This window comes from Dryas octopetala, chromosome 4 (genome assembly GCF_963921425.1).
Source record: "Dryas octopetala chromosome 4, drDryOcto1.1, whole genome shotgun sequence".
Taxonomy (NCBI): domain Eukaryota; kingdom Viridiplantae; phylum Streptophyta; class Magnoliopsida; order Rosales; family Rosaceae; genus Dryas; species Dryas octopetala.
In genome coordinates this window covers 10,560,549-10,632,637 of record NC_141369.1, presented here as the reverse complement: position 1 = coordinate 10,632,637, position 72,089 = coordinate 10,560,549, and the positions used below count along the sequence as shown (strand labels likewise).

General features: G+C 33.8%; 3 protein-coding genes and 2 pseudogenes across 3 annotated transcripts; 1 reads left to right on the top strand and 4 right to left on the bottom strand.

Moving 5' to 3' along the window:
* The first annotated feature begins 12,226 nt into the window (after nucleotides 1–12,226).
* LOC147286716 (uncharacterized) lies at nucleotides 12,227–13,834 on the top strand. Its single transcript, XM_086240827.1, has 4 exons — nucleotides 12,227–12,291; nucleotides 12,887–12,954; nucleotides 13,092–13,165; nucleotides 13,542–13,834. Exons 1-4 carry the CDS (start codon nucleotides 12,227–12,229, stop codon nucleotides 13,695–13,697), a joined length of 363 nt encoding a protein of 120 aa, XP_086096953.1. The 3' UTR covers nucleotides 13,698–13,834.
* A 1,825-nt stretch (nucleotides 13,835–15,659) lies between these two features.
* On the bottom strand, nucleotides 15,660–15,911 carry CLE5 (CLAVATA3/ESR-RELATED 5). The gene has a single exon (XM_086238933.1). The coding sequence runs from the start codon at nucleotides 15,909–15,911 to the stop codon at nucleotides 15,660–15,662; it is 252 nt and encodes an 83-aa protein (XP_086095059.1).
* Nucleotides 15,912–20,231: 4,320 nt separating this feature from the next.
* Nucleotides 20,232–23,481, bottom strand: LOC147286714 (Pentatricopeptide repeat (PPR) superfamily protein). Its single transcript, XM_086242325.1, has 2 exons — nucleotides 20,729–23,481; nucleotides 20,232–20,651 (listed from the first exon to the last, which is right to left on the bottom strand). Exon 1 carries the CDS (start codon nucleotides 23,451–23,453, stop codon nucleotides 21,237–21,239), a length of 2,217 nt encoding a protein of 738 aa, XP_086098451.1. The 5' UTR covers nucleotides 23,454–23,481; the 3' UTR covers nucleotides 20,232–20,651; nucleotides 20,729–21,236.
* A 26,592-nt stretch (nucleotides 23,482–50,073) lies between these two features.
* LOC147286713 (uncharacterized) lies at nucleotides 50,074–51,025 on the bottom strand (annotated as a pseudogene).
* A 399-nt stretch (nucleotides 51,026–51,424) lies between these two features.
* LOC147286712 (uncharacterized) lies at nucleotides 51,425–52,478 on the bottom strand (annotated as a pseudogene).
* Nucleotides 52,479–72,089: the final 19,611 nt, after the last annotated feature.

The window sequence follows — 72,089 nt, the reverse complement described above, 5'->3', positions numbered from 1 at the left end:
AGCACGTTCCAGCGATGAAATTAGTTATTCCTCTCCCAAATCTTGTTTAGGCGACGGATAATTTCGTCGCCCAAACATGCTTTGGGCGAGGAATAAGTGTGTTCGTCGCCCATACCCTCTTTGGGCGACGAAATTTGTCCGTCGCCTAAACATGCTTTGGGCGACGAATTTTATGTGTTAGGAGACGAAAAAAATCCATTGCCCCAGGTGTCTTTGGGCGACGAAATTTAGAAGTTCGTCGCCCAAACTCTTGGGCGTCACATTTTGGGCGTCCAAACGCTCGACGAACGCATTTCGTCGCCCAAACGTTTGGGCGACGAATTTCTACTTTGGGCGACGAATTTCGTTCCTTTCCCAAACCCTTTTTTCTTGTAGTGTATATAGACTATTAGATAAAGGTTTGTTTGTCAGTGCTTTTAGAAGGCTTAAAAGTGCTTTTAGAAGGCTTAAAAACGCTTTTGTTTGTTTGGCAAAAAAAATAAGAAACGCTTTTGGGTTCTAAAAGCACTTGGAAGCGCTTTTACTCAGTAGTACTTTCACTAGAAGCAGTTTTGTTAGAAAGACATAATTTTTTTTTTGAAAAAAATTCAAGTGCTTCTTGTGAATGTACTTGGAAGCGCTTCGACCTAAGGAAGCACCTACCAGGTGCTTCCTCAGGAAGCGCTTCCAAGTGTTTTTATAACCCAAAAGCGCTTTTATTTACTTTTTTTTCAAACACAATCAAAAGTGCTTTCAAACAGTTAAAAACACTTTTAAGACTTCTAAAAACACTGCTAAATAAGCTCTAAATCAATTTGGTTTCTTGTTCTTTATTTAAAACACACACCCACACACACTCTCTCTCTATTACTTTAAAGGGTAGAATTTTTATTTTAAAATTTATGATTTAGATTTTAGATTATAAATTTTGAGTTTTTCTGAAAGTAAACGCTAAACCTGAAATTCTAAAAACAAAAAAAGTAAAAATGCAACCCTTAGAGGTACAACTGTGTCACATTTTACATATAGAACTATGACAATACGTTATAGTTGAACTGCTTGATTAAAGTCAAGGAGAGAAAAAAAATAAGCGGGGAAAAACGTAGGGACAAAAAGAAAAAACACAAATAAAAAGGCTAGCTAGGACTGGAAAAAAAAATTAAAAAAATAAAAGTGCTGGCTATTTGCACACTTTTTTTCCCCTTTTGCACACCCTTCTTAAAAAATAAAACCAAAGGGAAAAGACCAACACACCCTTCCTTCCTTCCCTCACCCAACTCAGACCAACACACCCTTCCTTTTCCCTCAGCCCGACCACCTCCTCCCCTTCACCCGACCCACCCAACCCCTCCCCCCCTCACCCGACCACCTTCCTCCCTCCCCCTCTCTCGCCTGACCACCTCTTTCCCTCCTTCCCCCTTCACCCGACCCACCCAACCTACCTCTCACTCTCACTCTCTCATTCACAAAATCATTAACTTTCAAAATACTAAATAAAAACAAGTAATCTTATATGGGTTTTGAAGCCTATGAGAAGAGGAAGAGAATCGTACCAAACTCGTGGCCATTGGTGGCCGAAAACAGTTAGAATCGGCGAAGAAAGCCGGCGACAGCTGAACCTTCTCAGCTTCGATCTGAATTGTAAGGTGGCGGGATGAAGGATTGGACCCCACAGGGAGGTCGGCGCTGCCAAAACGAAGAGATCCTGACCGGTCTTGTGTTGGGAGGTGGCTAGATCGGGTCGCGGGTCCGACTAGATTGTGCAGGTCTAGGTTTTTTTTTTTTTGGGTCTGAGTTGGTGGGGTGTGTTGGTTGAGGAAAGGAGAAAGGGGTGTGTTGATCTTTTCCCTTTAGGTTTTATTTTTTTTAAGAGGGGTGTGCAAAAAGAAAAAAAATGATGTGCAAATAGCAGCACTCAAAAATAAAGGTTGTGGGTAATTAGAGAACTCCAAATTAAGTAGTTAATGGCTAGGAATTTACAGTGTAGTTGAGGTTTCTATTGAGAAGGGTTGAAAATAGCGAGAGATTACTAAAAAACCAATGAAAGAGCCTATTTGTTTTTCAATTTGTAATTTTATTCTTTTAATAAAAATTAGTTAACTACCATTACTGCCCATAGCTAAATTTGGGGTGACCTGTAAATTGTGTCTTGTGTTTTTCTTCTACATCTAGTTTCTCGCTTTAGTATGTACGATCTTGGTTTAGAAATTAACAAAAATTTTAGTAAAAGAACTCATACTATATATATCTATTGTCGCAGTTGAGGATGCGACATTCACTTGGTTTCAATTAAAGATCCCAAACTTTCTTTTTGGTTCAATTAAGAGTTTTTGGTAAAAAAAGAATACCAATTTCAAGGGGCAAAAACGTCTCTTACCTAAAATATTATAAAAAATAAAACTGAACAATTAAAATAAAAATAAAAATACTGTAAAAGGAAAAATAATTAAACAAAACAAAACTGGGTGGGGGGTTGCGACAAGGATGAGGGAGGGTGGGGCGAGGAGGGGGAAAAGGTTTGGTTGGGTTGGGGCCTAGGTGGGTGGTGGAGAGGTGGGTCAGGGCTGGGGGAAGGGGAGGGGGAGGGGGAGGGGGAGGGGGTGGGGGTGGGGGGATCTGGATGGGCGGGTAGAAAGAAAGATAGGAGAGGCAGAGAGATGAGAGAGATGAGAGAGAAAGTGAGGCAGAGAAAGAATAGAGGGGCGGGCGGGGTGGGTGGGGGAAGGTGCAATGAGGATGGGGGAGGGATGTGGGAAGCTGGCTGGGGGGTAGAGAGAAAAAGAGGAGAGGTAGAGAGAGATGAGAGAGAAAGTAAGGCAGAAAAAGGAGAAGGGTGGGGCTGGGTGGGGGAAGGGGCAGGGCTGGGTAGTGGGCGGGGCTTGGTGGGGGAAGAAGGAGGGCCTTTTTTTTAACTTTGTAAAATTTAATTATTTTTATTTTGGGGATTTTTTTTAGTTTTTTTTAGTTTTATTTTGCAAACTTTTTTTATGATTATTTTTATTTTTTAATAATTTTTACAATTAGTTTTTAAGTAAAAAGACATTTTTGCCCCTCAAAATTGGTATTTATAACTAAAAACCCTTAATTGAGCTAAATATAAAATTTGGGATTTTTAATTAGAACAAACTAAATGTGGCATCTTCAACTGCAACAAAGGGTATAGTTAGAGTACTTTTTCTAAAATAATAAACTGCTTGGTATGTATTAATTTGTTTTGTAGGATCTTCAATATTTTGATTGGTGATAAATTATTGTGTGTGACTGGAATATTACTTGGCATGTTAATGTGGTGTACGTTAGTAATTCACTCATAATTATTAAACCTTAAAGCCTAGAACCCTAAATAATACACTTAAAAATTGTGCATGTATTATAAATATTTAAGTGAATTAGTAATACAATTTCAGCATGTCATGTAGTATTATAATCACATACAATAATTTTTCGTGATTATTGGTCACCTTGAGCAAGAAAAATAATCAGGCTTAATTTTTCCACACGAGTTGACCGAGGATTGAGTGCTCAACCATTGTTGGACATCAACAATTAAACTATAATAGCCTAATGTAGTCCTGCATGCCCAAACAAGGCCAAACTCATTCCAACCATACTTTGTAAGTGAGGTACTTAACCTATTACCAGCCGTTGACTATATATATAAAATTGGAGAACAAGGAATGGGAGTGGGATTTTGACCCCTCTGCGAACTTGAAATGGTTTACTTAAGTGGTAGCTAGTGGCTCTCAATTTGAACGTGCAGGTGACACATGAAGTACCCTCTTTTGTTTTACTTACACAAATATGCTTTTTTTTTTTTTTGGAAAATAACAAATTAATTATACTTAATTAAACAATTACTGTATATTAAACCAAATAATGGAAATCCCATGCCATGACCTACTAACCCTTAGTCAGCTTCTTCCCAGTTATCCAATTATCGAGCCTCTGCAAATCTACAAATTACAATATAATATATTATCTTTTTTACTCTAAAGTCGTACTCTTTTTTGACTCTAAAGCAAAATAAATTCCTATTATTTTTTGGTATTATCGTACAAGTCAGAGTTGAATATCACATCCATGCCTTTATTTTTTGTTTTTTTTTTTGAGAAAGAAATAATATTGCATTAAAATAGCCAAAAAAGCATAAAAAAAATATACAAAGTTATGACAAGAAACCTTACAATAATAGAGCAAACAAACTAAACGCTTAGTCGCTTACAACGAAATAAGAGTCCGATCTCGTAACGTTGGCATTGAGCATACACTACAGTTACCAAACGGAGCCAGCGAGGTACCATGGAAATTAGCGAACTAGTCGCATTTGGTTCCACAATCCAACCAATATCTCTAAATCGAATCTGATAGTAGATCAAAGTGGTTGATCGGGCAGTAATAACCGGCAGGATCGGTACCAGCGAGTAAAGTAACATCCCAACTCCTTGTGATGAGAAGTAGAGACAAACTGAAAGAAAGATCTCCCGAGAGCAACTAAGCGTCGCTACAGTAGGATCCGACGTCACAAAACGCACAGATCGCGCACAACGCCACAGGTAGACCAAACCAGAGCGATCAGAGAAACTCTCCTTTATTAAAATGAAAAACTCTCACATGGAGAGATGAAAAAGCTCACACAAAGAGAGATGAAAAAGCTCTCATAAACAGAGATGAAAAAGCTCTCACAAAGAAGGAAGAGATCGAGTATCCCATAGTACCAGCCAAAACAGCAAAAGAAAAAGAGAAGGATAAGGGAGAGGCGGGGGTAGGAGCAGCGGGCCTGTGAGGAACACAGGAGCCACCGCCCCCACCCCTGGAAATATTGGGCTGAGAGAGATAGGGTTAAGGGGAGAGAAGAGAGCGTTTGGGGTGGCGGCTAGGGTTATCTCCTCTATGCGCGCACTTTTGTTTTTTAGGTTCGTGATCTCATGCACATCCATGCCTTTTAATTCCCACCTTTTTATTCAACTTAATTTAAATTTATGATAAGTTGATAACCAATGTATACATACAATGAAATATATTTGAGGAAAGCTTGAAGTTATCCTTAAGAAAGCTTAATGGGGCACCTAAATGCCCTAAAGTCCAAAATTGTTAAGCATATAATATATATGGACAAAGAAATTTAATTATCATGCAGTGGCGGCTGCAAATTTTATATAGAGATCCATGGACACGTACAGTAGTTAATTTGTTGTATGTGTTAGCCTATAAAATTGTAGAAAGCTGCGTGGCTCCACGTAATTACCGAGGCCTTATTCTCTCTTGCTCAGATTTGGTCGATCTAGTGAGGTTCATGTGGATTGTAGTTAAAATTATCAAAAAAGGTAGATCGGATTGTCAATTTTGAATATATGGATGTAACTTTGAGCGCTGTCTGTTTTGGACTATAATATATATATATATATATATATATATCAAATCGAATGAATTAAAGAAATGACAAGATCTACAAGACTCATGACTATGGTTTTTAGCCAAATAAGGCCATTTAGTTGGCCCAAATCTTTTTTAGAATTTTTAGTAGCTTAGAAAATTTCATAATTTTATGTTTTTCTTCAATTAGGGTTTGTTTTTACATCTAACTATTTTTTAGTCTTTCTCAAAAAAACAAAAAAAAGCTATTTTTTAGTCATTGAGTTTTATGACTTTTATAATGAGTTTTGAGTTTTGTCAAAATAGATTGTACTTACTCAATCCAAGTGAATGATCAAGAGACTGTTGCTAGTACTGAAAATAATATTTAATTTCTTAATACTTTAATTTGTTTATAAACCAATCCCATGAAAATGTTTGCGAAACCCATTGGAGACTTGTGAAGGAAAGAGTATTCTATTCAAAACTAATATTATCCAATGTGGGATCACTCGCCAAAACCAATTAAATGTTAATGTGTGGAGTTGCCCAACTTTTTATAAAAAGGCACTAAATGACATGTGTATAATATCAATTAGTATCTAACTTGATCAATACCAATTAATAATGAGTGAAAATGCCTAACTTCTTATAAACCAACAAGCATGACTATAAATTTACAATGTGAGATCTTTCTCTCAATAACTTGAGTATGTACCAAATTTCTATTCACACTTGTACCAACCATGGAGGACCATTGTGCCACATTTCTCTAAGAAATTTTTTTATGAGAAGATGAAGATCAATTAATATATCAATGACATATACATTTGAATGGCTTGAGCAAACAATCCGACATTATTTTCATTATTTTGTATTCAAGGATTGAGGAAGGTGAGAGTTGAATATGGAGAGAGTACTGCACTATTGGGCAAGTACATATATTTGTCAATTAAGTTTCTAATGACTTCCTTTCCGATCTTAAAATTAGCTGTGGCAAAAGAGGATTCGATTTAGAATCAATAAGCTACTTTAAGTATACGAATAATCAATAATTTTAATTCGCACAAATGCAGCCTGGACACCTGCTAGCTGAAATGCACAGTAGAATATTAGTTTAAACATGAATCGACAAATATGACAAATACCACTATCATAATTCACAACGCATATCAAAAGGCACACTACTTAATGTTCTTAATCATCATTCTACATCTTCTATATATATATATATATATATAATTTGAAAACTACTGAGTACAATAGTCATCATCACGTACACACTAATTTGATGGTCGTAATTTCCCTTGAAAGTCTAATTTCATGAAACAATGTGGTTAATCCCATCCCACAAAGATCGAGCTCGGTACATCAGATATATGCTCAGGATCATATATGGGTTGACTTAAAGTAATATATGATGCTTAGAATAAAACTTCTAAAATAAGATGAAAATTGCCTTTAAGGGTTTCCTGCCCTTCTCAATAAGAATGCTATAGTATTAGGGTTTCACATTTAGGTTTTTTTCGCCTTGTTTTTTTGAATATTATTTTTGTCCAATCTCAAACTATCAAGCATTAGAAATGGTAGAAATATTCAACATGTATTAAATGTCATAAATTTGTTAATCTTGAAAATTAGGGGCAATATTTTTACCAATAAAAAAATCTGTTAAAATTCGAACGTGATCAAAATCTTTTAGTTTTGGTCAAGTTGAAAAATCGTTGAGTGTTTCTACTTTGTTGATTAATCATGTCTGATAGTGGCAATTGCCGGGCACTTATTGAATAGTATTGAGCGCTCGATCGGTACTGTTCACCGAGCGCTTAGTGGATTCCGTATTGCGAACATTTCATTAAAGTGGACCGGACTGTGATTTACTATATCGTGTGGGCTGGATTATCAGCCTTATTTTTCAAGTGGACTGTAAAAAAAAAAAAAACCCTAAATCTTTTTACTTATTTATTGAGTAGAGTTTAGGATTTAGCTCATCACCTAAAACCTGAAACCCTAAACCTAAGAGTAAGGTTCAAATCGGAAGATCCAACTCGACTATTCTACACACTAAAATAATCAACCCTAAATTAATTGCCCTAAAACATATTAAACCTCAATAAACCCAAAAATTGTCACTCGAAACTCATTATTCATAAAAGAAATCAAGGATAATTATGTCAATAAAATGGGCAGACTTCGCACAGCACTAGCACGTTCACTTGAATTTTGACATCGGAAACAAACTTGTTCCCATTTTCACCCTCCCCCATCCCCAAAAGAAAAAAATATCAACCACTATTGACCATGCCCTAAAATAAAGTTGTACTTGTTGTTTTTCCTAATTTTAGAAGATTTGTTAGATCTAAATCAAATTTCCTAAAGAAAAAAGTATAATGTATCAAACCAAAAAGAAATCAAAATTCGTCGTCTTTAAAAATGATTATTATTTTTTTTTTCTCTTTCAATTCTTTTACATTAAAGACTAAACTCTTGAGATTATAGAATGAGAAAATTACAGATTTAGTTCACTTATTTTATACCTAGTTCAATTTTGGTCCACGATCTTTTTTAAGTTCTGTTTTGGTCCACTAATTATTTCACTTATTCAATAATGGTCCAGATTTGTTTTCTCAAATTTGGTCTGCCTTTTACCCTATCAAATCTCACCCAAATTCAGCAAACATATACTTCTTTTAAAGCTATGCATCTCTATTTTACAACTATAAAGATCATTCAAATTAGAGTTCTAAAACTCAAGATCATTGACTCCAAAGTAGGGTACCTGAAACTGCCAATTTATCAAACTTCACCTAATCTCAATCATCTTAGATTATAATACTCTAAATTGGTTTCTATGACTAAGAAATGATGAAATATAACTTATACTTCAATTATAATTAAAGAAAACACAACCCAAAGGATTTAAAGTTAGAAATCTGGACCTTTATTGAACAAATGAAACAATTAGTATACCAAAACAGAACTTAAAAAAGATCATAGACCAAAATTGAACTATGTATAAAATAAGTGGACTAAATCTATAATTTCCTCTTATAGAATTGATCATGTAAAACTCACTTCAATGTAAGAAAATTGAGTAAAATAAATAGAAAAATTATTGAACTTTATCATATATCTGCATGTGTATTTTTAATATAATATTGGACCAAAGTAATATACTCTTTTTCTTTATGAATGTCATCACTATGCGGAGAGCATCCAAATGATATATATTCCAACACGATTAGTAGGCCTTTGTGTTTGAACAGTCTAGTCATCATGCATTTGTCTTTATGCGCAAATTTGGACGGTGGTTGACAATAAAATATTAAAGAGACACGCTTTTGTCTAATTGTCTCTCACACTCACAATGCATGCTTTTTTTTTTTTTTTAATTACACAAAAACATTGGCACATGTTAATGAATTTCTTTCTATTTGTTTTCATATATGATATATCCAATTAAACTCCTTTTCCCAACGAGTCGCCACGCACAACTTTGAACCTGAAACATGACTTATTCGGTTATTCCATGAGTCACTTTCCATATATGTAGTCCTTGGAGTTGGAGAAATCATTGAAATTAATTAATTTATCAAAAGCAAGCCCACTTTTTGTAACTGTTGTTTTGGTTCATGTTAAATTTCTATTTATTAGCCTTGGTCTCTGCTTTTCACAATGGAGGTCGGTGGAGAATCAAAATGAAATTTATTTAGCAGTGGAACATATGCACATGGAAGCAAAAATTTGGACCAACAAATTAACTATTAACCATGATCATACACATAATTTTAAGTTTAATGTTTACGATATATATAAGGATTGAGGAAAAACATAAGATTTTTGGCTATAAGGATAAACGCTCTCGCAATAACTAGAATTACTAATTAATTAGCCCCCACATATAGAATTGTCTATTGGTTTTTGTTTTAATTAGTTAACTGTCGTCTAAGAGAATTAAACTCAAGACCTCCTCCTGAAAAAAGGGAGCTCGATTGGGTGCATCCACTAATAGTTGTTGTTAAAAAAATAAAGATAACTTATCTTCATATTGATGTTTTTATACTGCATATTGTGCTTGTATACAAAATGTGATGTGATTTTGGAGTTTAAGGTAAAGTATTTTGGGTTTATATTGACTTAGGAGTATGAAACGATGTAATTTTAGACAAACACTATATCAGGACATAAAGCATATATAAGTAAAAGATTTAGATTCAAATGATCGACACAGACCATAAAGGTAAGAATCGAAGTAACAAGCAAAGATCTCATCATCTCATGATCAATAAAATAAGAAAGTCATGACTCATGCAAGATTTTTGTTTTTTTTTCCCCCAAGGATTTTGAATAGGTGGGAAGGAATCATCATATATCACTACAAGAAAAAGGTATTTGGGCGACGAAACTTTGGGAGACGAACTCAAATTTGTCACCCAAAGAGGGTTTGGGCGACGAATTCAAATATTTGTCGCCTAAACCAATAAAGGTTTGTGCGAGGAATAATTTCATCGCCCAAACTGACTTTGGGCGACGAATATGATGTTCATCGCCTAAAGAACTTTTGGGCGACGAATACGGTGTTCGTCGCCTAAAATTACGCGCCAAAATACTCTTTGCCCACACTTTGGGCGACGAACAACATATTCGTCGCCCAAAGTCCGTTTTGGCGACGAAATTATTTCTCGCCTAAAGAGACTTTGGGCGACGAATATATAGATTCCTCGCCTAAAGTCACTTTGGGCGACGAATTTATGGATTCCTCGCCCAAAGTCACTTTGGGAGACGAATCTATAGATTCCTCGCCCAAAGTCCAGTTCATTTTTTATGTGCATTTATATTTAGGTATAAGTATACGATACGATCGTGTTTTCAACGATCTGAACCGTTCATATTTTAGTTTCCTACTCAAAGATCATCCCTACAAAAATTTAACTCAATCGAAGATGTAGAAGTTAGGTAACGGTGGTCGAATTGATGAAGGATAGTGGGTTTTTTAATGATAATTCAATGGCTAGCTGAATTCCGATTTAGCTGATTTTTTGCAGAGATGATCTTTGAGTATGAACATAGAAAATGAACAACTCTGATTGTTGAAATCACGTTGTGGTCTTCACAATTATTGAAACGACAAGGTTTCAACGAAAGAGTTAATAAAATTATATTATTTAAGTGTTGAAACCGTTCATTTATATGTAGATGGGCATATCTTGATTGTGTTTTCAACGATCCGAACCGTTCATTTTTTAGTTCCCTACTCAAAGATTATCCGTGCAAAAATTTAGCTTAATCGGAGATGTAAAAGTTAGGTAACGGTGAAATTATTTTATATTTGTATATATTTAAAATTATAAATATAATTTAGTAATTAAGTTAAAATTTAGAATCGTATTATATATTGTTAAGTATACAATCTTATTATAATAATTTATTATATATATATTTAAATACTAAAATATAAATTATCAATTAGCAAAAAAAGGGTATTAATTAGGGCCATACTTTGGGCGACGAAGCTATATATTCATCGCCCAAAGTGATTTTGGGAGACGAATCTATACATTCCTCGCCCAAAGTGACTTTGGGAGACGAATTTATATTCCTCGCCCAAAGTCACTTTGGGAGACAAATTTATATTCCTCGCCCAAAGTCACTTTGGGAGACGAATGCATATATTCCTCGCCCAAAGTCCAGTTCCTTTTATATGTGCATTTATATTTAGGTATAAGAATGCGATGTAATCGTATTTTCAATGATCTGAACCGTTCATTTTTTAGTTCCCTACTCAATGATCATCCTTATAAAAATTTAGCTCAATTGAAGATGTAGAAGTTAGGTAACGGTGCTCAAATTAATGAACGATCGTCGGTTTAATAATGATAATTCAACAACTAGCTGAATTCCGATTTGGCTAATTTTTTGCAGGGATGATCTTTGAGTATGAACATAGAAAATGAACGACTCTGATCATTGAAATCACATTGTGGTCTTCACAATTATTGAAACAACAAGGTTTCAACGAAAGAATTAATAGAATTATACTAATCAAGTGTTGAAACCGTTCATTTATATGTAGATGGGCATATCTTGATCGTGTTTGCAACGATCAGAACCGTTCATTTTTTAGTTCCCTACTCAAAGATTATCCCTGCAAAAATTTAGCTCAATTGAAGATGTAGAAATGAGGTAACAGTGGTCAAATTAAAGAACGATCGTGGGTTTTATAATGATAATTCAACGACTAGCTGAATTCCGATTTGGCTGATTTTTTGCAGGGATGATCTTTGAGTATGAACATAGAAAATGAACAGCTCTGATCGTTATTCACAATTATTGAAATGACAAGGTTTCAATAAAAGAATTGATAAAACTATACTCTTCAATTGTCGAAACCGTTCATTTATATGTAGATTATCACATCTCGATGTGTGTTCAAAGACCTGAAACGTTCATTTTTAGTTCCACACTCAAAAATCATACATGTAAAAAATTAGCTTAATCAGAGATATAGAAGTTAGATAACGATGAAAATTTTTTATATTTGTAATATTTAAAATTATAAATATAATTTAGTGATTAAGTTAAAATTTAGAATCCTATTGTATATAATTAAGTATACAATCTTATTATAATGATTTATTATATATATATTTTAAATACTAAATATAAATTATAAATTTCAAAAAATGGTATTAGGGCCATACTTTGGGCGACGAATCTGTAGATTCCTCGCCTAAAGTCATTTTGGGCGACGAATATATAAATTCCTCGCCCAAAGTCAAGTTCATTTTTTCTAAATTTTGCTTAAAAAAATTGGCGGGGTCAACTCGCGCAAAAAATTTCACAAACTGATGCGAGGAAGCTAATTTTGTCGCCCAAAGAGAGTATGGGCGACAAAATGGGTTGGGCGACAAAATTAGCTTCCTCGCCTAAAGTCTTTTCGATTAACACTCCCCAGATCTGGTATTTCTTCTTCTTAATTTATTTATTTTTTTCCTTTTCTCCCCTGTATGTCTTCTTCCTCTCCCCTGCTTCAACCCAAACCCAGTCACCCATCTCCCTCCCCGACCACCCATCTCCCTCCGTGACCGCCGCCCTCCCCACCGAAACCCATACCCACCCCCTCCTCTTTCTCTCTCCCCAAAACCCATCCCCTGCTATGTCTTCTTCCTCTCCCCTGCTTCGATCAACCCAGACCCAATCACCCATCTCCCTCCCCGACCACCCATCTCCCTCCGTGACCGCTGCCCTCCTCACCGAAACCCAACCCAGCTCCTCCTATTTCTCTCTCCCAGAAATCCATCCCCACCCCCTCCTCTTTCTCTCTCCACGAAACCAATCCCCACCCCTATCGAAACCTTCCTCGGCCTCCTCTTTCTCTCTCCCCTTTCCCTTCCGCCTCCTTTGATTCCCCACCAGCAACCTATCCCCATCAGCAACCCCCACCCCGACCAGCAACCCAACTGTGGGTTTTCTGTTTTTTTTTTATAAATTGTGGGTTTTCTGTTTTTTATTTTTATTTTTTGTTATTTATGGTTTTATTTATAAGATTGTGAAGGATATTGGGTCTGGGAATTTTGGGGTTGCAAGGCTGGTCGGAGACAAGTGGACCAGAGAGGCCAGAAGGTCTGTTTCATCTCCTTCACCTCTTATCTTCCTTTTCTTTTTTGTGTCAATTCTCTCACTTTTTTTTTCTTTCTTTTTGATGTTTGAATTTTTCTGGGAATTGAGTTTTTTTGTTTTTCATTTCTTTGGTGTTGCAGATAGTCGAACATGTGCAAAGGGAGATCATGAACCAAGGTCATTGAAGCATCCAAATATTATTCAATTCAAAGAGGTTAGTAATGAATTATGTGTATATCCATAAATGCTACTCTTCTATGTAGATTACTAATGTAGAATTAACCAACCTTTTCTTTTGCTGTTAATTGGTTGTAGAACCACTATAAATTGGAACTCTTCTGTTAATTTGTTGTTATACTGCTATTTTTCCTCATGATCTTTTGTAGTGTTGATTGTAGTAAGGAATTAATTCATTTCTGGCAGCAAATCTGCCATAGAGACCTTAAGCTTGAAAATGTACTCTTAGATGGCAGCACAGCACCTTGTGTAAAATATGCGATGTAGAGTAATTATAAAATTTAGTTAACTTCTTAAATTGTTGAATTTAGTTTAATTGTTAAATTGTTGTGTTTAATTTTTTTGATTATAAGGTGGAAGGCGAATGCATGCATCTAGGACCACCGAGTTGGCATGCACTCCAGGTCTCGATACCTCACCCGCTCTTGATGTCGCAGTCCAGGCCACTCCCTCACCCGTTCCTGATGCAGCAGTCTAGGCCACTCCCTTTTCGGCTCCCGATGCTATAGTCCAATCCTCTTCGGCTCACCACTATAGTCAAGTTATAGGCACCTCGGCTCCCGCGTCATCCGGTGCGGCTTCCGTATCTACGCAATTCGGAGGACTGAAGTCGAAGCGGATGAATAAATTTATTAATACATTTTGTATAAATTTATTAGTTTTGTGTTATATACATTTTGGATATAAAAAATATTAAATTAAAAAAAATAATAATTTTTTTAAAATAAAATAGGTTTTGTATACATTTATTAATACATTTTGGATATAAATTTATTAATTTTATGTTATATACATTTTGGATAAAAACTATTAAATAAAAAAAAATTTTTTTTTTAAATAAAATAGGTTTAGGCGACGGAATTCTTCGTCGCCTAAATATACTTTGGGAGAGGAACTACTTATTCGTCGCCCAAAGTATGTTTAGGCGATGAAATAATTCGTCGCCTAAATATACTTTAGGAGAGGAACTATTAATTCGTCGCCTAAAGTCTATTTAGGCGACGAAAAATTCCGTCGCTTAAATATACTTTGGGAGAGGAACTATTAATTCGTCGCCCAAAGTATGTTTAGCCGACAAATTAATTTGTCGCCTAAACTTGCTTTGGGCGACAAACCACATGCCTTAGGAGACGAAATAAATTCGTCTCCCTAGGTATCTTTGGGCGACGAACTTGATAAGTTCGTCGCCCAAACTCTTGGGTGTCATGTTTTAGGCGACCAAATACTCGACGAACACATTTCGTCGCCCAAAGTTTTGGGCGACGAAAATCAACTTTGGGAGAGGAAATGGGTTCGTCGCCCAAAGTGTTTTTTCTTGTAGTGTATATAATTGGATGACAAACAAATGGAAGCTATAAAAAGCACTAGTACAGTACTTATTAATTTGGAGCTAGAGCAGCATTGCCTTCAAGTGTATAATATTCTAGGGTATAGCTAGATATGTACAATTGAAGATTTTGAAAAGTTATTATATAGTGGGAAAGGAAAGGAGAATATAAAAAATGTTCATTGGATTAAGATATATTGAGGCTTTCTACTCTGAAAGAGGTGCCCGATAATGCCAAAACAGACAAATTTATTTAATTTGCACATTTGAGGCATAAAGTGGAACACATGAAGGAACATGCAATAGATCATATTAATACAAACTAATACATATTCAACCCATGATATGATCACTAAGGAGAATCTTCATCCAGATTTGCTTTATTATATGATTTGGGTGAAAGGGTTATTGGAAAAGTAGATTTGGCAATTAAGGATGAGAGGTGTTATTCGTACTCACCAGAAGATTAATTTACTGGCCGGCACCCTTCTTAAATTGAAAGAATGCAAATAACAACATCATTATAGCACAGTTATTTGCAATAGATACTTTAGAGAAATGCATGAAACCTAAGTGAATAACACTGCCCTAATTAAGTTACATATATTTATATTTTTCTTAGAATTAATTAACGTACTATTGATTTAGTGGAACATAGTTTTCTTCAAAATAGTGGAGAGATCTTAAATTCAAATTATCTCTTCAAATAACAAATATTATATTCATTTTGGGGTTGGAGTTCGATAGGTAGAGATTAAGAAACAATTGACCGGATAGATCGAGTTATAATACAAAGCTGCTTGTGATTCTTTACGTAGGGTTGCTCTGTTCAGAAAGACGTATAAGGTTTGTTTTTTTGGCTTGACATATAAAGTCTTTTACTTTTCTTTCAATTTTTCTTTTTCTTTTAAAGAGATAGAGAAGAATAAGAAAGAGATATAAAGTAAGCACCGATAATTGCTGCTCTTTTTTTGTATATAAGATTTGAGATGGAAAATAGACAAATAAAAGAGATAGTACTCATTTTCAAACCAGATACATTTGCCTTGACTATACCAATATTAAGGGTTGTTTGGATATAGGTCTTTTAGAAGCATGGACTCCCACGTGATCGGAAGCTAGTGAGATCAACGGTGGAGATGCATTAGTGGTGCTGAGGATCTGGCCCTCCTGGTGCGCGTCTATCCGGAGACGTATCAAACTGCTGCACCCTTCGATAATGTGCAAGCAACTGATGCATAAGATGTTTACTGTGTACATGTTTATGCATGGCTTTGTGCTCGTGAAATGTTTGTGTCTGAGAAACTGTACCGTGCTCGTCAAGTATCCGTGCTTCAGAAACCGTCGAGAGAGTCAAGAAGATGACAAAGATCATGAGTATCAATGTGCGCGCCATTAAAACAATAGAGTTATATATGATAAAGATGGGGGGATAGTTAGGTCAAGTGGTGAAGGTGGATAAAGTAATAGATTAAGATTAGGATAAGTGTAAGGTTGTGTAACAACAAAAAATAACAAAGGAATACTAATTAATGCTAAATAAGAGCTTGATCGAGCTAAATTGGTAAAGGAAATTGGGAGAGAGTCCAAGTAGCTCAAATGGTTAGAGAACTTCTATTTATAGAGAGAGGATAGTGGGTCGAGAATGAAACAGATTGCCATCAGCAATTGTCTTCTAGTCATAACAGTGGATATATTATCTGTGTTTTTTTGTTTTTGACTCTCCCTTTGGCTCTTGTTTTGTCTTTTATCATTCTATGTATATCCCATTTATAATTTCTTCAAACTCATTGAATTTGTTCCTTAAACAATATATGTATATGTGCATATTAATATCTTATTTGTCAAAAATAAGAAAAATATTTAATGCCTAAGTTTTTTTTTTTTCAATAGTATATTTCCTAAATGTTAAACTTCATAATAAGTTCAGATTTGAATAAATAAAATATTATCACATCATTTATAAATAAGCAAAATTTGATATCCAAATTTGTTGAAGGAAGTACCCTTTGTTTTTTTCTCTTATACCGACACCAACAACATGGTGCAGCTTAGTCATCATTTGCTATTAATTATTGCCACGCTCGTACATTATTGATTTTAAAACCACAAGAATACATAAAAAGAAAAATGTTCGGCACATATGCCAAAATCGCACGAGAATTGCTGTTTTCTTTTCTATTTTTTTTTTTCTGCAGGTTATTTGCCAAAAAAAAAACAAAAGGGTGGGCAGAAATGCTTATTGGCACATGGGTCCGATGTGGAATAAATCTGAAATGTAAATAAAAATAAGTATATATTCCAACGGTTTTAGTTTTTGTTGTTTGGATTCTCATTCAGTGATTCAACGAACCCTTCTGTTGTCTTTTCTTGATAAAAAAAAAACTGTGTCGGCTATTTTTATCGGGGTGGACATTCTACTTTATGCATTAGACCACCCTTGATTTGTTTGATTAATCTCTCTCTCTCTCTCTCTCTCTAGAATGCTATGTACATGCAACAGCTGTCCAATAACATTATAACGAGAGAAACTTTTTCAAAGAAATTAAAGATAATCTTCACATATCATAAGATTCATAACTAGTACTGATCACCAGAAAACGATTCTTAAACTTACCTTTTAGAAGTATATTCTGTTGTCATCACCGTTTACTTCGGAAAAAAAAAAAAAAAGATGTCATTTATTAGTGATTTTGTATTCAGTTTACCATTCAGATCTACTGAAAGTTACCACTAGCTAGCTAGTGCTTTGGTTGAATTGTGTTAGCCGTGTAAAATGATTAAAATTGACATAACACGTAGGTGATGTATCACAACACACATACAAACCTTAGACTTGTTGATTCTCTAGATTGAGAATACCAAGAACAAGGGATCTATAACCTTGTTAATTCAAACGGATTCCAAGTTGATAGAAAGGTTTCAAAAGAAACTTCAATTTTTTTCATTAATCAGCTTAAAAAAAACCACCCCATTACATCTCATTAAAGCATCTAAATACCATACAACCTTAGATAACTCCCTAAAAGCCATAAATGGTATGTTTAACAACCAAAATAAATACTGAAAATAATAAAAGACAATTAAAATGCCAAAAAAACTCCAGAAAAACTTTAAACGTGATTTTGGCCTAGCAAACAGCCTTATTTGGCCAAAATCCACCTTCGCTCATTGTCTGCGACTGTGATTTGGATTTGCCTTGTCATTCCCTTTTCAAAAAGGTATAGTGCGCAAAAATCGGACACTGGAACCCTAATGATCAGATTTGCGCCTATCACTCCAGAGCCAATAGTCATGTGTCGTGCGTGCCACATCAAAAGAAAAGAAAGTATTTTCATTATTTATCCATTTTTTAAATATTTATCTTTTGGAGAATGTTTTGATAGCACTTTATGTGCTAAAAAAGGGTTTTGATTGCATTTATAGAATTACTATAATAAATATGATAACATGTTAATGGTTTTTTATAATAGTATAGTAATTGTACTTTCTAGTGATATGATTATCATATCTCCAAATGCTATAAAATTGATATTATGATCCAAGTAAATCATACATTGCATAAGTAAATAGAACAAAAGTTCTATTAAATGGTCTCAAGATAATTAGGCCTTCCACTAAGCCACTTGAAAATGTGATCCAAAACCCATTTTGGGTCACAAATGGCTCACACCCAAGCACTATGGGCCGAAAAATGTGACCCAAAAGAGGGAGTAACCCAAAGTGTAACCTAAATCTGGGTCTCAGTGTGAGCTAAAATGGCTGTGACCCAATTGCAAAAGTAGCCCACCCACGTAAGGAGAGAGGGTGTGCTATAGTCGAAAATTTGGTGGGCCCCGCCTGCAACAGTTGTCAGCCACTTGCTTTGTTGTGACACGTGCGACAGTGATGGGTGATCACCAACGGTCCAGATTAAATGATCGTTGGTGATCTGAGGCTGCCATTTTTTGTCCTTTTTTTTTTTTAAGTGGCTGGTTTGAAATTAAAGGGCCTAGATTAATGGACCGTAGATAATCAATGGTCCAAATCGCCTAAGCTTTTTTTTTTTTTTTTAACAAATAATTAATAAATCATTTAAAATTGAAATAATAACCGAAAAATTGCCAAAAAATTTCAAAAAAATTAATAAAAATTCCCCAAACCCTCCAACAGCTTATATTCTCAAATGGGTCTATATATATTATACAACACTCATAGTTTTTCATCATAAACTACAACCTTTGTTTACCAAATTTGCACAAATTTTTTTTTTCTTTGTCATGGCTCCTAGAGGAGATGCTTGAGAGGTAGCTAAAGATGAAGCCCTAGTGATGACATACCTATAGAATTTTCTTATTCTAAATATATTCAATATTAACCTTATTTTAAAGATCTCATTAAAATAAGACCAATAGAATAATTTTTATTATAATTTAAATTTTAAATTATAAATTAAACATCACTTAATCAATATTAGCCATATTTTAAATATGTATAAAACACTGTGACCCAATTTTGGGTCACAATACCATTGCAGTGAGAATTAGGTCACAACACTATTTGTGACCCAAAATGGGTTTTGGGTCACAAAAAATGGTAAGATTTTGGGTCACAAAAAATGGGTCTTACTATAGTAGAAGGCCTTACATGATCTAGTATATCAAAGTAGAAAAATATGAAAACACATGATAGCTTATAAACATGTCCCAACTGCATATCTTTCAATAAAAGTGAACTAACAAAATTCTGATAATATCCATGGTCTATTTGCAGCAGAAGTATTAGAATTAACTTCTAAAGAGGTAATTCTCAACTTCTTCATATGAACCAATGTAGTTGTTCCCGTTCAAGTCGAGACACGATGTTGTTCCCGTTAAATTCCATTGTATTAAACCAATTTGCACAGCTGGCAGTGAAAGAGTTAGAACCAAAGAGCTGAAACCAGACCAATAAAATGGGCACAAACAGGGACTGAAGTAATATGAATGCACCAATCTATTTTGAAGTATAGAACTCATTTGGCTAGATGGTAGTCCATATCTTGATAAGGAAATTCCCTGATTTTCCATAAAAATTTCTCAAGATAAGGATGTTATTAATCAAAAGAATACTTCAATCGCAGGTTGAAGTCGTACATAGAAAAATTATCTGAGCTACCATAAGCAGCAACCAATGTTCAAAATGCTCTTCTTGTTTGATCATGATTCTAAGAAAAAAATAATGAAATCATCCTTATAAAGGCTTTGAAAGGAAAATAAAGCTCAAAAACAAGAGCAATTTCTGTGCATTAAGAGCTCAAAAGCCTTACAAATATAATGCAGTAATTGAGCAGAAACTTCAGTCCAAGCCTCAAGCAGGAAACAGGGAAAAAACCTTCAGCCATCCCTCATAATAACAAGAGCTTCCAGCAGCCAAAACTCCTCAAAACAGAGGATACCAGTTTCAGCAATTAAAATCAACATACTACATAAAAGTACCATATTGCCCACATCAATAACTGACGAATCCTATACAAATCAGAATGCAAAATCAAACAAGAAAAATTTGGCAACCATATTCAGGTCGACAAGAAATAGGTACCACAGTTCTATAGAAAATTCAACAAGTTTTTGAGATGGTAATTGTTCCAATAAAATCTAAAACCAGTCCTATCCCTCAAATACAAGTATGCTGGGACATTAACCAATTTCCATAGGATGACAACTACTTAACTTATATATATATATAAACTCATCTGCACGAAGATGAGTATAGCAGAAAATCCATCTTCCTCCAATTTTATTTTCATGATTATGAAACGTCTTAAACAAAGCAATTATTGCATTTACTAAAAGTTAGCATCTTGTTCTACTCACAATTGTATGAAACACAATGATTATAATATCTCACCCACAAACCCAACAAGAAAAACAAAACCGTAGTAAGTATTTTAATTAACACGCTTTGAGCTTTCTAGCTGTTATATTTTTCTTTTCCCATTAAAATACTCAACCAAATCCAATCAAGAAAACACATGTATAAGAAATTTATTTTCTTTAGGGTGGGATCTTGGAACGGACCTGGCCTTTGAAGGGAATGGAATCAAGAATCTTTCAAATGCACAATGCCGATCAGTCCTGACAACTAAATAATCCCCACTGTCCCAAACAACTCTAACCTGGAAAACAAGGAATTACAAGTTATTCTTGATCAAAATAAAAACCAACAAGTTTGTTGCTGAAATAAGAAACTTACCAGACAAAAAATCCGACCAACCTCTTCTTTGGAAGCACCGTTGACCAGAGCATCCAAGAACAGTGGTTTCTGATGTTTCTGTTGAATTTGGCCCACCATCACTGACTTGAGAACTTTGGATTTGGGTTTTGAGGTTCTAAAAGAAGAAATGGAAGAGAAAGAGGGATTGATAGAGTTCGAAGCTTCGGGATGAGAGTCATGGGAGGACTTTGCTCTTGGCCAAGCTCAGGGATGAAATTGAGATTCTGAGAGATCAGGGAACTAGTGCGCCATGAGTGAAAGGGAAAGGAGTAAGCAAAGAAGAAATGGAAAGGAGTGATCAGTAAACCAGCGCATTGAGATTCTCAAAACAGCTGCCAAAACTCCATCATGACTGAATAACTTGTTCCAATTTAAGTTAACAAACTTTCTCCACAAGATTTTTGATATAAGTGCTTTTGAGGCTACCCGCCACAATCCCAAACTGGACCTTAGACACTCAAACAAATTTTTCGGGCTGATTCATAATTTAAACATGTCCCATCGCTTGTTCCTTTGCAGCTCCAAGACACTTGCAGCCTTCAAGGAAACTACGCCATATAATGGCATTTGGTGGGAATGGCATGTTGGAAATCACTTCCTCTGCTTCCCTAATATGTCCACATTTAGCTAGTAAGTCCACCACACAATGGTAATGATCCATTTCTGGTTCAACTCCATAATCCCTTTCCATTTTCCTGAATAACTCCATCCCATCTCTCACTAATCCACCATGCCTGCAAGCTGTAAGCACAGCAGTAAAAGCTAATCCATCAGGCTTAAAGCCCCGGACCATCATTTCTTTGAATTGTTCTAATGCCTCATGGACATAACCATCAAGACCAAGAGCAGAAATTAGAGCTGTCCATGTGATTAAGTTTTTGCCTTTCATTTGGTCAAAGATTTTCACTGAGCTTCCAATGCTACCACATTTCCCATACATATCAACTAACACATTGCACACAAATGTGTCGCAACGACTGAAATCAGTCTTAATGATATAACCATGAAGAGAACTGCCCAAAGCAAGATTGCAAAGTTTAGCGCACACACTTAGAAGGCTAACAAATGTATAATTGTCTGGTGGGACTTTAATTAAATGCAATTGTTTGAAAAGCTCAAATGCCTCTTTGTAATAACCGCTGCGGGCATAAGCTGCAATTGCAATGTTCAAGGATACAATGTCAACTTCTTCAAGAAGAGAAAACAATTTCAGTGTTTTATTATATTGCCCAGTTCTGTTATATATTCCAGCAATGACATTAGAGGGAACAGCAGGAAGCAGATCGTCAGAAGCTGAGACAAAGACCAGGGCATCAGACATGAGACCATTGTTGGAATATGAGGTTATAAGAGAGCTCAGCACATACTCATGTTTCTGAAAGCCCATTCTTATAATTAAGCAATGAAGCTGCTGGAGCTCTAGTGCCAATGATGGCTTAAGAACAGCTGAAAATGAGAACTCATTAGGTCGGTAACCCAAACGAAGCATTTCTTGTAGTAAAAATATAGATGTAGGCAAACAATTATTTGAGTAACCCCAAATCAATGCATTCCAGGAAACCAAATTCTTCTCATATATCTCATTAAAACAGCGATGGGCTTCTTCCAAGTTATCACATTTAGCATAAAAATTAACCAATGCAGTACCTACAAAAACATCAGATTCAAAAGCATGCCGGATTATCTTAGCATGAACAGACTCTCCGTAGAATGGAACCTCCCAACGGGCACAACAGTTTATAAGGTTGACAAATGTGATCTCAGTAGGCAATACTCCACCCATGGACATTTTTGAGAAGAGTTCTAATGCTTTTCCAGGTCTGTCAGTTTTTGCTGCTGCACCAATGATAGTATTCCATGATACAACATCCTGAACAGTTAACTCTGCAATCATTTGCTCTGCCAAGCATATGCCTGTGCATTTCACATACATACTGATAAGAGAATTCGCCACCAGAACAACACAATTAAACCCATTTTTTATGACTAAACCATGCACTTGTTCCCCAAATCCCAAGTCTTGTTGGCATGAAAATGCAGAAAAAACACCAACAAAAGAACCTTCAGACAAAGCAGCATCCATCCTCACTAGCTCCCGAAACAGAAACACACAATTTTCAGCAAACCCATGATGTCCAAGCAGAGACATCATTGAATTCCATGTCACCAAGCTCTTACAGGGCATATCCTCAAATGTCCAAACCGCTTCCTCTAACAACCCATGCCTTCCGTAAAAACCCAACAAAGAAGTCCCCACAAAAGCATCAACATCCAGCAGTCCGTTCTTTACGACCAACGAATTTAACTGTACCCCATGATAAACATCCAATGACCCACATGACAATAACCCACCAACCGCATATTGAGTTGGCTCAAACCCACAACCCCTCATCTCAGAAAACATTCTCCAAGCTTCCCCTACATACCCACATCTAGTAGAAGCACTAATTATGATATTATATGACACAACGTTCCTACATGACATTTTGTCAAACAACTGACGTGCAACTGAAAACTTCCCAAGTGACGAATATTGTGACATGACATTGTTGTAAACGAAAATGGGTTGGTTTGGAGATGGACCCATTGTGATGCTGAGGGCGTGGAGTGCTTTTGTTGCTTCGAGAGAATGAACCCTTGAGCATGCATGCAGTAGTTGCAGAAGACGCTTGTGTTGTTTGAGGAAATCTCCATGGAAACTCATGCAGTTGGTAACGACAGCTTATGTGATGTGGGCTTGGTTGGGTTTCGTAGTCTAATATGTAGTTAAATTGGTATCGACAACTTGTGCTTTTTGAGACACTGAGGAAATATGGAAGGCTCAGGCAGTTGGTAACGACAACTTATGTGAGCTTGTTGATACCGGAAAAATAAATTAAAAAAAACTCACCATAGTATCATTATTATTTTTGTGGTAATCGAGGATGTTTTGGGACAGGTTTCACGCATTTGATTAATTATTTAGGCCGGTAAAAGACAAACAATCCACACCGGGCTGGTCAGGGCTGGTCACTGTAGTATTATTAATCCACTTAACATACTTATAATATATAAAATATTAATTTCTACATTTAAGCGATTTGAATAGTTTTAACCATTGTATTATATTAAAATTAAGAAAAAGACCAAATGACACTTTTGGTTCATATACTTTCACAAAATTTTCACTTTGGTTATGTTTTTTAATTTTGGGAATTTCAGTTATGTACTTCTAATATAATATCAATTAAAGTTAAAATTGTTAACTCCATTTAAATTGTTGATAGAAATTAGACGAGGTATGGGCATTTTGAACATTTCAAATAGTTCAAAAGTGGAGCCCTTTAATCTAGTGACACGACTAATTTTGAAATGTTCAAAATGCCCATGCCACATCACATTTTCAGTTAGAAATTAAATGGAGTTGATGATTTGGACTTAATTACTATAGTATTGGCACATGACTAAAATTGCAAAAATTAAAAGACCAAGATAGACCAAAGTTTAAATTTTGTATAAATACATGGACCAAAAGTGTTATTTGGCTTTAAAAAAAAAAGCCGAGCATTTCGTTTGGCTCGTTAAAACTTAAAAGTGGGTAGGCTTATCACCCACTTCCGCATGTGGTTGAAAAAAAAAAAAAAAAAAACCCCTAAGATTTAAGGTTTTAAAAACTTTAGACAAAAAAAAAATGATTAAAATGTGTTAGGGGTTCGAACTTAGGTGTAACAATAGGTCCCTGGTTGATCAAAATTGAGTAACACTTACAGCACTATAATCAGCATAATACACCCACTATAAATATTTTGCTATCACACTACAATTACACCAATACATCCTATCTTATAAAAAATCCAACACTAAATACTAAGTTGATACATCTTTTGAGTCATATATACTAAGCTCAACCCAAAATCACTAAGAGAGACAAAAACAAAAATCCATGTTGAGTCATCAAGAAAGAGTTTTTGATATGGGGAGGGGGTAATCGATCTGGGGACCTCTTTCAATATTGAGAACCAATATATAGCTAGTAACACGATGTTTTTTTCTTTTGGTAACCGAGGGTGTCTTGGGCCAGCTTTCGCTCACCAGACTAATCCCTTGGGCCACTCAAAGACAGGCAATCTACACCGGGCCTAAGGAATTCACAAGGGCTTTTACCTCCCTTGCCGTCTGGCTCCAAGGGTCGAACTGGAGACTCGAACTCAAGTGCCTGGATTTACAGTTATACCTCCGAACTAACTCCTCCAACACCTTGGAGTTAGTAACACAAGGTTTTTAAGGAAGCACAACTTTTAATTAAAACACTAAAAATTGTCGTTAAATTCTAAAATGAGCACATACCCATTTATTATATATGCATTTATGCCTTTGGATTCAACCTTCTCCTAGTTTTACTTGATTTTTAATCATAATAGTATATTATAGATATAAGAATGTTTGAGGCATTGCCTCTAATATATATATATATATATATATATATATATATGAGTGCTCTAAAGCTAACTAGTTAGCAAGTTAATACGAAGCTAATCATACTTTTGGGCCCACCACATAACTAATCTCATAATCCAAACCGTCGATTTTTTAGGCTTTACTTCAAAAATCATTATTGCAAAAAATCAATTAAATAAAAAATCATTTAGTCATCTAATTGTGATCAAATAAATAGACGAACACTGTTTTCGATAAAGGCATATGAATAGTTGTTATTATAATCAAATTGCTAAATGATTTCTGATTTTAGAGATTTTTTGCAGAGATGATCTATAAAGTAAGATCTAAAAAATGGACGGTTCAGATTTTAAGATTACATTGTGCGGTGAGCCCAACAGAGTGGTTAGCTTTGTATTAACTTGCTACTAGTTAGCTTTAGAGCATTTTTGATATATATAGTTTAGATATACAAATGATTTTCAATTTGGCTAATTTTTTGCAAGCATGATCTATGAATAGATGTCTAAAAAATAGACTTTTCGGATTGTCGAAAATATATGGGAGTGGGCCCCACGAGGTATCCTATAAATAAAATTATTTGTAGGATCCTACAATGGAGCCTCCCTGTATATATATATATATATATATATATATATATATAGTAAAATCAAGAATATAACTATTGATCATAATATTGAAAATAATGCAAGAAAGTAGTGCAATGAAAACTTATTGAAATTACTTGAATTTCTTCAAAATAAAATAAACATAGTTGCAAAGATTGAAAGTGCTAGAATACTAAAATATCACAGTCTGATATCTCAAGTATGCTAGGACGATCTCTCAAAGCCTGAAGGTTTACAACAGTGTTTGCTAATTTGAACTAGAAATTTCAGAAGTGCTGGAATGAAGCCTGTCTCGACCATCAAAGAAGGATGGTATTTAAAGAGAAGAGCTACAAGTTGGAAATAGCTGGAATTATTGGATTCCTGGCATGAATGACTGAAAGATGTTGTGATTGACTATGGTGATGGACTGCTTGTTCTTGTTTGCACCGAAAGCAGATTCTTGGTTGGAAAAGTAGATTCTTGACTGAGAGAAGCCAATTTCGCTTGATTGATGAATAGCAAAAAGTCACTATTCATGAATAGTAATTTGTCTTGAGAGTGCCTTTTTACTATTAAGCTCATGAACTGTGAACACAAATTAGTCGTTGTTCAAATCTTCTGAGCATCTTGGTATATAGTAGGGTTCTGACCAAAGGTGTTTTTTCTTTTGACTAGTGGCCTTCTTATTATTTTCATTGGATGTTGAAGCTTCATAGGAGGCTAGAGAACTATTTTCATTTTTTACTTCATCTTCTCCACCCATCTGAGTGACTTGCAGCATGATTTTTTTGGCAAGTTCTTTTAATTCAGATTTAGACTTTTCTTCTATTGAGAGGGAAGCTAGAGATGGATGACTGTGAAACAGTTGGTTTCAGTTGATGGGTTTTTGTTGAGGGAAACTCAGTGTTGAATTGGGTGATGATGCAATCATGATTGAATTTATCCCATCATTTTACTGAAAAATGTCTTGTGACAATGTCATAATTGATTTCATAGTGCCACTTGAGGATCCATGAAACTTTGTATTTGGAAACAAAATGGAGAAGAGTTGGGATTTCTGCTTCATCTTTATTGACTGCATAAACAGTTGAAAAATACTTGACAAAATTTTGCAAAGTATTAGGTATGAGACTGAAAATAGGTTCATGGGTTGACCACCATTTTTGAAACCACAGGGGAAATTTTTCTCTGAATTTCTTATCAAAGTTAATGAACCAGGAATGACTGAAATCTTCGGTTTGATGCAAGAATATCTTGTACCAAGCATCAATGTAATCATAATAACTAAATGTGACATCTTCATCAAGAAATCGGAGAGAATGGGGATGAGGACCCCAATCTGGTTGAATGATAATTTTTTGAAATGATAAAGAATTTTATTTGGATCATTCCTATCTTTGATTGGTTTAATTAGGATTGAATTAGTTGTGAAGAGGATATCTCTATAATATTTTAATGACTTGGAGGGGTGACTGGGAGCATAATATAGCATGGGTGGAAAATATGATTTTGCAAGCAATTCTGGAGTCTTAAGATGATTAAGACTAAATTCAATGTAGAATAACGAATGACCAGAAATTTTTGGGGCATAGCTAGAGGTGGCTGCCTAATAATTGATAATGGGTTGAAGCACTAGTTAAATGCTTGACTGGTAAGGATTATATTGGGATACTAAGGCGGACTGATAGTTGGGTCAAATACTACCAATGGTAATAAACCTATTTGAAACATTGACTGGAGAGTGACTAAAGGGAATTATATTTAAAGGAGTGATGAGTTCAGGTTTAACTGGGTTAAGAACTGAGTTGTGACTAGAGGTTGAAGGGTTATTAGGTCTTCTTGTTGCCATTTTTGCCCTGCAAGAATTCTCGGGTTAGAAAATCAGGGATATAATTCTGACTTCCTTGAATATATTCAATTTCAAAATAAAAAACACTAAGTATAGCTTGCCATCTTGCAAAAATCTGTTTAAATGCAATGTTTTGAACATCTTTTTCTAAAACATGTTTGACACTTTTGCAATCGACTCGGACTAAAAAATTTTTGTTTAAAAGGTCATCTTGAAACTTTGAAATGCATAATACTATAGATAAAATTTCTTTTTTAATAGTATTATAAGTTTGTGCTTGAGTCCAAACACCAGAGTGGAAACGAACAATTTGTTCAGGATGGTTTGGATGAGGTTGTTGTTTGAGAATGCCTCTATAACCAAGTTCAGATGCATCAGTTTCAACTATTTGGAAAGAATTAATTGTTGGAATACCAAGACAAGGTAATGTCTTGACATAACATTTAATTTTTCTGACTATAAGAGTATGAGTGGGTGTCCAGGAGGATGATTGCTTTGGAGTCTATCAAACAAAGGTCTGCATTGTTTCCTGAGATTTTTGTAGAAATCAAAAACATAATTGAGGGATCCAAGAAATCTTTGGAGTTGATTCTTGTCAAGAATTTCGTCAGAAATTTTTTTTTGCAAACTGAATTACTCAATCAATTGGACTAATTTTGGATTCGTGAATATTATATCCAAGAAATCTGATATTGGTTTGGAATAGTTTGATTTTTGAGGATGAGACTACTAGTCCATTGGTGTTGACTATGTGTAAAAACAAGTACAAATGTTTTCAATGTTCTTCTATGGATTTAGAAAAGATAAAGACATCATCTATGTAGACTATGGAGAAGTGACTGAAAGGATTAAATATTTCATTTATGATATTCTGAAATTCACTAGGGGCATTTTTTAACCCGAAAGGCATGATATTCCATTTATAGTGACCAAAGGGGGTAACAAAAGCAGTTTTGTACTTATCATCTTCATGAATTTGAATTTGCCAAAATCCACTTTTCATATCAAATTTGGAAAAAATAACTAATTGACTTAGTTTGTTTATCAAATCTCTCTTATTTGGAATTGGATATCTTATCCATTCCAGGACATTATTAAGGGATTTATAATTTATGACTAATCTTGGTGTACCTCTTTCTAATTCAACATTTTTCTGAACATAAAAGGCTGGACAAGACCAAAGAGATTTACTTTTCTTGATTATTCCTCTGTTGAGTAATTCAGTAATTTCATTTTTACAGAATTCCATGATTTCTTGACTTATTTGGATGCTTTTGTCGGGATATTTTTCTCATTAAATTCTTTAATATAAGAAAGAGTTTTACTATATGTTTCTTTCTATGCCAGAAGACAGTAGGAAGATCAGGACAAACTTCTCGTTTGATTCTTTCTTCAAAATCATTAATCTTCTGTTGAAGAGTTGTACTAGTTAATTGATCTTCAATTCGTTTGGATTTGATTTCTTCTTTCAAATAATTTATCTGTTTATTATTTTGATGGATTAGACTTATGGACTTTGAAATTGAGTTTTTTTGGAAAACATATAATTCTTTGACTTCTGGTTGAGATATGAATTTAAATTTTATTTTTTCACCCACAGGGTAGGTAGTTATTCCATCATTTTCTATTGTAAAAGGGTATAATAACACAATGAATGGGAGACCTAAAATAACTTGATCTGTCATATTTTTTATTAAAACCAAACATGTTTTAAAGCAAACATTATTTTGGCAGACATGTGCTTTAGGGATTTCATAATTAAGTTCTATTTTACTCCTATTTGCTGAGGTTAAGGTTTCAATTGTTTTTCTAAATATTTTGTGTGTATCATACCTTTTTTGATGCAATTTAAATCAACACCTGAATCAATAAGTGCATTGGTTATAGTTCGAAATATTTAATGACTATTTTTACTTTAGAATGTCATTTTTTGAGTTTTATTTGATTTATGATACTTATAATATTTTGAGGACTTTTATTTTCATCTTTTTATTCTGAGTGGTCAGAATCATGATGAGAATTTTTATGACTTGAACTATGTTGGTCTTTTTCTTGAAATTGTTTTAAGTTGTTTTCTATTTTGAGGACATTTATATCCTGTCTGATTGCTTGATTTTCTGTTTTCAAATCTATATTTTGAGTTTTTAATAATTGGATTTCAATTTTAATATTGTTTACTTCAAGTTGCAAATCTTGAAGTGTAATTTCTTTTTTGGCCCTATTAAATTTGTCTAAAGTTGTACTAAGACAAATTTTTGGTTGTGGTATTTTGAGTTTATTTTCATCAGTTTGGGTTATAACTTTCCTGAATTATTTTAAGTATTGAGATTTTAATTAATTCTAGATTTTCAATTTTGCTAATTAAATCTATTAAAACTTCTTCTTGTTCTTCTTGTTTAGTAAGAACATTTATTGTTTTACAGCAAGTGTCTGTACAACCAAAATTGATGTTGGGAGAATCAGATTGGGTATCTTCAGTTTTGGGTGTTAGAAGTTGTAAGTAAGGTATTACTAGTATTTTCTACTTCACTAAAATCAGTGTTTCTTAATTCAAGAATCCTAATTAGGTTGTTCTTTTCTTTATTAGATATGGTTAATTGGTTAATTGCTTCTTTGACTCCACATTCATTTGCAAAATGCCCTTTTTTGTTACACTTAAATACTTGACTTTACTTTTGTCTGTGATTTTTTGTTTTTTATCAGATTTCCTTTTTTGTGACTGGTGTTGATGTGTTGGTTTACTTTTCTTGTAGAAATTATTTTTGTAAACTTTCTCTTAGTGTTTTTGTAATATGTTTTATGAGGGTATTTTTCTCTTCGTTTATATTTCTGTGAATGAGCTATGGAGGGTAGCCCATATTGTTCACAGAAATTTCTCATTTCATATTTGATAGTCCTTCTATCTTTAGTAGATTTTTTACTTATTTTCATGCCAATGCACATTTTTAGACCTTTTTTCTGAATAGTAGTTATGATGTTTCCGTAAGTAAGGTTATCATAGTTTATAATATTATTTTCATTATTTAGGATTTGTCTTATTTTATGAGCAAATAAGTTTGGCAATCCATTAATAAATTTTTCTTTCCAAAATAGTTGATTACTATCTTCTCTTAACATAACCCTTAAAATAAAAACATTTTTGTATCACCTAAAATCACTTAAGGCAAGATATCGGAGATTACTAAGTTGATCATGGATCCTAGATGTGACGTTACTAGGTGTTCCAATAAAATGTTCAATGATTGTAAAAAATAATGTGTTTACTGCATCAGGTATTCCCATGCCAATTTCCTCGTTAAATATTGGGATGTCATCTTCATCATGTTTTACTGAATGTTTGATTTTTAACCTACAGTCTTTGGTAAGATGTTTTTCCCACTAGGAATGTAACATTCCTGTAAAACCAGTTACTAAGAGGTCAACAATTTCTGTTTGACTAAGATTATGGCTCGTGGTGTAACTATTAGCAACCATAGACATGTGTTGTAATTTATTTAGAATTTCTTGTTCAAATAAATTAACCATTTATATTCCATTCATAGAGTTTATCGGAAATACAGAGAATTGACTTTGGAAATTTTTTTCTTCAAATTGTAAATCTGGGGGAGTTGGCTTAGGATACCAATTTTTTTGTGAGACTAGTAGCACTTATTTTATTTGTAACTCTTTTTATTCCAAGATTTTGAAATGCATGGGTAATTTCACAGCTTGAGTCTGGGGTATTGTCTAACTCTGTTTCAGTATTTTGTTTGTTGATAACTGTTATGATATTCTTATATTTAAGATCACTACTTGTGCGTGTTCATTTTTGACATTAGTTAATATATTCTAAAAGCATTTGTTCTATTTTGTCGAGTATTGACTGTTTTTGGCTAATACTAGAATTAGGTTTGATTTCAGGAAATGTTACTAAAGGTTTTTCTTTTTTTAATTGGTTCTGGACTGGAAATTTTTTCAATTTTATTTTCAATTTGATCTAATTGTTATCCTATAGTATCTAAGCATTGATTTTTATAATTATTTTGTTCAATAATCTTTTTTTTTTTTTCTGGGTTTGTTCCCGGAAATTTAAAAGGTGAAGCAATTATATGTGAGTCTTTATGGGTGAGAACTATTGTTTCTAGGGGAGGATGACTAGAAGATATGATACTATTATCATTTTTGGTCCATTTTTCTTTTGTTATTGTTTTTAATTCGTTGTTTTCTTGATAATGTTTTTCAACAAAATCAAAAAACAATATTTCTGATTTAATTACTTTCATGATCATCATTTTCCATTTTTGAAATATATCTTCTTTTTGTTGAATAGTGTATTTCTATCTGAATTGTTCACGTCTTTCAATGTTACTAACTGATTCAATACCTTGGTTGAGGATTTTAAAATTTATTTTAAAACCTTTGTTAATCGCTAATAATTCAGGATTTGCTAGAGGAGTTACTTCGAAATCAGTAGCAGTAGGGGAAGTTTGATGTTCTTCAATTGTTTCAGTATAATAACTAGTACTAATGTTTGGTTTGTAACAAGGATAGTTTACTTGTGAGGTTGTTTTGACTCCTTTTAACTTAAGGTTTTTTAAATCTTTTTCTAATTCACAATCTCTTCTTTTTAATTCTTCTGTACGTGGTAGTTGACCCTGCAAAGGAATGTCTTGCTTGAGTCTTAATTTTGTTTGTTTGACTTTCTGTATCTAAATCTCTAATTTGTAAGGAAGACTTAGGGTTTTGACTTTTAAAGTTGATTCTAAATCTCTAATTTGTGAGTTACTTTCTGTATATATATAAGGATGTTTGAGCAAATTAAATAAATTATGGCACATTAGTGTGTGTGGGTTACTTCTTTACACTTACAATACGTACACGATATGATTGTTTTTTTTTTTTTTTTTTTTTTTTTTGTTCAATGGCTAGGAATATTGAAACCAATAAATACAAGCAAACATGCAACAGATCAGAATTCAAATCATATGCATTTGTGATCCTTATTTGTCATTTGCGAGGTACTACGAGCTTGTGATCACTAATTGATATATACGACAAAAATAGTACAACACAAGAGTAGTGTACGTTGTTTTTGAAGTAGCTAGCACTTCCACAGTTCCAACCCTTCATATATGCCAAGCTAAACCTAATTTTGAAACCAACCAACTCTCCACAAAATTTGAGTAGATGAATTACAATTATATATTATGACTTCACTGCTTGCATTAATTTATAAGTCAAAATTGATCATCGATCAAAACCATGCATGCTCAAATAAGCTAGCTAGACTCATATTATATGTTGCTTCATTAATTATGCATTAATAAGCAGCATGTAGATTCACTTTCAGTGGTGCTGAGGATCTGGTCCCCCAGGACTTTGCCGCTGGGTGTGGTAATTAGCAGGGCTTCCAGCTACATCTTCTTCCTTGTGGTGTTTTGATTTTTGAAGCAGTAGTAGCTCTCGCAATAATGTGCTACTTACATTAATATTATTCCTTCTCATCCCTACATAGGTGTCACGGGGCCGACTTTCTGACACTGGTGCAACCGTGCATGTGAAGAAAAACAAGCAGATAAGGCATGCAGCCCAGAAGTTCAGGCTAGCCATTAATATTGACTTTAGAGCTATATAACCCTCAAAACTCTACTAGTTATATAGTCATTTAGTTTTCGTGGAGGCTTATTTATATATATACAACGTACTCCATGGATATATCACTTACTATTTTCTTGTATATCTTATTCATTTGAGTTAATTTGTTAGTGGAATCACATGATCGAAAAAGCCTTTAAAAAAAAAAAGGTGGAATCTTATGAGGTTCGAATTGATCGACTTTATCTTGTTCAATGGAGCTGAATATTAAAGTCGATCTCTTCAGGTATGATGAGGTGGCCACACAAAACCAAAGATATGTTTAGGAGACTGAAATTTAAGAGATCCATCGATCGAGTCTCCAATTCCCATAAGTACTTGTGTGTCTAGTAAGTGGCTTTTGACCTTGCTTATGATCGATCACTTCTGCCATTATTAGATCGAGTTTGGTCTCTTAGCTTTTCCCCTTTGAGATGTCGAATGGTCGCCCATTTTTTATTATTTTCTTTTTAGCACTTTTGTGGATCAGCATTGCATGATGGAGATATATATGAAGTCTTTGTATTTATTAGCACATGCCATATCGCTAGCTGCTAAACATATGCAAGCGTGCTGTGAGTCTGACAAATATGCACGATCTCGATCTAAGCCCTAGGCTAGAGATATATGGTGAGTTCAGATGACTGGGGCAACCTAGCTAGTTACATAACAATTGGTTATCCAACACTTAGTTACATAACTAGCTATTGAATTTGACTTCAGTAGATTGTTCGTTCTAGTATCATATTAAGTTAGAATATGAAATTTAAAACTAATTAATAATAAATAGAAAGATTTCAAGTACTTTTAATTTTATAATTAACAAGACAAAATATGTTCCAGTGACAGATAATAAGGCATAGTGCATGCTGATCGAGGTATACGTACAATACCATATATATCGTACGTGCAAACTTTTGAGTTTTTATATTTATTTATAACTAATTATTATGCTGACTTTGTGATGCTTCAATATAATTTATTAAATTGCATGCACTCACATAAACTTAAGTAATAAACAAGGAGAAAAGGAGTGAATTGAAGCACGTAATTTGCTATCTGCATACTAATTGTCATACAGTTCGTTTTCCATTATGAGTGTGTTGGGTTCAGCATTATCATCCGGATACATCCTACAAAGGATCACACTTTAAAGGCAACAACCTTTCAAGTAGAATCGCGTTAATTAAACATGTCGTATTATAAATATGTATGCATATTTGTCACACCCAAACAAGATAAAGTTTGATAAAGTCAAAAGCAGCTGTACGAGGAGAGTGCTAAGGTGACTTAATAAATCGTGTCTTAATTGTACGTACCATAATGACATGAATTTTTCATATTAATTATAATATTTAAATTTTTTAAATATAGCTCATAATTATTTGCCACCTAAGTTTTTTTAAAGACTTGTCCCCTTTTTCTAAAATTTTACAAAAATGAATCTAAATTATGAAAGAATAAGATTTTAAAATAATTTCATCCCCATAGAGAAACCTATAGCTAATGATATATCTTTAAAAAAATAATAATAATAATAATAAAATAAAATAAAAAACCACGACTTCATCGCAAACAAAAAGGTTTAACAATTTCATCACGAGTTGAGCCCCAAAATTCTTCTAATGATTTCATCATTACAGGTTCATGTAAAGTTGAGCCCCAAAATTCTTCTAATGATTTCATCATTGAAGGTTTGTTCAAAAAAACAAATAGCAATCTCTTAAAGAAATTAAGCCCCAATTTTAGAACCCTAAAAGCTACTATATATGTCTTCTCTCATCTCATCTGCGATTTAGAAGAATTTTGTTCAGCTCATTCATTAAGGTACGCTTTAATTCACTACTTCTATCTTTTGTATGATTTATGTATAGTTCATAAGAAAGTCCTTGTTGTTTTAGAACTAGTTTACTTTTATAGTTCATATATTATATGTACTGTTTTGCTGATTCTTTTTTTTCAAATGTAGTGTTATTAATATGTTGGTGTTCATATACACTTTTCGATTTGTACTATTTAATCTATAAATATAGTTTTTTTTTTTTTTTTTTTTCGGAATTTCTACTTTTAAGTTGGTTGGTGATCATGGCAGTGCAGAAAGAATTTTAGTCTTGAATACTGTGTTTTATTTTACTAGTTCTTTTTTACAATTACTCTGCAAAAAAGAAGACCAATCAAGCCTTGCTCATTGGTATATATGATGAGGCTACAACTCTTGGGTAGTGCAACATGGATGTTGAAAGGCTGGGCGATTAACTTGTTGAGCAGGGCTGTAATTGTTCTGTTACTATTTCATTTGAAGTTATATATGGTGAAATTGGCGTGAAAACAAAGTTGTTTCTGCTTGGAATGTGATTGATATATGTATGAACCATCTATCTCCGCATTCTGAAACCTCTGGATGTGATTACCTTTGTGTGGATGTCTTGATTTTACAATTTTTTACTTAAGTTATTTGATTCCCTTGCCTGGGAAGCATATATAATTGGTGTTGTCATCTATTGGATGTCTAGAATGAAAGGTTATGTAGTTTTTCTCTATAAAGAACACGAGTTGGATAAAAAAAAAATGGTAGTTATAATATTATTATGTTGTTAATGTGTTATTTCTAAATATTAGAATTGAGGTTGGTCTAGAGGTTTAACCTGCATCATTCTTGGCTTCATCAAATCTCTATTTCTCATCAAAAAGCTTTATCGATCTTTGCCTGATTGAAAAAAACTCAAACGATTGTCAAGGTAGCATTATTAAGTTTGCTTAATATCAAAACTTCTTGTTCTTTTTGTTATGTAAACAATCTATCTCTTTGTTGTTTAATAATTTGAGTCTCATTCACTAAGTTTTGAAAAAAGTGAAAATTATCTAAATTGATGTTGTATAAAATTGATAGTTCAAACCCAATTATCTAAATGGTATATGCATACACCTAGAATTTAGGCAAGTAGTGATCAAATACATACAAATAATTTATACGTTTTCTTTATTATTATTTTTTTTTTTGGTACCAGGGAGGCCGAAGCCGAAAATAAAAGAAAGATCCTAGACTAGAACCGCTTTAGCTCTAAGAGAGCCAGAAGCATCAGCAGCAAAAGGGAGAAACCATATAAGGAGGTTCCTCAAACCAGTGAATACCCAAGCTGAGCTCCTTGCTAAGGGAACCTAAGCAATCAGCAGCAGCATTAATAGCATCGATTTTAAGTAAACTCTAATTAGAAGCCTCAATTAATTTGTGAAAAGTTCGAGTTAAGAGCATCCATAGCTGCATCGATCAATTGCTACAAGGGAACATCACTCATCAACAAAATAATATTAAATTGAAAAAAATAAATAAATTAGCTAGGTACTTCACACAGACCAAACTTTTCTTAGTATTCCTACACTATCATTGATAGTGTACGCGAGAGAGAGAGAGAGAGAGAGAGAGAGAGAGAGAGAGAGAGATTATGCATAATAAATTAAATATGGCGGGTGTGATGGACCTACAGTGAAGCCATATTCCCTTCAGATAAAACAATTTGTTTCTTAAATAAATGCATCAATGGAATTGAAAAGTACGTGTTTCAATTTCATAATGTTTTGCTGCCAAGACCTCATCTATATTTAACTTATTCTTCTCACTTCACTTTTGGTTTCTCGTAAATCTTGTTGTAGCTTTCTCTCGTATGATTAGTCGCTTATTTGGTTGTGGGACCATGATTATATTTTGGATGAGACCTATCTTTCTTGTTTAGAATGGCCCCAAGGAGAATGGAAGGAAAGACATAAGGCCCTTGGCATTGAATAAAAAGGGATGTACAACTCAAAGAATGAGACCTATGATTATATGAATCTAGCGGGACCTATAAATAAGGCACTTTCACCAATGAAAAATAAAGGGACCGGAGGCATAAGGCACCATAAATCTAAAGGACACATTGAACATGGAATAAAAGGTAATCACCCACACAACCACTTAGAGGGGCCGGATGCATCTGAACCTGCGTATACATCCGAGCTCACCTCCAAAACTCACAGACACATTCAAGCGCAGACCCACGGAGGTATCTCTGTATAACCAGCGACCCATGTGATTAGAACTCCAACTCCCATATGAATCAAAGTGGCTTAAATCCTTCCCAAATAAGGATTCAAGTATAGGAGTTCACTCCCACAATGAGTATACTTCCCGGTGACTACAAGTTTATCAAACTTATAGTCTTAATGCCATGAGGATTAACCCATCCTCTATATATACGCTCTCATAAGATTAATCAAATGTATGTAATTTTTAAGCTCTGAGCCATTGCTTTGAGTTTATAACAATCTTGTTTACTAATTTGACCGTCGGAGAGCCTTTGGCCGGCACCACACTAGTGCCCCCTTATCCTCCGAAGGTTTTTCTTATGTTTGCAGATCGACCTTCGTTTAATAAGTTCATCTATGTACTTGGAGATTTTGTGTTACAACATTGGTTATGAGAATTGCAAAATTGGTTTTCATAGAGTTGATTCAATTATACTTTAACAATATATTATTTTAGATTTTAATAATTTTTTTTATCCCTATTATGATTCTAGGTGAAATTGAGTTTTTATGTTATATTTTTCATCTTACATATCTCACCTAGTGATAATGGATGAAGACTATGGGTCCATGGTTGTATTTTGGATGGGACCTATTACTCTTCTTTGAAATGGGTCTGGAGAAAATAAGGAAAAAGCATAGGGCCCTTTGACATTAAATGGAAGGGGGAACCTTAACCCAAATGATAGGACCTATGTTTATGTAAATCTAAGGGGACCTATGGACAAGGCATTATCGCCAATAACAACGAGGGTATAAAACACCATAAATTGAAGAACCCATTAAATATAGAATGAAGGGTAACTACCCCCACACTCATCTAGGGGGTCGGATGCATCCGAACTTACGAATGCATCCGACCCGTGGATCTGTCCAAGCCCCAGGACCAATCAAATCATGCTCACGCAGATGCATCCGAGTTTGCACCCAAAACCCATAGATGCATCCAAACGTGAACCCACGAAGGTATTTTCATACCATCGACGATTAATGGGGCCTAAGAATTTCATGTTCTACTAGGATACCAACTCCCATATGGATCAAAATGGCTTGAATCCTTCCCAAATAAGGATTCAAGTATAGGTATTCACTCCTAAAAGGAGTATACTTCTCGGTGATTACAAGTTTAACAAGCTTACAATCCTAAGGCCATGAGGATGGATTCATCATATATAAATAGACTCTCATAAGATCATTCAAAGATACGTAATTCTTATGCTTTGAGCTTACTGCTTTGAGTTAATAACGATCTTGTTTACTGACTTGACCATCGGAGAGCCTTTGGCCGACACCACATCAGAGTCACCTTACCTCCGAAGGTTTTTCTTGAGTTTACAGGACTGTTGCTTTATGAGTTTAGCTACTTGGAGATTTCGTGTTACAACAAAGACAATATCTCCCAAAAGCCGGATGTTAACAAGATAGATGATATGTATAAGTCGGACAAAGGTACTTCAATTGGTGTAGAGAAGTCATATATTTGAATAGAAGACCTTCCAACAAAAGGAATGACATTTTAGTCATATGACATGAGGTACTATTTGACTATTGTTTCTGTTATGCTAAGAAAATAGTTTTTGCCATTAGAAAAAGATCCCAACATTAAAGAGGAAGCTAAAATCAAGTACGTACAACTAGTGTGTTCACCAGCATCATAGGGAAAATCAAAGAATCAGACAAGAGAGACAATCTCATAAAAAAACTACAGAATGTCATGCTTATATCCGAGCAGTTCTTCGATCAGATGGAAACTATAAATAGAACACAACATATAAATCTTTTATGTCTTGAAAAATAAAGCACAACATATGAGGCAATATAGGATTATAGATCCACATTCAAAAAGAAGATTGATTAACAATGACAAAGTCGGTGTACGACCATTCAAGAGTTATCATGCTATATTAATTGAAAAAGGTAGATATGAAAATTTGCAATATAGTGAGAATGATGCACGAAATCTCATTAGTAAGGAAAAAAGATTCAAACTTGTAAATGGAGATTCATGTGCACATACTTCATAAGTATTTTCTTATAAAGCATAATCATAAAATAAATTTTTTTAATTCAATAGATTTTGATGAATAAGGTTGATTAAAACACATATTTTGGGCTGATGCAAGAAGTAGAGCAACTTTTGAAGGTTTTATCAATGTTGTCACCATTGACAAATATATATGATATGTCATTTGCTCCTTTTGTTGGGGTAAATCATCATGGTCAGTTTGTGTTGTTGGGTTACAGATTGCTATGTAGTGGAAGTACTATGAGAAATGACATTGAGGTTGTGTTTCCATCGATGGTGCTTGTGATATATTATGGAAAAAATTTTTAATTTTTTTTTTTTTATGTACAAACAATATGAGAGCATAAAGTATTGTTTGTTGGATGTAGTGTACGAAGCTTTAAGAATTGATGACTTTGAGAAGCGGTGGAAAATTATGTGTGATAAATATTTTCCAAATGGACAGTAATGGTTGGATAGGTTGTATAAAGACAAACATCAATGAGTTCCTATATATTTGAAAAGCACATTTTGGGCGGGAATGTCAATTACGTACTCAATGTAGTGAAAGTAGTATTAATGCTTACTTTGACAAATTTGTAAACTAAAAAATTATTAAAGATTTTTGTAGAGCAATATGGTGCATCCATACGAGATAAGATTGAAAAAGAAAAAATTTATTTTCTATCTTTCTTTAAAAGTCTGAAACTCTTTAGTGAATTCAAATTCGAGACCTATTTCATGAAACTTCTACGAATAAAGAATTCAAAGAGTTTCAGGATAAGCTAAAAGTAACAATGTATTGTTATTCATATCAAGATACAGAAGAAGGATTAGTTTGTACACATAAAGCCACAGAAGATTCGTGTAGTGGGCTTAGACCCAGTGGTCCTATACGTCATATCGTTGAGTTCAATAAGGACTTGCATGATAGCAAATGCATATTTGTTTATTTGAGTACAGAAGAATATTATGTAGGCATATATGTGATTAAAGTATTGGTTCAAAAAGGGTTGTAGACCGTTCCAATTAAATACATACTTGCAAGTTGGAGGAAAATTTTGAAAAGGATCGAAATACAGCTTCATAAACGGTTGTTATGACAATCCCAAATGTAATAAATGAAAAGTTTTATATAATAAAATATGTGAAAAGTTCTATAATCTTACAAGCATTGTCGAAGGTGAGAAAAAACCAACATTGTTGTGCAAGGTATATGTGAACTAAAAGAAAGTGCTTCAGTAAAAGACGATATCGAAGGTGGATTGCAACCCTAAAATGAAATTGATTAGTTCTCAAAATCATTATTCTAATAAGGGCGGCGAGGAACCAACAGCCACAAGAATCCTTAGTCCAAAAGTTGTGCAACGAAAAGATGACCAACATACAAGAGAAATATTTCCAAAATGGAAAACGCAGTCCAAAAACTACCAAAAAAAAAAAAATTGCAAGAAGAATAGCATGCCTGAGACATTGGAAAAGAAGGTATGATACTGATGTATGATTTATATTACTATAATATAATGTTAGCTATAAATTAACATGCCTTGTTCGCTGGCAAAAAAAAAAAAACTGCCTTGTTAACAAGTTTTTCATTACACGTTTGTAAACTGACACTTACAGATTAAGATGAGTGCAGTCCCAGAAGAAATAACTCTACCCCTCCACGAGAGTGTAGCAATCGTACGACAGTTCGATGGTATTCAGAACCAAGAACACTCCAATATGCAATTGTAGGCAACCTATTGCTCCAAAGAATGTTAGTTAGATTGGCATACCTTCGTCCAATTAACTAAATGAACTTTTTGGTGCCTTCAGAATTACCCCAAAGGAAGCTCCTATTCATGTTGTCAAGATCCTTGCAGGTGGTAGAAGGTAAGCAAAAAATTTGCATAGAGTATAAAGGGATGGCCGCTGTAACAAATTGAATAAGTGTGACTTTACTTGCGATACTCAAACACCTAGCCTTCCAAGCAGCAAGCTAGCTTGTTGTTAACCTTGTCAACAACACTAGTATAGGTTCTCTTTGTGATTCTTTGATGTATCAAAAGTACCCCTAAATATCTCCCTAGATCAGCAGTCAGAGGGGAGCTACAAATGTTGCTAATTTAATCAGCCAACTCAGAATCCACAGTTGGGGAATAGAAAAGCATGGATATGTGTCTGAATTTACTATTTGGCCCGAAGTTGTACAAGATCTGTCCAATCAAGCTTTCATGACTCTGGCTTGTTTTACACTGGCATAAACATTATGTCATCAGCAAAACAGAGATGGAAGACTTTAGCACCTGATCTTGATATACCAACACCCTTCCATTTTCTTCTCATGGTTGCATCAGAGATTAAATGGGTAAGTTTCTCTAAACACAAATAGGTACGGGGATATAGTCCTTCTTAACGTTGATCTGATACGTGGACAGTGGACACACAGTTCATGATCAACTTAACAATAGTATCAGGAAGACCAACCTCAATCTACACAAACTCCAAAGAATACCAATTAATCTTGTCATAAGCCTTGGATAAATCTATTTTCTAGGAAAATAAAATTTTCTTGGATTTTGACCTTCTAAATTTGTTAAGAATTGAAGCTTTTCAGAAAGAGTGATATTATCTGAGATCTGTCAGCTAGGTACGAAAGTGGCTTGATGGGGACTAATTAGGTCCTTCATGAGAGGACACATCATATTAACTAGTACTTTTGTGATCACCCTGTTAACTCTTGCACCTTAATTAGCCAAACTCTTGTTATTCTTGAAGGTAATAAAAGATTAAAAAATAAAGAGTGCTTATATTTCCACCTCCGTGTCCTAATTTTTCACTCACCCTATAATTCTACCCTCTTTAAAATTTTAAGAAACAATAATGCTAATTGTCTCACATTTTTTTTCTCACATTTGTATCCCACCTTATGTGTCATTATTTTACTGGAAGGACATTTTCTTTTTCTTTTTTAGGTTTTATTTTTTTGTGTCCAATATATGAATGTCATGTAAAGTGGTATAAAAATATGATAAGTATAACATTAACAATCCTCTTTTTCCACCCACCAATGTCCCTAAAATACTCTTTCCACCCAATTTCTTTATTTATATTTGCTTTCTTCTATAAACCCTAAACTCTATTCACCCACCAAATTTGAACTCATATACAATCTCATACATACTCCTAGATCAAATAGGAAGAGAGTGAGAGAGGAGGGGGCATGGTTTATATATATATATATATATATATATCAACATACCCATTAATTGTAACTTTGTAATGTGCCAAGAAACTTTTATGTTAGGGTGAGATTGTGAATAAGAGAAGAAATCAAACAAAATGTACAATTAAAAGAACAAGGGGGATTTGGGAATATGAATGATCGAGACAAAATCAGATATTGAAAACAATATCTTAGAGTCAAATTGTGAATAAATCTTTGCAGAAGAAAAAAAAATTGTTCATGAATCCAGAGTGGTTTTTCTTATATATATTAAAGTGTGGAATATGAAGAAAAATGAAATGAGTTTAGGTGAGTGTAAAGAAGTGTGTGGGTATAGTATCTTTTTGTTTACATAAGTTTTTAGAGGTTATTTTGCGAAAATTAAATAAGTGATTAATATTTTTATAAAGTGGTGGGTGAGAAAATAGGATATAGGGGTGGGAATAGTAGCACTCAAAATAAAAAATGGGGAATAATTTGATATAACTTCCAATTGTACATCCACATTCTTAAAGAAAAAGAAAATCCCAATACATCTCTTCTACTATCCATTGTACATTTTATGGCCTAATTAACCAAATGCAAAACTAATTGGGCAAACAACCATTTTGGTCATATAGTTTGGTGGTTGTTTCAATTTCGTCTATGTTATTTTAATATTTTCAATCAAGTTTTCATACTTTCGAAATTATTTTAATCATATCCAAAATTAGATTTCCATCATGTTTTAAGATGGTATAGCCTTTAAAGTAGAGGTATAATGGCCCAAGAACAAAAAGATTATTACCGTCATCTTTAAACTTGGTGGAAATCTAATTTTGAATTTGATTGAAACAATTTTGAAACTACGAGAACTTGACTATAAGAATTGAATAATAAGGACGAAATTGAAACAACCCTCAAACTAAAGAGACCAAAATATTTGTTTACCCAAACTAATTTCCCTTCAAATAGGGCTGTAAATCAGCTCGATACAGCTAGAGTTTGTATCGAGTTTGACTCGGGCTTGATTCGTTTAAGTTTGGCTCATAAAAAAAACAAGTCAAGTCGAGGTTCGCTCCTTGTAGAAACAAGCCAAGCTTGAGCTTTTGTATGTTCGGCTCGGAAAGCTTGTGAGCAGCTCGTCCCTCCTTTCCTATAGCTTATATTAGGGCTTGCTATTTTTATTTCCTAGTTTGTTTTTGTATTTTTTGGTTGTGAGACTTCTACTACCTTATATCTCTTTTTTAATGAGAATATTTTCAAGTGTTATAACTTATAAGTTATAAATGTTTAGATATAATTATTTGGTATAGTTGTACTTCAAGAAAACCATATTTATATGAAATTTTAAAGAAGTCTTTGATGTCTATCTAATTTAATTAAAAATATATGTTAACTTTAAGTTGAATTAAGTTAATTAACATATTATAATGCTTTCAATAAGAAAATGTTCGATTCTTCTAAAAAACAAATGTTTGATGGAAATTAATATATTTTTTAAAATAATAGCTAATGAAATACCTTAGATAAAATTATGTAAATAGTTCAATACAGCTGAGTTCGTATTAGATTCGATTTTTTTCTGGTGCATTCGAGCTTGGCTCGTATAAGAAACAAATCAAGCCAAACTTAAGTTTGAAAAATTTAAAACAAGTCAAGTTTGAGCACGAGTATTCGGCTTGGCTTGGCTTGTTTACACCCTTACCTTCACAGACATTAGTTTAGAGTCTGTGCTGTCGTTTACTGGCAATTCATGTTCGCATGGCTTTCAGATCTGGATCTTTGGTTTAGTGTTTTGGCCCATTTCAATTGGGCTGTGCTTTGTTGGGCCATGTGAACCAACTTCAAAGCTCGTATACAATACTTCCAAAATATTGAAGAGAAAAAAAAGAAAGAAATATGGTAAGAATTGTAATTTTTTTATCTGAATTTGTATTTGTTTTACAAAAGCAGATAGATGCCATTGACATTTAACTCAATGATGATCGATGACCAATCAATCTCCAAACAGGGGAAAAAAAAAAAAAGATTTCTAGAATTTTATTTTCTAAAACCACATAACCCATATCCACAAGTGATTACCAAGTACTCGATTATCCCAAAACAGAAGCAAAAATGTAATAAGAATTTAAACACATTGCAAAATTATCTGAAACCCATCCTTAGCGATCTGGACTTGGAGTTGGGGCTGGTGACTTGAATGGTATTAACCTCCTGATCAATTGCTTTTCTTTTCCTAGAATTTGATGCAGAGGCATAAACAGAGGAAGGGATCAACTGAATTGCTGATTGAAGTGAAATGTTGTTGTATTGGCAGATGACCCATTTTCAGCAACTGGGTTGCTCAGCTTTGCCTGCTTTGCAGAGAATGGAGGGATGTTCTCTTTGTTGTTGTGGTCACAGCAAGCAATGGCCATGGCCATGGCCTCCATTACTGATAACAAAGTGTTTTGAGAGTTGAGACTTGAGAGTTGAGAGAGGACGAGAAAGTTGGTGTTAATTTGTGAAAGGATGGTTGAGTTGGTGTTGGAGTTAGAGCTGAAGGAGTGAGCTACTGAGCTATTTGTAATGTTCGTTTGTACCATGGCTCCTAATTCTATTTGGGAATTGGAGGGATGTTTGAATCTTTCTTCTTTGCTTTTGTTTTCTTTGTTGTTTTTTTTTTTTTTTCAGAGGGTTAAATGTTGGGTTTTTGAATTTAGTTTCAAGGAGGGAGGAAGTTCAAAATTAAGTTTCATTATGGATTCATGATGTATGGTTTTGCTCTCATTAATTAATTTTAGAATTGTGGTCGTGTGCCAAAAGTGGAGGGACAATGGGAGATTTCAAAATCAAAATGTGAGAGAGTGAGTGAAGGGGGAGTGAGAGAGGGTTAATTAAAGAAGTTTGTGAATTCCTTCCCGGGTCTTTCGGTGAGTCTCACTGTCCGAGCCAAATGCCAATAATGCAGAACTAGAAACTTTAGGTGGGGAGTGAAAAAATGGGAGGAGTCAAATTTCAAAAAATAAATCTTGATTGGCATTGCAATGATTGAAGTAATTTAGTTAGAAGGGTCCTAAAAATCTAAAATTAACCCAAATTCAATCTCTTTTCTCCGAATCATAAAAAATGTTGATTTGGCATTTTTAATTTTAAAGGGTGTCATCAGCAAATGTGGAACAATGGAACAAGTAAGCTACGCATGCCAGATTGTGAACAGCAGCTTGGTGCCGTGGTTAATTTGGAAGCTTTACAAAAGGCAAAAGCTTTGAGGGAGGTCATTCATCATTTTGGCGTCAAAATCAAAACCACCTTCAATACACAATCCTTGCACTTTGTGGTTTTTTTTTCATCTCACCATGAGTGTAATGGTTTTAATTTCTGAAATTATATATTAATAACGATTGTATATATATTCTAAAAAATATATGTAGAGTAGCGCTCTAGAATTAACTAATTAGTAAGATAATATAGCAATAATCACCCTTGTGGCCCAACTATATAACACGATTTTATAATCTGAACCGTTTATTTTTTAAATTTTCATTGAAAAGCCATCCTTGCAATAAATTAACAAAATCAAAAATCTTTTAATCAACTATAAATAGCTAATTATGCTCAAATAAATAGATGAACACAATTTTTTTTATAAACATTGAAATGTTTTTGTTATTATAATCAAATGGCTAAATAATTTTCAATTTAAATAGTTTTTTGTAAGGATGATCTTTAAATGTGAACCTAAAAAATGAACAGTTTGGAAAATGAGATCGCATTATGTAGTGAGGTCAAAAGGGTGGTTCGAGCCGTATTATCTTACTAACCAATTAGCTTTAGAGCGATTTTGAATATATGTACATTTGCTTTAAGAGAATGACTTGCCTATCACAGGAATAGGAGAGGTGGCATAACTTCCTCTCATCTCTGTCTATGTCTCGCTCCTCTTTCTCTTTCTCTCATTTATGTTTCTGTCTCTTTCTTGGGAGTGATGTCACATCCTCTATCATGGGAACATGCAAGTTTTATTATTGCTTTAAAATGAAATCAAACTTAGTATACCTTTTGGATTCGAATTCTCTGCTTATTTTTTCTTTATTTGAATTTTAATTTTAATGATGTATTTATTATACAAGGGTAGAGAACAAAAGATGAAAATGATTTATACCGCTTTTTGGGTGTGAGTAGAATTAGATAAATTTTTAGATTTATATTATACGGTTAGGATTAAACTAAACAAAAATAGGAAAAACAAAAAAAATCTTTTACCCCATTCCATCCGTGCTACCAAATTGTGGGCTCAACCTGACCTGTGGCTGAACATGTATGGGCCTACTCAAGTTAGGGCAACCCCAATTTGTGAGGCCTAGTTCAATGACTGTCGCTTGCAATATATCATAATTACCAACCGAATGTTTGATGATCAGGCACATCCCCAAGATATAAAACCTAAAAATAACAACTTATCCAATGAATGCAATACTCCTTAATTAACAACCCTTGAGCCCTTGCCTCTCTCTCATCACTCTCGAGAGCTCACTTGATCGACATGCAAGGCAGCGAGAAGGATATTTTTCTTAGGGAAATAATCCGCTGTCAGAACTTTTTTTGTTTTTCAATTAATTAATCGGCATCGATGAAATTTGAACTCAAGACGTATTCCGATAAATAAAAACTGAATATTAACACACATTAATAATTTAGAATTTATTATTCATAGGTGCGTGCTCAAATGAACTCTAACGTACAAGAAAGAATCTAAATAACGGGCTATCCCAAGCGGATTTTTTTTTTTTTTTTTTCTACCATAGGTAGCCCATTCTAAATATAACGTCAGCCCAATCCAATCCAACCCAACACATCCCTACTCATATTAGTTTGAAAAACCTGGCTTCGTCCTTGCTAACTTGACAAGTAAAAAATTGAAGGAATAAAAGAAGTTAAAGAACTCTAAATAGGTAGGCATAGACTCTAAAACTCATAGGTTTGCGCCGCCCCATCCTAGTGAATAGTGATCATAGTTTTTTTGGTAACAAGTGATCAAAGTTTTACATACACAACTGCAAGTACTTATCCAGTAGTTAATGTTGATACCAATTAATTGAAACGTACGTCTAAAGGTGTTTGGCATGACTGGTCAGAAATGAATGGCTCAAGGCATGCATGTGTTACTCTAAGCATTTAAAAAGGCTAATTAATGTATCATCAAAAAAAAAAAAAAAAAGGCTAATTAATGTAGGATAGGACCATTTGAGAATTGAGACGTATGAGAAGAGAAAATCACAAGCTGAGAAAGACCATTTAATTACATGTTTAAAGAATGCAAAACAAACCGAAAAAAGGTGTTATTCATAATTAATTTTCATGTCTGAGACCCCAATTCTGCCAAACCAATAAAGCCTAATACCAGCTACATATGGATATATAGACACCTAAAATTTTCAGCACCATGCTGTTTCTTGACCAACCGTAGGATTTCCTCAATGGTTAAAGAACTATATTTATTATGAGTGAATTATCAAAAAACATTTATGAAAAGTGGTCCACAACATTTTATGAATTATATGTATTCATGGTCACTCATTTTTGCTATCATAGTCCACACAAGATCTAATTTTTCATGTTATTTCCTTCTGTATCTTGAATAAGGGGAGATCATTATGAAATTAAAGAGATCTTTTGTATTTTATTTTCATGTAATTGATCAAAAGAGTTTAATTAAGGAATAATGCTATATTTACCATATTCTTATACTATATTTTTATACCATCTTACGTGTCATTATTTTACTGGACAAAGTTTTTCATTTTCTTTTTAGATTTTTGTTTTTATTTTTTAGTGTCCAATGCATGAATGCCATGTAAGTTGCCACATAAGGTGGTATAAAATTATGGTATAAAAATGTGGGATGTCTCGCACTACTGTTAATTAAGTTCAAAAACTCTTAATCCCAAGAACAGAACAATATGCCCATAGATAGCATAAGTTTTATTGTTTCCTAAGTCGAATTCAAAAGCAAAAAACAATAAAAGAACTTCCATGAGTTTGTGGGATGATGATGTGGGGTGGTGGCTGGGAAATAAAGGTTGATGAGTTTGTGCTTACTTGATGGGAATGGTCAAGAGAATATGAAGGGAAACTTTTCCTAGAAAAGTGGATGAAAAAAATGGCAAGATTAGAGAAAAAAAAAAAAGATGCAAAAATATTCAAAAACTATAGTGAGCCACAAGATTTAATTTTGGACATGTGGCGTTATGGGATTAAAAATAAGGTTTAGAGAAATATTAGACTAGGAGAGGATCTAAATCCTTAAATTTTGCAAGATTTTAAGTAAGGTTAGAATAGTCTTTATAATATCTTATGTGACAAAAAAATATATATCACCCTTAAATTATACAATAATGCTAATTGTCCCACATTTTTTTTCAAACATTTGTATCTCACCTTATGCATGTGTAATTACTTTATTGAATATGGTATTTTTTTTTTAAGGTTTTATTTTTTACTTTTAGTGTCTAATGTATGAATGCCATGTAAGGTGATATGAAATTGTGATATAAAAATGTGGTAAGCGTAATATTACTGTAAGGAATGACTTGAGAACTGTCAAAATATGACTTGTGAACTGTCAAAATTGACTTGGGAACTGTCAAAATATGACTTGGAATGTACACAGGGCTAGTTTAGTACTGCTGTGCTGTGAAAATAATCACTGTCAAATGTGTTGTGATTATAATCAGCTGTGAAATAAAATAGTTGAGTGTTTGGTAAACTATATTATGAAAAGTGTTGTGGATACAAAAAACGATTTTTATGTGTTTGGTAAATATTAGTATTAAAAGTGCTTTGATTGTATATAATGACTAAAATGGACATGATACTGAAAGTGCTTTACAGTTACTTGTTTGGTTAAAAAACCACTTCCACTTGCGTTTATACATTTTTTTTCTAAATTTTTTCATAACTTTCACTTTGCAAGAAAAAAGAATATAGAAATCTATATATATATATATATACATATATATCAACCATACACAAATGAACTTATTATATTGGCACATCGTTTCAAAAAAATTTTAGCTAGAAAACAATTGCAAACCATTATGTTTTATTTCTCAACAAAAAAAAAATAGTACAAATTAATACGATACATAATTTCAATGGCACATTGAAGAACCATAATTTTAATTGAATAAGTAATGAAATTGGAATGCTAACCAATGTTGTATGTTAAATCCTACATACTGCATCAATATTAAATAATCTTGGGCAAATTTATTTATAAAAATAACTAAACTACTCCTACATAAATATATATTAAAATGTCTAAATAGATGATGCACTCATTAAACTTGCAGCAATATTATTCCTCAGTGCCTCCAATTCTTGAGCTACTTGACCATCTTCTTCTTGTGCATAAGCTTCCCTTCCTATCACTTCACTTAGGATGTCATTTGGGTCATCTCCACTTTCTTCAAAATGACAATCACGTTGGGCATACCTTCTTATATAGTTATGAAGTGCCATGGTTGCAATAACTATTTTCACTTGCTTCTTGAATGGATAACTAGGCATGTCTCGTAATATATTCCATCTTTTTTTTCACACTCCAAAAGTACGTTCAATAACGCTCCTAAGAGAAGAATGTGCTTGGTTGAATACTTCTTTATAACCCATTGGTTGACTACCCCTACGGAAATCAGGAAGATGATACCTTTCACCTTTATATGGTCCCAAAAAACCTTTCATTTGTGGGTATCCTGCATCCACTAGATAATATTTTCCTGAAAATAAAAGATATATATGGTTTATGATATAACTTTTACTTATAAATTGCAACAAGAAGTTAAATTATGTACACATTTTTTTCTTAAAAAATTACCATTTGGAGGTTTAGGAAAATTCAAAGTATGATCTCGTAGAATCGAAAGGAATACCCTTGTATCATGAGCAGTGCCTTCCCAACTTGCACATGCAAATATGAATTGCATGTCAAAATTGCATGCAACCATTATATTTTGTGTTGGTAGTCCTTTCCTTCCAATATATGGTACTTGATCACAAGGAAGTTTTGAAGCATGCACATGTACTCCATCAATAGCACCAATACAATCCTACAAATGATAATAAGAAATGCTTGTCATAAAATTATAAACTCTAATGTACATGAAAAAATAATAATAATAAGTATAATAATTACCTTAAAATGAGGCATATATCTGGAATCTCTCATTATTTCTGCTGGGACTGTTTTAAACTCGGGATCCAATGGTTTTATGACATCTATAGCCATATGACATACAATATCTAGTAAAATACCAAAATATCTACTAACAGTCTCACCAGAATGTTGAAATCGTTCTTGTGCTAGCCTATTTCCTACACCATGTTCTAAAATGTGTAAAAGCATTCCCAAACTCTAAGCAGCACCCATTGTCCTGCTACCCTTTAACCCATAATTGACTTGCAAGTCATCACATAATCTTATAAAGACATCTTTGTCCATCCTAAATAGGTTATGACAACGACTATCATTTCCTTCTAACACTCCCATCAACCAAATATTACCTGTTTGAGAAGAATCCATACAAGGATTTTTATAAATATATTTCAGATATAAAGTTCAATAGCTCGAGCACATATGCATATAATTTGGTTTGTCTCTTCATCTTCCAAAATGTCCATACTCTAAAATAAACCTGCAAGTTGTATGTGTTTTCATGAAACATCATTCCACCATGCTTACAAATATTAAATACAAAAATATAAAAAATAATCAAAACAAATAACACCAAAACAAACAAAAATTATCCAAATAATAGTCAAATATAATAAGTTAGCAATCCAAATAAAAATAACCAATTCAAACAATAATGTCAATAACATAATATAAAATAAACACAAAATAAGCGAATCATGTCTTTAAAAAAATAAAATAGTCGATCTCTCCTACTTATTTGTTAGCTAATTCATGATTAAGAAACTGTAGCTTGAGGTCAGAATCTTTCATGAAAGAAAACATCTCTCTCTTCTCTTGAGATATGAATAACTGAGTTGCAAACCACCACAACTTGCTACCAGGCTCTACTCCAGGTAGAGTTTCAACTGCTTGCATCACTTCAGGAATACTACTACCCTGTAAACGTGTATTCAATGATACTGGAGCACTTCTATTTCTAACTACATCAACAAGTCGATCAATTTGTTGAGATAATTTTGCAGCACCTCCTACCTTCCCTCCCCCTACAACAACTACTTTACATTTCCTTCCTTTCTTAACTTGTGTATCAATTAGATTAGTTGCTCTCTTTTTGCCCCTTTCTTCAATACTTTTCACAACTTGATCATTAGTTTCAAATTTGATGAACTCATTTGAATCACCACTATCTTCAACTGCAATGACATCATCCCTGGGATCCCCTTCACTTTCTATTGGAAGTGCACCAGATGAAGGTGCCCAAGCATGCTTACCGGTGGCAGTGTGTTCATGAACATCCTATCTAACTTCTCCATCATATCAGAATTAATGCCCTCCTTACGCGATTTTGCATACTTCGAATTTACCTGAAATTTAGAGATATGTGACCATTATTATGAATTCATACTATAATAAAAACAAAACATTAAAAAGTAATAAGTTTACACACTTGAATTTTATTTTGCCACCATTCATCAGATGCATCAACAATATTTCTAGTCGTATTCCACCCGAGACCGGTTTCCTTCCCAATTAGTTCTTTCCACAGTTTCCATTCAATTTTGAGTGCATCCCACTTATTCTTCAATTGTGATCTATCATATTGTCTTTCTGTCTCTTTATTAATATTTGCAACCAACCTTTCCCATCCAATTTTATTAAAATGAGTACCAGGACGATTTTCTGCATTCACCTGCTTAATACACAGATCACATAATATAGCTATAGTTGGAGGATTCCATATTGCCAAAGTTCGGGATCCACTTCCAACATTTGCAGTACTATTGCTATTATTATCCTTCTTTCCCATCTGTGCGTGTATATATATAACCAAGCTTAACATAGTTACATAGTCTTGCTAAGTAATTATAATTATTGATAGGAAGTAGCTAGGAACATTTTTGTTGGTATAACACTACCTTTGCCAAAAGTGAACGCCATGGACCCATCAAATAATTACACCAAAACAAAAACCAACAAAACTCAATAAAACCAAAGAACAAAACCATCAAAAATTATAAATCATGTATCAAGAGTCAAGAGGACCAAAAATTTATGGATGCACTATTTGAATACAAATCACATTATCATTCTTGAGGAACATGAGATGAATGTTTCATAAAAATAAACAACAATTATACTTCTAAAAAAATACAAATAAACAACTAAAGATTAATTTTTCTTATGTTTCCAAATTTTGAGTTATGTACTACAGTCTAGGATACATACTGCTCAACTGCAAATAATAGAAATTAATAGAGCCAGAAGCTTGAACAGAATTTATATTATGATTATAATTTCAACCATTAAAGAAGTTGTAGAGAAAGATGGTTGAGCAAACTGTTCACATTATTGAGCTTTGGAGTTGGCAAGACAAAAGAATCGACCCATATATCTTCACTTTTTGGCCAACATTGAAATTTTGCACATGTTGTGTGGTTTTGGCCTTTCAGGAGTAGTATAAGCAATTATACAAGTCTTTTGTTTTTTGGCATGAAGCTCAAGCTTTTGATCCAAGAGCTCTATTGGCTACTTCTGTGAGGGACAATCTAGGATGAGTTATAATGGCTTGATAGATATATATTATGTATGGGTGTACTGCCAAATATTGAGTGAGTACTCCACATCAATGTACATAATTCACATGCATGCAAGTGAAAAAAATTTCAATACAATATGTATGTAAATTGATATCTAACACATATGTACCCTCTAATGAGGACACTAATCGTAAGGAAAACAAAATTTCCACACATTTTGACATCCACCTATACTCAATTCTCAAGAAAAGAAAAAAAATTCATAACCAAAGCACTAGCTAAGAATACCACAGCACCTAGAAACAATGTGTGAAGTGAATAGAGATCACATGGAGCCCCAACATGTAAACATGGAAACCCAAACCATGATAAGATGACATTTTGATGGACTGCATACGAAATAGGGGAAACTAGAAAGAAAATTGAAACGTCTCCAAATTGTGGATTTAAAACTCATGCTGACATAAGATTCACAATTAGTTAACAAAGTGGTTGAATTTATCCTTGTCTAGGACCACAAGAACATTCAAAAGCAAACTGAAAACACCAAAATATATCCAAGACTTACAAATACACATATAACTTCTGAGAGTTGAGAGTTGAGAGACCAAAAAAACTGAATACAAAAAAAAAACCACTCAAGAACTCAAAACATAAATTAAAAAAAAAATTGTTAATAGGATTTCCAAATTCAGAAATCAAGAAACAATTAGGCAGTGGGTTTGTGAGAGAAAATAAGAACAGAGCAAGTGATCGATTTTGAAGAGAACAGAAGATAACATATAAAACCCCACCAAGTTATATGTGTATAAGAACAGTGCAAATAAGAAACGATTAGGCAATGGGTTTGTGAGAGCAAATAAGAACAGAGCAAGAAAGATTAATGAAAAAATATAAGACATACCTGAGTTCTTCGGCTTCTAGAGTGTAGAACCCACCAAAAAGAAAGAAGAAGAGAATAAGAGCTAAAGGGAGAAGAACTGCGCAGTCTGCGCGCCATGGGTTGAAGAGATGGCGCGTACGTAATACAGGATATATATATGGCTTTACTTGTAAATTGTTCTAATTGATAAGGACAGCTTAGGCATTTCAAATGTTTCATTAAACCAAATAACTGTTTCCTCCCTGATTATTTCTAACGTGAATTATGAAAGCATCCCTTGGGCAACTTTTTAAAATCTCTGCCAATGGGCTGGAATTTTGGAAAAAATTTGATGTTCATTTCTTAACCAAATGGGCCTCCAGTCCAAAATTGTCAAAATAAGTGATTTTTAGTCTAAAAACACAATACCAAACGGGGCCATACCTAACGAATGACTTCAATTCGTAACTCGAAAGATTTTAAATGTATATAGCCTTGGTGCATTTCAAATTGTACCTAGTGACATTTCAAGTTATACTCTAGAGTTTCTTAGTCATACTCTAGAGTTTCTTAAGTCGTTCCTTAGGGTATTCCAAGTAGTTCCTTGAGATGCCCAAAGTCATGCTGTGACGGTTCCCTAGCCATACCCTAGAGTTTCTTAAGTCATTCCTTAGGGAATCTAAAATCGTTACTTAGGGCATCTCAAGTCTTTCTTTGAGAATTTCAATTCGTAATTCGAGGAATTTTAAATGTTTATACCATAGGTGTATTTCAAATTGTACATAATGACATTTCAAGTTATGTTTTGATGGATCTCAAGTCATACCTTAGAATTTCTCAAGTCGTTACTTAGGGCATCCTAAGTCGTTCCTTGAGAATTTCAATTCGTAACTCGAGAGATTTTAAATGTACGTATAGATTCTTAGTACATTTCAAATTGTACCTAGTGACATACCTTAGGGTATTTCAAGTCATAGCTTAGAGTTTCTCAAGTCGTTCCATAAGGCTACTGAAGTCGTTCCTTAGGGCATCTCAAGTCGTTCCTTGAAAATTTCAGTTCGTAACTCAAGAGATTTTAAATGTATATACACTTGGTGCATTTCAAATTGTACCTAGTGACATTTTAAGTCATGTTTTGACGGTTCCCTAGTCATATTTTAGAGTTTCTCAAGTCGTTCCTTAGGGCATCTGAAGTCGTTCCTTAGGGTATTCCAAGTCGTTTCTTGAGAATATTAGTTGGTAACTCGAGAGATTTTAAATGTTTGTACCCTAGGTGCATTTCAAATTATACCTAGTGACATTTCAAGTCATGTTTTGAAGGTTCCCTTTTCATACTCTAGAGTTTCTCAAGTCGTTCTTTAGGGCATATGAAGTTATTCCTTAAAATATTTCAAGTTGTTCCTTGAGAATATTAATTCATAACTCGAGAGATTTTAAATGTTTATACCCTATGTGCATTTTAAATTGTACCTAATGACATTCCAAGTTCTGTTTTGATGGTTCTCAAGTCATACGTTAGAGTTTCACAAGTCGTTCCTTAAGGCAACTAAAGTTGTTTCTTAAAGTATTCCAAGTCGTTCTTTGAGAATATTAGTTCGTAACTCGAGGGATTTTAAATGTTTATATCCTAAATGCATTTCGAATTTTACCTAATGACATTCCAAGTTATGTTTAGATGGTTCTCAAGTCATACCTTAGAGTTTCTCAAGTCGTTCCTTAAGGCAACTGAAGCTGTTCTTTAGGGCATCTCAAGTCGTTCCTTGAGAATTTTAGTTCGTAACTCGAGAAATTTTAAATCTATATACCCTTGGTGCATTTCAAATTGTACCTACTGACATACCTTAGAGTTTCTCAAGTCGTTCCTTAAGGCAACTGAAGTCATTCCTTAAGGTATCCCAAATTGTTCCTTGAGAATTTCAGTTCGTAACTCGAGAGATTTTAAATGTATATACATTTGGTACATTTCAAATTGTACATAGTGACATACCTTAGGGTATTTCAAGTCATACCTTAGAGTTTTTTGAGTCGTTCCTTAAGACAACTAAAGTCGTTCCTTAGGGCATCATAAGTCGTTCATTGAGAATATTAGTTCATAACTCGAAGGATTTTAAATGTTTATACCCTACGTGCATTTCAAATTGTACCTAATGACATTCCAAGTTATGTTTTGATGGTTCCTAAGTCATACCTTAGAGTTTCTAAAGTCGTTCCTTAAGGCAACTAAAGTCATTCCATATGGTATTCCAAGTCATTCCTTGAGAATTTCAGTTCGTAACTCGAGAGTTTTTAAATGTATATACCCTTGGTGCATTTCAAATTGTACCTAGTGATATTTCAAGTCATGTTTTGACGGTTCCCTAGTCATACTCTTGATTTTCTAAAGTCGTTCTTTAGGGCATCTGAAGTCTTTCCTTAGGGTATTCCAAGTCGTTCCTTGAGAATATAACTTCGTAACTCGAGAAATTTTAAATGTTTATAAACTAGGTGCATTTCAAATTGTATCTAATGACATTCCAAGTTATGTTTTGATGATTCCCAAGTCATACCTTAGAGTTTCTCAAATCATTTCTTAAGGTAACTGAAGTCGTTCTTTAGGACATCTCAAGTCGTTTCTTGAGAATTTCAATTCGTAACTCGAGAGATTTTAAATGTATATACCCTTGGTGCATTTCATATTGTATCTAATGACATTTCAAGTTATTTTTTGATGGTTCTCAAGTCATACCTTAGAGTTTCTCAAGTCGTTTCTTAAGGCAACTGAAGTCGTTCCTTAGGGCATCCCAAGTCGTTCCTTAAGAATTTCAGTTTATAACTTGAGGGATATTAAATGTATATACCATTTGTGCATTTTAAATTGTACTTAGTGACATTTTAAGTCATGTTTTGACGATTACTTAGTCATACTCTAAAGTTTCTAAAGTCGTTCATTAGGGCATCTGAAGTCGTTCATTAGGATATTTAGAGTCGTTCATTTGCGTATTTTAAGTCGTTCCTTGAGAATATTAATTCGTAAATCGAGGAATTTTAAATTTTTATACCCTAGGCGCATTTCAAATTGTATCTAATGATATTCCAAGTTATGTTTTGATAGTTCACAAATCATACCTTAGAGTTTCTCAAGTCGTTTCTTAAGACAACTGAAGTCGTTCATTAGGACATCCCAAGTCGTTCCTTGAGAATTTCAGTTCGTAACTTGAGGGATTTTAAATGTATATACCATTGATGCATTTCAAATTGTTTCTAATGACATTCCAAAATATGTTCTGATGGTTCTTAAATCATACCTTACAATTTCTTAAGTCGTTCCCTAAGGCAACAGAAGTATTTCCTTAGGACATCCCAAGTAGTTCCTTGAGAATTTCAGTTCGTAACTCGAGGGATTTTAAATGTATATACTCTTGGAGCATTTCAAATTGTACCTAGTGACATACTTTAGAGTATTTCAAGTCATAACTTAGAGTTTCTAAAATCGTTCCTTAGGGCATCTGAAGTCGTTCCTTAGGGTATTTTAAGTCGTTTTTTGAGAATATTAGTTTGTAACTCGACGGATTTTAAATGTTTATACCTTAGATGCATTTCAAATTGTATCTAATGACATTCCAAGTTATGTTTTGATGGTTCTCAAGTCATACCTTAGAGTTTTCCAAGTTGTTCCATAGGGTAACTGAAGTCATTCTGTAGGGTATTTCAAGTCATTCCTTGTGAATATTAGTTCGTAACTCGAGAGATTTTAAATGTTTATACCCTAGGTGCATTTCAAATTGTATCTATTGATATTCCAAGTTATGTTTTGATGGTTTTCAAGTCATACCTTAGAGTTTCTAAAGTCATTTCTTAAGGCAACTGAAGTCGTTCCTTAGGGCATCCCGAGTCATTCCTTGGGAATTTCATTTTGTAACTCGAGAGATTTTAAATGTATATGCTATTGGTGCATTTCAAATTTTAGGTACTAACATTCCAAGACATGTTCCTTAATCATATCCTAGAGTGTCTCAAGTCGTTCTTTAGAGAATCTAAAGTAATTCCTTAAAGCATCTGAAGTCGTTCTTTAAGATATTTCAAGTCGTTCCTTGAGAATATTAGTTCGTAACTTGAGGGATTTTAAATCTTTATACCCTAGGTGCATTTCAAATTGTATCTAATGACATTCCAAGTTATGTTTTGATAGTTCCAAGTCATATCTTAGAGTCTCTTAAATCTTTCATTAAGGTAACTGAAGTCGTTCCTTAAGGTATTCAAAATCGTTCCTTAAGAATTTCATTTCGTAACTCGAGGGATTTTTAATGTATATACACTTGGTGCATTTCAAATTGTACCTGATGATATTTCAAGTCATATTTTGACGTTTCTCTAGTCATACTCTAGAATTTCTAAAGTCGTTCCTAAGAGCATCTAAAGTCGTTCCTTAAGGTATTCCAAGTCGTTCCTTGAGTATATTAGTTCGTAACTTTCAGGATTTAAAATGTTCATACCTTTGGTGCATTTCAAATTGTACAATGTAACATTCCAAGTCATGTTTTGACGGTTCATTGGTCATACCCTAGAGTTTCTCAAGTCGTTCCTAAAGGCAACTGAAATCATTCCTTAAGGCATCACAAGTCGTTCTTTGAGAATTTCAGTTCGTAACTTGAGGGATTTTAAATTTATATACCATTAGTGCATTTCAAATTGTACCTAATGACATTCCAAGTCATATTTTATCGATTCTCAAGTCATGTCATAGAGTTTCTGAAGTTGTTTCTTAGGGCATTTGAAGTCGTTCCTTAGGGTATTAAAGTCGTTCGTTGAGATTTCAATTCGTAAATCGAGGGATTTAAAATGTATATATCCTTGGTGTATTTCAAATTATATCTAATGAAATTTAAAGTCATGTTTTGACAGTTTTCAAGTCATACCCTCGAGTTTCTCGATCAAGTCGTCCCTTGGGCATTTGAAGTCGTTCCTTAAGGTATCTAAAGTCGTTCTTTAAGAATTTCAATTCGTAACTTAGGGGATTTAAAATGTATAAACCCTTGGTGCATTTTAAATTGTACGTACTAACATTATAAGTCATGTTTTGACGGTTCCTTAGTCAAACCGTAGAGTTTCTCAATTCGTTCCTTTATGTTTTGATGGTTCTCAAGTCATATCTTAGAGTTCCTCAAGTCATTCCTTAAGGCAACCGAAGTTGTTCCTTAGAGCATCCCAAGTTGTTCCATCAGAATTTCAGTTCGTAACTCGAGGTATATTAAATGTATATACCATTGGTGCATTTCAAGTCATGTTTTGATGGTTCCCTAGTCATAATCCATAGTTTCTAATGTCGTTCTTTAGAGCATCTGAAGTCGTTCCTTATGGTATTCTAAGTCGTTCCTTAAGAATATTAGTTCGTAATTCGAGAGATTTTAAATGTTTATACCTTAAGGGCATTCCAAATTGTACCTAATGACATTCCAAGTTACGTTCTGATGGTTCCCAAGTCATACCTTTGAGTTTCTCAAGTCGTTCCTTAAGGCAATGAAGTCGTTCCTTTGGACACCCCAAGCCGTTCCCTAAGAATTTCAGTTCGTAACTCGAGAAACTTTAATTGTGTATACCCTTGGTTCATTTCAAATTGTATCTAATGACATTTCAAGTCATGTTTTAATGGTTCCCTAGTCATAATCCAGAGTCATTCCTTACGAATATTTGTTCGTAACTCGATGGATTTTAAATGTTTATACTTTAGGAGCATTTCAAATTGTACCTAATAACATTCCAAGTTATGTTTTGATGGTTCCCAAGTCATACCTTAGAGTTTCTCAAGTTGTTCCTTAAGGCAACTGAAGTCGTTCCTTAGGGCATCTTAAGTCGTTTGTTGAGAATTTCAGTTCGTAACTCGAGGGTTTTAAATTGTATATACCTATGGTGTATTTCAAATTGTACGTAGTAATATTACAAGTCATGTTTTGACAGTTTCTTAGTCATATGCTAGAGTTTTTTAAGTCGTTCCTTAAAAAATCTGAAATCGTTACTTAGGTCATCTTAAGTCGTTCCTTGGGGTATTCCAAGTCGTTCCTTAAGAATATTAGTTTGTCACTCGAGGGATTTTAAATTTATATACCCTTGGTACATTTCAAATTGTACCTAATGACATTCCAAGTCATGTTTTAACGGTTCCTTAGTTATACCCTAGAGTTTCTGAAGTCGTTCCTTAGGGTATTTCAAGCCGTTCCTTGAGAATATTAGTTCGTAACTCGAGAGATTTTAAATGTATATACCCTTGATGCATTTCAAATTGTACCTAATGACATTCTAAGTCATGTTTTGACAGTTCATTAGGTATACACTAGAGTTTCTCAAATCGTTCATTATGGAATCTGAAGTCGTTTCTTAGAGCATCTGAAGTCGTTCTTTAGGATATTCCAAGTCATTTCTTGAGAATATTAGTTCTTAACTCGAGAGATTTTAAATGTATATATCATTGGTGCATTTCAAATTGTACCTAATAACATTCTAAGTCATGTTTTGACGATTCCCTATTCATACCCTAGAGTTTCTCAAGTTGTTCCTTTAGAAATCTCAGGTCGTTCCTTAGGGCATCTGAAGTCATTCCTTAGGGTATTTCAAGTCGTTATTAGAATATTAGTTCATAACTCGAAGGTTTTTAAATGTATATGTCATTGGTGCATTTTAAATGGTCATACCCTAAAATTTCTTAAGTCGTTCCTTAAGGAATCTGAAATCGTTCTCTAGGGCATCTGAAGTCGTTTCTTAAGGTATTGCAAGTCGTTCCTTGAGAATATTAGTTCGTAACTCGAGAGATTTTTAATATTTATACCCTTGGTGTATTTTAAATTATACTTAATAACATTTCAAGTCATGTTTCACTACTACAAAAAACGAAATATACAACAGATTTTATCCGTTGTGTAAGTTGCCAAAATACCGTCGTCTAATCGACCGACGTCTATTGAGGTACCAATAGACAACGGGTAATATCCGTTGTCTTGTAAACATTAACACAATGGTTTTAATTTAAAACCGTTGTATATACACCCTAAAAAACCAATGATTTAGGAGATACCGATATTGTATACTTATCTAGACATTGATTTTTATTTAAAGACCGATGTGTATTAATAGGTGAGACAACGGTTTCTATACCTTAAAGCATGTATTTTACAACTGTTTTAAGTATAAACACGAGGTGAAATAGCCATTAAGACAACGGTTTATGTATAATAACCGTTGTGTAAAATAACAATTTCAATTTGCTTTTGATGTATATAATGCTTTGGTACATCGGTTTCTATTGAAAATTGTTGTAGGACGACACTTTTAACAACGGTTTTAATCATATGAACGTTGTGCAAGATAATAATTTCAATTTGATTTTGATGTATATAATGCTTTGGTACAACGGTTTCTGTTGAAAACCATTGTAGGATGACACTTAGTACAACTGGTTTTAACCATATAACCATTGTGTAAGATAATAATTTCAATTTGATTTTGATGTATATAATGTTTTGGTACATTGGTTTTCAATAAAAACCAATGCAATACAGCACTTAGTTATAGTATACCAATGCACGCTCATGATCAGAATTAAACCAAAAGATACTTCATAAATATATGTAAGATTACATTACATGATAAGTTCCATAAGTGTGATCAGTTGTACAAAAAATATATTCAGTCAAACTAGCTTAAAAGAAGAGGCACTAAAATAAATAAAAAACCTAGCTTAACATAACACATTTATTTCCTTCCAACTTGACCACCCTAAGTTACAAGCATATGCATCCATATCTGCCAGCTTCTTACTGCCAACTACAATCAAAACAAAGCTAATAGCTAGGATACCAGTGCAATGCAAAGCAATAAGCAAGTCATATGCAAGCTCTAAATAGAAGAATGGAAAACACTATTATAATCCTTGATAATTTTGTATATTTACACATCGATATCTTTTTGGGTATTGTCCTTCATCCTCCCCATACTTTTTAAGTAGCTACCCCAACTTCAAAGCTCTAAGAAAACTAACAAAGTCCCTGTAAAAGAGCACAAACACACACAAAGTCACATTTAGATAAACTTCATAGAAATTTCAAAAAGATATAAATATTCATTTATTTGGTCAAGTAAGAGAGTTTTGAAAGAAGGAAAATCCACTAACTTTTTGTATCTTGACCAAATATTGTTGGGTCTATGCATTTTTTTCATTGTTGGGTTTCTCATTTGCAGATAAGTGAATATTTTTATCTTTTTGAAATTTCTGTAAATAATCATCACTACAAAGTTTATGCACAAATCATGTTTGGTCCATTTTCCTAGTGCCCAACTTATTATCTTAATAATCATGCAAGCTTTAAAATTTCATTTTGATCCAGCATTCAATCCCACAAGAAATTAGAATACAAAGCTAGGCTTGAGGTTCGGACCTCACCCTTCGATCAGGAACGGACCTCCAGTAAGATTGGATTTAGAAATTTAGGTTTGAGGTCCGGACCTCACCCTTGAGGACCGGACCTCCAGTAAGATTAGTGTTTGAGACCTAGGCTTGAGGTCCGGACCTCTCCTTTGAGGACTGGACCTCTAGTGGCGAACTCAGTATTATGTCAACATGAAGCTGAGCAATCAAGACTAAACAAAAGGAAACAACATTTTGAACAACCAAAATACTGATTCAACTAAAACCAAATCAATAAACAAACCTTATATCAGTAAACAAAATCAATAAACTTATATCAGTAAACAAAATCAATAAACCCATATCAACAAACCTCTTGGAACCCATTATATCCAATTCCTGCAGTAGACAAATTAGCATGGAAGTCAAAAAGAAACAACATGTGGGAAAGTTCAATAATCATAGTAATGATAGACAATTGATCGATATCATAAAATAAGAACCATATGACCAAAACTACCGATGAAATAAGAACCATATGACAGCAGAAATTACCAATCAAGCCTGAGTTAACCTTGTGCAAGTCTTCAAACTAGATAATATGTTTATGCAATAGAAACTCCCAAGAAATTAAGAGTAAAACTTCTAAGTAGTCTAATCTATAGCATATTTATCTTATTCAAAAGGAATACAAAAGTTTTTTTCCCTATTTGATGCTTTTATAATATTATGCAAATGCAAATATATGATATTTTCATTAAATATAGAGCTTTAAACTCATATAAAGACAATCAGATTCAACCAGAAATTGGAAGAAAAAAAAATCCGAACATGTCTATGATTATGAAATAAATAGACAAATGGTTTAAGAGTTAAACATATTAAGTCTTAATAGAAATGATGTTTACACTATCTAAAATTACATATAGATTTCACTTGTGTCATAAACCATTTACATCCTAAATCTGGAGACTATTCTCTTTTATTATTATTTTTCTAACTATCATTTCTTCTACTATTTAATAAAAGAAGTTGAGAGTTAATTGATAACAGAAAGTGGATTGAGGGTTAAGAAAAAGAAAATATATGAAAAAGACTAAAGATGCATAAGATACGAAGAGGATAAAGCTCAAGAGTTACCTATTGACTAGTTTCCTTGGATTGTTGATTTGTTGAACCCATATCAGGTGACCCATGGACAACCACTTCATCCTTTGATGATGTCAACAAAAGACCATGTGCTCTGGAATCATCCCTGAAACATCAAGTTGAACTTACTACTCTTAACTCAAATATAACCAATACCATCAAGAGGGAAGGGGCGCCAGAAGGGTGAGTCAAACCTGAAGGGTGCAAATTGTAATTTGCTCTCTGTTTATTTACTACAAGCTACATATGAATGTTGTTACAAAATATGTTGTAGACAGGAAAAAAGTTTAAAGGCATTCCATGATCTCATTCCAGGAAATTGCTAAAAGCTCTTCTTTAAAAGCTTTCACTTTTGCCTTACTAGAATTTTTAATACTTGAAGGACAACATGTGCTTCTTATCTCAGATGGTTTTTACATTTCTCTTATTAACAAAAATCTGATAGGAAAGTGAGGATAGTTAAATTAAGTGTGATTGCCCCATTTTTGGAGGTATGATACGCAAGTTTAATGTTGAACTCATTAGGGTCACTTAGGTGGTTTAGATTCTTGACCTTTCCATCTGAGAAGTTTGAACTCATTGTGGTCACTAAGTTGGATACATAAATACAACAATGCACATGCACACTTTTTGAGATGGAGAGAGGAAGGAATGCACAAGCCAATTAAATGGTTGTCAAATGAATAAAAGAACGACTTATAAAGGCAGCAATTGAGTGAAAGCCAATTCAAAGCAAAGCAAAACAATAAAAATTGAGTAGCCAATCAACTAATCAAAGAGTAGTTTCGCATCACTCAGTCTTCCTAGCTATTATATGTGAGTGAATACATTTTGAGGGGGTAGATTAGAGAATTAATAGATTAAATTCATTATAAAATTTCAACTACTCACCCATTTGCAGGTCACAACACTAACTTACTGAAGTTGAGGAACTCTTGATTTAATTTACTCTTTGCAGGTCAAATACTTCAAATGTGGTGGAGTTTCTCTTAGTGTTGGCATGGTACATCATGTAGCAGATGGAGTTTCTGGCCTCCACTTTACAAATACATGGTTAGATATCGCTCGTGGTCTTGACCTTACAATTCCACTAATCATCGACAAGACATTACTTTGTTCCAGAGATCCACCTCAGCCTGCATTCCATCACATTGAATACCAACCTCCTCCATCCATGAAAACCCTGTTGCAAAGCACAAAAGCTGATGGTGTTGACGAGAGCACAATTACAGTCTCCATTTTCAAATTGAGCCGAGACCAGCTCAACGTCTTGAGCACAAAGGAAATAAATATTGCTGTAAAAATACTATAGTACAGACGTATACCTCTTTATCTCTGAACCTTTAAAGAATCATAAAAGAATTGTAAATTCCATATCATATAAATTTGTCTTGATTATGAGATCAACCAATTCTAAGAATGCTTTCTAGGTTCCTGAAAGAAATCAAGTATATATCAATTTTGTAGAAACACAGAAAATAAAAGACAAAAAAAAAGTGAAGGGAATGGAATGGAAGAACACATTATACAGCCAACTAAATAGACATAGACAAACATAAGTTTAGAACTGAGTTACTCAGCCATTTCACTAAAAATTAGTAATAATCCCACTTCACTACAAAGTAAGTAAACACCAAGGTCATATAATTCTGCAAGCATTATCAAGTCTAGTATAACTTATTCACCATTCATCTCACACATATCCACTATACTAAACCACCAAACACAAACTTTAAATGAATTTAAAAGGGGAAATAAGAGCTGGGTTTGGATTGGAATACCTCAAATGGCAAAATAGGCTGATGAGGAGACAAATTCCTCAAATGGGGTCGAATGAAAGAGTCACCAGTCAAATTAGAATAAACAAACAAACAAGAACCAATTTAAAATTTCAAGGGAAAGCAAAAACAAATGAGAAAAATAGAATAATAGGAAAATGGACTCATTAATTGAAGAAAAATAAAGGTCCACCATAAAAAATTGAAACCCACCCCAAAGCTAGTTGAAATCCACCTTCAAAACCCTTTAAATCCCAAACCCAGCCTCCAAAGCAAAATCATTGGAACCAAAATCCACCACAAAATTGAACTCGAAACTACCCCAAGCCACAGAAACATAATCCCAACCAGATTTCCATTTCCAGACCCAATAACCCACCATCAAAATATTAGCCCTAGCCATCCAAAACATAAATCAACCACTAGAAATCCACAAAACTACCTGAGTGATGCACGAAGATGATGAACGCGGAGATGGACGACGTCGGCGACGCTGTGAAGATCGAGGGACAAGGACGACGTCGGCGACGCTCTTTTAAGATAGAGGAAGATGAGGGACTGAGTTAGAGGGACAGATATGGGCGATGAGGAATGAGGCTAAGATCGAGGGACTATCTGAGTTAGTGGGACATAGATAGGTGATCTGAAGATCTGAGTGTTCTAAGGATGGAGATGGAGATGGAGTTCGAATGGAGTAAGTGTTGTGAAGTGAAGTCAGGGCTTTGACCCAAAAAGACTTCATCGCGATGAATTTTTCATTAAAGCAGGCATGCGTTTGTCAAATACAAAGACCCGCAAAATTTTTTTTATTTTTGTGAAACTTGTCCAACACAACGGTATTCCCTAATACTATTGTCTGTTAATTATTAGGAAAAATTATCAAATCAAATACCATGGGATAATATACCGTAATATAACGGTTTGTTAAAAACCGTTGTGTGGTAAATTAAGATAACGGACAAAACAAGAACCGTTGTCTATTGACCGATGTCTATTACATTTTTTGTAGTAGTGTTTGGAACCATGTAGCCTTCTGCTTAAGGGCATTTTCCTATTAATCGTCAATTGAAGCTAAAAATGAGAAGACAAAAATTGCTTTAGGCAGAAGGCCATGTAGTGCATAACTAACGAAGAAATTAATTTTTTAATAATTTTGGAGTAAAGTGTTTAACGGTATTCAATTTGGGAGGTGAAGTGTCAAAACAATTTAATACGAGGACAATGTATCAAACATGGCATGGTTTGTGGGTTGTATCTATAATTCGCCATGTTTTCAAAGTAAAGGATCTTTAAGAAAAATTCTAGGGCCAACTGTCCAACAAAATTATTATGGACTAGCGTACGGTACGTTTTCCCATCTCCAAATCCAATGCAAGTATGAATCTCATTCGGTCCATATATGTTCAGGTGGGTGTGTGTTGAATGTGGTCCGTTGCAATATTGCATGAGGTAAGAAATTGTTTGCTCCAATTCCATGCATCACAAAGACAAGGGCATTTAATTATGCAATTAAATATTTAACAAGGAAAAGACAAAAAAGAGGAAATTGGGATCAAGTGGACCAATTTGTGTGTGCTAAAATCTCAAGGTTTTTGGTGTCAAAGTCAAGTTTCTGTCTTCTTGCCATTGTTTGAGGCACCATGACAGATACAGCTCTTGGAGATGGAGATGGGAAAGAAAATGGGATCGAAGAAAGGAAATAATCACTTTTCCAATTACCATGAATTGATTTCATCTTTAATTAACTATCATAGAGGAAAACAAAATAGGATAAGGATATCAGCTGAGGTGATTGGCTCGTTGAAAATTGTATAAAGAAATCCAAACTTTGATTTCCATGGCAAGATCAATGAAAATGGCATTCTTTGTCAAAGTAGCATTTCATTTTCACTAAATTCCATTATACTATGAAATGATACACTCCATGCATATCACTCATAGGATGTGTTCATTCTACATCTTATTTAAGTTAAAGTGATGCTAATTAAATGGACTATATTTTGCCCCCGAAGAAGCTTCAAGTCAGGATGTTCTCATTTTAGAAAATAAGGACATCCTCCCCCTATCCTATGATCCAATTATTAATTAGAAGTGTTTCTTTGTTAGGTTCTTAATTTAGAGATTATCATTGTAAAGATAGGCCAATTAAATCAAAAATTGTTTAATCATTACCATCAACATTATTTTAGTTTTAGTTGACAAACTGGGTTTGTGTATAAGGTTAGATGACCAAAGATTTGATTGATTTTTCACAGGGTTGATCCTCAAGGAGGAACCAAAAGAATTGGTGATTTTGATCACTAAATTACATAGTGAGGAAATCCTAAAGAGAATGATTAATTAATTTTTCTTAAAAGAATGATATCCTCACTTGAAACTTCCGATAATTTACAACTAATGCAGAGATTAATAGCTAACCACATGATATCTCCACCCTCTCTCATTGGCTCTCTCTTCTCTCTCTCTTGTCTGTATCTCTCTTTTTAAGAAATGCCACATCACTACAACATAGAGATATATAAATTTTTTCCCACCACCTAATATTGTAAAAAAGTATATCATGCATCCTTGTAGCATTACTCCTTATGTTGCAAAGAACTCCACTTGATAGAGTATATATATCCTAAACATCATGTCTATAAAATCCAAATTTGTACAAGTCTAAATAGCTTAAACATGATTTGTCACATTACTTCTTTTTCTTTGTACGTACTTACCTACTAACCACCCTGTCCCCTTTTCCAATTGGCTACAGTACATGATAGATTTGATTTGATTTTTTTTTTTTTTTTTTTTTTTTTTTTGCCACAATGATAGATTTGAGATTTAATTGGCGATGAATGATATATCATTTGTGAGGTTCGAAATTCTTCTACAATAATAACTTACAAATTGAAAAGAAATCCTACCAGAAAGTTAGAGAATGCCTAACTACGACATAGCATGTACTATATTAACTTTATAAGCTTAAAACCTTTATGCCTACAAGCAAGTCTTAGTGATTTGTGCTTTTCCTAAACTCTTGCTAAACTAATTGTTCCTTGATTATGACTCTTATACCCCTTTCAGCACTAAAAGGATATATTTGTGCAAAAAGGAGCTGTAATTTTATTTTTTTTCCTTAAAGAAAGAAGCATAAAATGATGGAAATTAAGCAAAATCCCCAACCAGATAAAGTACACAACCCATTTCATGGTTGAGAGTCTTGATACTGACACCCTTCTTGCACCACTTGCCAAGTCATAGTCATCGTTAAAGAAAGTATATATATTGGGACCCACCAATAGCATGCATGATTGGTATGACCACAAGCTCTCAATCTTTTAGATGCTAATGGAAATCTTTTCCCTTTTGTTTTTTTCCCCTTTTGAAGTTAGTTTTAGCACACTAGGAACATACATGTTTTGCTGGGTTTTAAGCATGATGGTGATCATTTGCTAGATTAAAAGATTTCAATATAGTCATTTGAATTTAATTAGAATTTAGGTAGCAACCAACTTCAAAACTTTATACGTTTGCAATTGCCTCCATTACTTGCTTGAATTTGGAATCGGAGGGTGACACATGCATGAGTGCATGCCAAGCTCAAAGGTCATCTTACAAACCATCATATCCGAATCATCTTCTCATCAATTTTTTTTAGGGTCTGTTATATTGTAGAGGTCTGACAACTAAAATTGTTGGTCTTAAAGATAACTAGCCAAGTAAGTTGAGATAAAGACGAAAATTTAAATAAGGGCCAACCCAGTATATCTATAAACATACAATAAATATAAAAAAAAACCAGTGCATCTATAAAAAATACAATAAATATATATGTGAAATCTCTGTAAAAATATAATAAGTGCATTTGCGAAATAAGCACATTTATAAAAATACAACAAATGCATATGTAAAAAATATAACAAATACATATGTGAAATCTCTGTAAAAATATAATAAGTGCATCTGCGAAATAAGCATATTTGTAAAAATACAACAAATGCATTGGTAAAAAAATTCAGAAACTATTCTTTACACTAATTTTTTAAGTTAGGGTCCTTAATTTACACCAAGTTTATTAATGGTTTGGTACTTGTAGATAATTTATTATTTTATTTAAATGTAGACTTTCATTGGTGAATAAAAACATGCAACAGCTTAAAAGAAGCAAACTGCAAAAGCAATAAAAGGCAAGTTGAGCTGAAAAAGTTTTATTTGGACATAATTTTGCGCTCTATTGTTTGTGTAGACTGTAGAGTCCATGATATATCTAATCGAAGGGAAACACCAGATTCACTAAAGCCATTGTTACCACATGAGGTAGCTCAGTTTTTTTAGCCAATAAAGCTGTTTTAAAGGCTCAAAAATGGAAAGTTAATTTTAAGTAGTTAGGGTAATTTTGTAATTTTATGTTTTCTTTTCCAATTACGATTTAAACTTCTGTTACAGAATTTTTTGGTCGATCAGTTTTTCACAAATTTAATAAAATTTTAAGACTTCTCTCTCATTTTGGGTGGACTCTAAAGCTTATGTTCATCCAATTCTTTTTCCTTAATTTGTTTGCTTTGCGTTATCTGTTCAATTATCTTTTTAATATACATTCTAAACAAAAACATGCTTATCCTTAAATTCCAAAATAACTTAATTTGGAATATAATTAAGAAGAATATCAACACTAAAGAGATCAGCCAATCGATCGAGAATCCTATTTCCCAATTGTAGCTACAATATGCTGATAACAACCGGACTTCCATGTGAGCATATAAAAGACCTTTTGTTGCAAGCCCTAGCTAGCCATGTTCTAAAATTAATGTGACATGTATCTTAGAGACAGCTAAAGTTTGTCCTCATCTATCTTTCTTTCCCTTTTGGAATTGGATGCATGTGTGTACTGTTCAATGCCTATGGAAGGCATGCAGCTAGTGTCATTTGCACAAGTGGGTCACCGTTTAATTGGTTTCAAACCATATGCATGCGCAATCAATTTACATCCATGTACTGTACAACAACACCCTCATTGATGTCGATTGTGACAGCATGTGATCATGAGTTGTGGAATCTTTTACACCAATCAAACAGAGGTTTCTTCATTTGAATTAGATTAGCTCCAAACCCTTCTTCTATTCCTTAGTTTGCAAACCATTAATTTGAGTACACATATAGAAACCAGAAGAAAAGGCATGTTCTTGTCTGTCCAGCTGCATGGTCTCGATCTGTTGCGGTTAGTTGGTTGTTTGGTGTTTGGTTTGTTTTCTTGGGGTAAGAAAAGTCTCACACGCACTCGCTCACTCACCTGGAACAAGATTTTTTTGTAATTCGATCTGGATACATGCATGCAATTACTTGTAAATAAACCACACCGTATTGGACGGAAAAAATCAAATGTTTTTGCATCCAGTTTCATATTCATTCTTTAATTTCACTTTTAATAGTTGAAATTTAACTATGTCTCAATTTAGTTCTCAAACTCTAATTTTTCTCAATTGAGTATCTAAATTATGTTTTTTATCTACTAATTATAAGTCGTAATTTATAACTTGTGCATTGTATGTTCCTCAGGATAATTAATGGGGCTCAAAGTCTATATTCACGGGGCAATATTGCACATGCATGCTTCTGCTACCTAAAGTAACTAGACTGATGGAATCAGGATTTATAGCTTATTAGATACAAAAATATAGTTTAGATACTCACCTTAATTTAAATGTGTTTATACTTTATATATATTCTATTCAAATAATATACACCAGAAACTCTCTTAATTTTTCACTACTATTAATGTGTTGAGGTCTTACAACTACATCCACCGATGTGGTATAACAAATAAAAAGCGCGGAATCGATCAGTTCAGCTGCTTCACCTTTGGGAGAATAATTGAATTTAATGTTTATGCCTTTGAAGAACCATTTGAGTGTTATACTCATAATTAGGTTTAAAATGACTGCCTAACTATATATGTACGTTTTGTTTTTTATTTTTTTCCTTAAAAATGTTGTACTTGGTGCAGTAACTATAGAGTGTAATTAACGTGGGCTAAAAACCTAAACTGACTTGCATTCAGAACACAGCAACAACCAACTTGGCAGTTGGCAGAATGTGTGAAGAGACTGTACGTACGCCTACCAGAACTCATAAATTGCATTCAGACACCCTTCAGACTTGAAGAGAGGAGAGGAGAGAGAGGCACAGAGAGACACAGAATAACAGTAATGGGACATTTTAAACCATCTCGGATCACGAGCCTGTCTTGTGGCTTTCACCTTTTTAGCAGATGAAATGGAAAAGGGATGATATCAATTAAGATCATCTCTGCCCTCTTTCTCTGCCAGACTGCCATTGTCCTTTTCTAGGATTATTAGGCTGCTACCTCCACCTCATTCATCGCTCATTGAGACCAGCTACATCCGTCCGCATCGGACGGTTAACAAATCTATATTCTTGGGATTGAAAAGGCTGATTCCGTCCATCCAACGATGACAAGAGTGTTTGCATCATACATTCGTTTACATGGTAACAGGGCCAACCTGTTAGTAGGTGAAGTAGGTAATCATCTTCGGCCCGAAATGTTAAAAGACCCCCAAATTTTATAGACTACTTCAGTACTTTGTTACACAAATATTCAAACTCTATTTTTATAATTCACCTCTGACCTTCAAAATCTTCATTCGTGATTAGGGATGACAACAGGGCGAGTTCAGGTCGGGTTTGTCAATACTATACCCGCATCGCTGGGTAA

Bases quoted from the DNA above. Each gene is read 5' to 3' on its own strand.
- LOC147286716 (XM_086240827.1), top strand. From the start codon at position 12,227: ATGGGTTGGGCGACAAAATTAGCTTCCTCGCCTAAAGTCTTTTCGATT. The intron at 12,955-13,091 runs GTCTGTTTCATC...TTGGTGTTGCAG, and splicing joins TGGACCAGAGAGGCCAGAAG to ATAGTCGAACATGTGCAAAG. The intron at 13,166-13,541 runs GTTAGTAATGAA...TTTGATTATAAG, and splicing joins ATATTATTCAATTCAAAGAG to GTGGAAGGCGAATGCATGCA.
- CLE5 (XM_086238933.1), bottom strand. From the start codon at position 15,911: ATGGCGCGCACATTGATACTCATGATCTTTGTCATCTTCTTGACTCTC.
- LOC147286714 (XM_086242325.1), bottom strand. From the start codon at position 23,453: ATGAGTTTCCATGGAGATTTCCTCAAACAACACAAGCGTCTTCTGCAA.